Source organism: Centruroides vittatus, unplaced genomic scaffold (genome assembly GCF_030686945.1).
Source record: "Centruroides vittatus isolate TY-2023 unplaced genomic scaffold, ASM3068694v2 contig_1381, whole genome shotgun sequence".
NCBI lineage: Eukaryota > Metazoa > Arthropoda > Arachnida > Scorpiones > Buthidae > Centruroides > Centruroides vittatus.
In genome coordinates, this window is record NW_027120867.1 from 133711 (window position 1) to 185606 (window position 51896).

Sequence of the window (51896 nt, forward strand, 5' to 3'; positions counted from 1 at the left end):
TGTTCCCACGGATATTAAACTTCTACGGCGACGTAGCGAACGTAACTGGCGCCCGGGGCGTAACTGGCACCCGACACTTTATTGACACCCCTCTTCCCCCTTCAGAAACACGCATAGTTTGTCTTGGAGACCATTTGGGCACCCCTCTGAGAGTGGCGCCCGGTGCATGATACACCCCCCTCGCTACTCTACTGTCTTAAATAACAAATTATTTAGAAATCAATACATTTTCGCCACATATTTAATTGGAAAATTTTATATATAGGAAAACTCTCTTTGATGCTATATAATAACAAATAACAATATTCAATTATAAAAAGTAATACATTAACAGTTACTATTTAAATACATTCATACAAATTTTAACTGCTCCTTCAAAGTAACATTGTATTAAGAAGGATATAGCAATATATATGAATAAGAAATATCTCCTATTCAGCAATGATAATACAGCATTATGAAATTTTAAATTATAATGAGTATAATAAGCGTTTCATAAATTAAAATATTTTGTATTGTATTTGTGAAATTTATACAAAATATATATATATATATATATATATATATATTACAAAATATAGGCTGTCTTCGATGTCAATTAAATGAGATACGTTTAAAGATTACTTTAAAGAATAGACAAAACCGATTAGGAACAACTATATTATAATTTCGGCATCTAGATTTTGAGTTTAGCCACGATTTATGAATCCTAAACAAACTCCAAATTCAATTAACGAATATATGATTAACTGCCTTTTCATTATCATGTTTATGACATAAAATTTAAGGCCATTAAGGCCTCAACTGTGGGATCCCAGGATATGAATCAGAATAGTTGAAAAACCCTGGAATTTCCTTAAATACGTTGAACCCCCTCCACGGCAGTGCCGTCTTTAGGGGAGGGCCTATGGGCCAGGGCCCCTTATGTTCTAAAGACGGCACTGCTCCGCGGCTGCCCCATTTTGAGCCTGGCTAAACCCATGACGGATGTGATTAAAAAGATTTTCTTAGTGCCCACAGGACGGAAAAGTAAGCCAATATATATACATAAAACTTAATTTTAGGATGTATATACTCTATATGTTTAAAATACTTAGCTTTTTCTGTCATGAAAGAAAAACAGGACAGCAGCATTGAGAAATGATAAATCACCACAGAATTTTTGTTAAAAATAAATTAAACATCAGTTAAAATTTCATATATTTAACCTTGCCGAATAAAAGATATTTTATATATTTCTTGTATTTTATACAGCATAAATTCTAAATAACATTCTAAAAGAATTGTGACTTTTGAAATGTCTCATTCAGAGTAATATGTTATGAATTTTCCCAAATATTTTTGGATTTTAATCAATTCTTTGTAACATTTCTTGTTTTATTTTTGAACTTGGATTTATTCAAATCCAAAAATGTTCGGTATGACTTATATACCCCGAATAAAATATTCTAGAAGACTTTTGTAAAATATAGTTCAATATATTCTATAATAAGTAGTTATTTTAAAATACATTTTTAAATTTGAATCGTTAAGCATTCAAATTCAGCATGTGAAATAAATATTTTTTCATTTTATATTATTTTACTAGCCAAGTTCATTGAACACAAATAAGACATACGAGCGTAATTATGAGAATTATTACGGGAATGACGTATATTGCGAGTAATTTTTCTTTGAACGTAAAATCCTGTAAAGAAATTATTGCATTTAAAATTTTAATTAAATATTAAGTAATTGTTAATTATATTTATAGGCATTTATAATAATTTTACCAATAACTTCTTGGATTTCTCTACTTTTTCAGCACTTAGTTCTATCATGTTAATCTCAGTTTTCTCTGTTTAAATATCAAAATTAAAGTAAAATTATTACATAGAATGCATTAAAGATTAAATGTATTAATTTTATTATAACAACAAATAATTAATTTTTATTTAATAAATTTTATTATTTAAAATTACATTATCTAATTCAGACAATTAGGGTATATTGCGATACTCGGAGTACGTAGAATCTCGACATAAATTAACGAGCCAGGTAATTTTTTAATAACCGAAATATAATTGTTTTTAGAGTTTTCACACTTCCGTCTTCGGATCCGACGTAATAACGTAGTCTTTCGTTAGGTTAGATCCGAAGACCAGTTCGGCGGAATTACCGACAAACCGCCGGCGGTTTTTTTATCCGCTTGGTCACCGATAGTCCTTAAAAGGAGGAAAGAATACCACACCATTCACAGTAAACTAAATATTTAATTGGTCAATAGATAAAATGAAAATATTTACCATATTTTCAAGCATATACAGGGCAGCTATACCAGAAAACTACCAGAACAAAAAATGAAATCTTTGTATAATCCTTCCTACCATATACTAGAGTACCTACGGAAGCAGCAATTACTGTATAGATACAAGTCTGTGATTGCAATTTAAAATTGGCATATAATTTGCATTCTTTCAAAATAACTTTTAAACATAGATAATCCAAGAGTTATACACACAAAAATACAGTAGTTCAGTAAACTATGCTCTTTCCTCTTAAGTTAAATTGAGTTTTAACTGAAATCTCTTTAATAACAGTGTTTTGATATACATGGATTAGAGAATTATAAAATGTTTAATAAGATAAATAAATAAGCAATTTTTAAAAACAGTCTGACTCTCAGTCTCGTCCGTAATGCAATATAATATTAAAATTTTATAATTTAGATGATTTTTCAAATAAATCATTATATAAAATTACTTACTTCTTTTCTCTAATTGGAAAACATATATTTGAATTAAGATTTGGAACAGAACATGATATATCACAAAAATTGCAAAAACCCATGTAAATGTATTTTGAACTTTTTCAGGCAGTAAGTCAGTTGAAAAAAATATGGTTATAACTGAAACATAAAAATTGTATACTTTAATTATAACTGTTAATATAATTTTATAGCATTCTAAACCGTTAAATAATAAAATACGGTCGAGTCCGCGTAAGTCGTCGCCCGGATAACTCGACGCTCATCGGTTACGTAGTCGATTTTTTGTGGTCCCGGCCGACTTACGTAGGCATTAATGTTATTAATGTTAAAAAACTCGGTTTACTTGACATGATTTATCCGGTGGTGACGAGTTAAACGATGTCGAGTAAACCAAGATTTTTAACATTAATAACATTAATGCCTACGTAAGTCGGCCGGGATCACAGAAAACTGACTAATTAACCTACGGTGTCGAGTTATCCGAGTGACGACTTATGCAGACTCGACTGTATTTATGAATGATTTAACTTTTATATAAATTAATATTTTAATTGGTATTTATAAAGTTTGATTAACTGCGTTCTTTATATATTCTGATTTTAATATACCGTACTTTCTGGCGTATAAGACGACCCCCGACTTTTGCGAAGATTTTCCTGGGTTAAAAAGTCATCTTATAGGCCAGAAAATACAGTACTTGCATATAATGCTAAAACCATTTAATACAAACTAGTTTTAACTAGATTAATTTTCTGAAATATTGTAAAAATATTTCACAATTATGATAATAATGCACAAACATATTTAATATAAAATAATAATACACCAAGTTATTCAAATAATGTATTGAAATGAATAAATTAATGTGGTTAAAATTTTGATTTTTTTTAATGCAAATATAAATAATGCTCCTTAGATACATCACACAAATGTTTTGAAATTCAATTGTAGAATCAATTTTTTTAAAATGGTTAATGAATGCAGTACCAATAAATGTTACATGCAACATAGTATGTATAGGCTATATATACAGGGTATATATTCTGTTTGAAAGTACCTGATTTTAATTTGACATAAAAAATGAATGATTTAAGATATATAAAAGCAATTGGCATATATTAGGAAACTGTGAGGAAGTACTCGATCTTGAGAGTATTTCCCGTGCAGGAACAAAACAAAAAGAAACAGAAATAAAATCACACACTTTATGACTCCAATGCAAGGAACTTAAGGTTTATTTTAGTTCTTCCAATCACTACTCTGTCCCTCCGCTTAAACAGACACAAAAACGAAGGAAACAACACGCAAAAAAAAAATAATCTCGCGACTCTATCGTCTACACGTCCTCACTCCCTTTCTTTCTTTTGAAAAAATCCCTCTTCTTCCTTTGAGCATGTGCGATCTCCCTCTCTTCCTCCTTGACCTGGGTTTTTCGGTTGTCATCAAGAATGCATAACCCTTCTTTACCCTGTAACCCACCCAAGGAGTTGGTTACACAATAGAACACATGATCTTCAGACCACATATCTCTCCTTCTCCCATTAACTTTTACAACAACAAACGGGAAACTTTTACACTATGAGGGCCCATCCCTCCTTTACTACGTGAACCACCTAAGGGGCTGGTTATGAGCCGGTTATGCAACAGAACACGTGGTCTTCAGACCACAAAACTCATCAAGTTTTATAGAGATTTTATGTGCTGCAAGATGGTGCAGAAGTCAAATCCTAAGCATTATTGTCCATGGTTTTGCTACAGGAGAAAGTGCAAGTCATGCTTGATAGTGTGACCTCCCTTAATTTTCTTTTTGTGGGGTTATATGAAAATTATGGTTTATGTAACTTCAGTCAGAGACCTTCAGGAGTGCATCATCACAGCATCCTCAAATGCTGCAGCATACATAGCAGGAAGTTGCCTACCATCTCAACATTATCACTGTAACTGCTAGAGCACACAGAGATGTGATTTTTTTGATGAAATTTGATGAGTTTTTCTCTCATATAAAACCTTTGATGAACTTATATCTTTAACAGTTAATTTTCTATAGTCAAATCAAATTGGGTACCTTTGAGCAGACACCATGCATTATTAAAATTAATGCTATACTTACTTGCTGATATAAATCCAGCATTTCCACCCATCCAATGCAACCAATTAAAAATTGGACGTTTGGAATCTGTTGGTCCTGGACGGAAAAGTGCTCCAATAGGCTAAGTATATATTATTATTTTTAATATCATTTAAATAAATCCAATAAATACATAAACATTAATAATCATTTATGTAATATATATAAAATAATTTATTTGTATTATAATTTTTTGTTCAAATACAGGTTGTTCTGTTTAAACCTCCCTAGTTTTGTGGATTAATTTTGGATAAACACGAATACAGAAGATGTACAGTACAGATCATAGGAGGTTGCCGAAATGAAGAAAGAATGGCATTTCAATTTACAGTAAATGTTGGTGGTGATGTGTCCTTCTTTCTATACCGTCAAGCTCTTGGTCTTCTAATCACTCGTCAAAATAGCCATCACCCACTGCTCTAACGTCCTGAACACAGTAAAGGAATTTAATTGCATCAAATGTATAGTGATATAACATGGATACTCATGGAAGCTCTTGCAACTCACCAGTTACATCTGCAATGTCCACACTCAATAGCCAAAGTTACCAAGAGATAAACATACATACACTCAAATAGTTAGCTATAGCAGAAACTTCACTGGTATCTACAGAGAAATAGAATTTACCCTAACCTGACAATATGCTTTTGCAGAAACCTGACTGTACACAAACTTCAACAGATAACAGTAGGATGTCAAGAATAAAAATCTTGGGTTATATAGAATCCCATTAAACACCACAGATATGATAAGGCTTTGGAATATATAGGGGCCAGTAACTGTTTGATACTGGACGTGCTAAAAAAATGAGTATGAGTGTACTGTCAAAAAATGAAAACCAACCACAGCACTAGCTATCTATGCCTCTGGCCTGGATGTAGCAGTTAAATTTTATTAGATACACCCTATACATTCCACCAACTGTACAGTAGATTTGAAGGGACTTGAGTTACTAAAGATTTTCAAAGGCACGAAAAAAAACAATCAATATTATATATGATTATCACTAAGTAATAATATGTTTAAAAGTAAGATATATATATTTTGCTGTCATCTCTGTTTAGTTATTTTATTTTACTTTCTAACTTTATTTTTAGTTTTTATTTTACATCCACATATGTATCGCATTCCAGATCCGCTCTCTTTCATTTATGTTTAGAATTGAATTCAAATTTTAAATCCAGTATTCCAAATGTATAATGTTTGATTTTAGAAAGGTCTCATTGAATGTAGCCTGAAGAAGGCCACTTGAATAAGGCTGAAAACATTTGTCTTCATTAAAACTTAACACCTTTGAAATTCCAGAAAAAACTAAGTGGATTTAGACAAAATATTGTCAATAAATCTTTAAATATTAAATTTTTAAGCATTAAAAAAATGCTTTGTATTGTGTCCGTAAAATAAACAATTACGGTTAACGTATATAAATAACTTTATTATAATAGGAATGTAACCGTGTGATAATACAACGTAACGTTTGTGCCTCCAGGTCTAAGTGTTACTACAGCTAACACACGACTGTGTGAAGACAAAGGAACACGACAAAGACAAAGGTCAGAGGTGCGGAGTCGCCTAACTAGATCAAGGAGCAATTCTGGTGTGGGTTATCCCCTGGAGGTTTACATACATAACAAATACATAACACTTTGTTTATGAAATATGGTGTAATTCCAATAATATAGTGTATCACAATCTGAAAATTAATAGTTACTTAATGTAATTTTTTTTTATTAATCTATTGAGAATACAAAAATTTCAGAAAGAGAGCTGAATTTTTTACATTTTATTACAGGATTTACAATAATTATAAAAAAATGCAAATTTTATTACCTGTAAAATAGCAAATCCTGTAGCTACACAACCAAGAATTGCATGTGTTGTTGCCTTATTCTAAAAAAACAGTTTTAATATATAAATTTATTTAATAGAATACTTAATATTACAATAATAATAATAACAATTTTGATCTATTAATAATGATGATTATAAATACTTACAGTCCATTGTTTAAGATACACAAATACCAATATAAAAGCAGTTACAATCATCAGAACAGCAGTAACCATAAAAGCTCTATGAAACTAAAAAGAAACAAAACAGTAATATTAGCATGCCATAAAAATAAAACAGTATTTACAATTTTTAATGAATATATTGTATTTAATAAAACTCAGTTTAGAAATGAAAAACATTGAGAACATTTAAATGATTTGGATAAATGATGAAACTATTGTAAATTTTTTCTAAAAAAGTAAGTAGACTTGTAAAATACAGGTACCCCTCACTTTACGACCTATCTGCTTAACGACCACTCGCACTTACGACCAATCGAGTTTCGACCTGCAATTCGGGGAATCCCCTTTCTCGGCTCGAGTGTCAATCAGTGGCGAATGGTGACATGCGCACTAAGCATACTATAATAGTCTTATAGTACGATAATAGGCTAATAGCGTACTATAATAGTCTTTTGATGAATAAATTTGAAGTTTGTTGCATAATTTGTATAATTTTATAACGCAAGCTCCTCGCTTATCGACCAATTCGCTTAACGACGTAGTCGTCGGAACGGAACTCGGTCGTAAAGTGAGGAGTACCTGTACAGAAGAAAAATTAAATTAAAAATGTAAGAAAATAATACAAGCTAAGTAAAAACTTCTAATCATTTTTGTATTTAAAAATACGTAAATCGACATATTTTGCTTAATTTTTATCGCTATTTTATAATATTTCAGTCTTGTTAATTCATAATAGAGTCATTTAATTATGAAAATAAAACTAAAGAGATTTTTAACATTATATCATTACTTTGTTCCAATAAGCTGGCACATGCTTCTTTTTTCATTAAGAAGAAGCATAAACAATATATAAATTTTTTGAATAGATCAACAAGCTAACTTGATAACTCGTACTGTAAACCAGACATAATTATAGGTCATTATTGTGCTGCAAAATTTGAAAAAATTGTAAAATTGTAAATTCCCACCGTCGTCCGTCCATCTGTCTTTCCTTATCTCGAGAATGGAGTTAGACAGACGAAAGACGAGACCGGAAACCTTTCGGGTAAGAGGCCCCGATTAACTAAACACAAACTTCTAACGTAAACCAAAAGTTGCGTTATTTCAATTCAAAAATTTTCTCCCAAAAAGTGTTAAATAGATGACCGGCATCACTCCATTGTTAAAGGAAAAGTATTATGTACAGGGGCAAGCCACTACTAATTTGATGTGAAAAGCATATATTTGAAATTAAATAAATTGCAAATAAATAAATTAAAAATTTCAGCCCGGCATTGTGACAACATCACAATAAATAATTGCTCGTAACGAAATGTCTGCTATAGATCAATCAGATCAAATACTTTCTTATTTTTTCAGCAGTATGAAAAATCATTAAATGGTCAAAAAATTACATTACAAAAACATTCAATTATTCAGAGAAAAGTCAATTCTTATGACTTTTTATAATACTTGTGTCAAATTAACCCGGTTTTGAATCGAATATGCCCAATTAACCTGCATTGAATTGGTCTGAGACCACAAAAAAACAACTAATAAATGTAAAATTATTTGTTTGGTAATTTTTAAATGTTTTTATAGTTAAATTTTATTAGACTTCACTTGCATAATTATTATATAAATTTATATTTTGATCTACATAAATAAAATATATCAATGTAATTTTCTAATAAAAATATAAAAATGTTCTGCTTACTGCAAACCAAATCTTCACGTTACACAGTGTTTTTTCATCCCAGGCATCTTTATAATGTCTTGCCAAAAGAATACCAATACTGACTAATCCAGCCCAGGCTATTATCATTAGACTTCCTACAATATTATTTTGATAAATATGAAATTTTAAAATTTATTAAAATTTTATTACATATACATATACATGTTCACATTTAAAAAATCAATTCAATATCTAATTTTAAATTACAATACAACATTATAATTATACAATATTCTAAACTATGTTTTTATTATTGATCTTGATGCAATGTGAATCTATGATGATTGCAAATTAACTGATTCTGTTTAAAAAGCTGTTTGTTTATCATTTTATTTAACTAAGCGTTTATTAACTTTTAATATATTTCACAATTGCTACATCATGCTCTTTACCCAAAGTTTCAATTATCTCCTTGATCTCATAAATTGCATTACAGTGAAAACTGTATTCACTGTATGGTGATTAAATATTTAGATGAAAAATATTTAATCACCATACTTCAATGAAACAGTGCACCTTTATGAGAAACAGGTTTTGTCGATTCGTATATATTTTCCGTGTAATCTTCCTCTACTCTTTTTTTAACCGTACCACAATTTCAACAAATCTCAACACTATCGTAGTGAGGAAAGCCTTTCGCCATATACAATGGGCAGTGATGTGCCGTAAGATTAAAGATATACACTTCTAAATCTTCTTTAGAACTGCAGACTTCTGCTGTAAAAGTGCCACCTGCATGACACTCATTTAAATGGACTGCTCGCTTCCTACTATATATAAAACATAGGAAATAAAATCGTGAACATAGAAGAGTAACTTATCTGATGCTCTCTGTTAAGTGTCCTCAAATATTTCAAATTTTCAGATGGTTTATAAAAAAATTAAATAAGATATCTTGATGTTTACTTTACTTTTTCAAAGATATAATGTAATTTATATTTATTTACGTTATGCCACCAAATCTGGGAATGTTGCTAATTTCGTGAAATAGGCAGAAATTTTTTTTTTGTATTTCACAAAATGAGCAACATTTCCAGATTTGGTGTAACGTACACATTATTTTCTGTGGAACTGTCTTGCATTCTAAGTAATTTCTTAAGAACACAAACAAATTTCCGATTGCATTATTAATAAATTGTACAGTTAAAGTCTGAAAATTTTTAAACATTTAAAATCACGACGTAAACGATATTAATAAAACAATTGTTTTAATAAAGAAATCAAACTATTTTGTCGGAAAGTTTACAATTCTTGTATCGGATCACCTTCATCTTACAATTTCATAATCTGAAAATGATCTAGATTATCTGTTCTTGAAGATGTCGAAGATGAAATCATTGAAAATATTTGATTTTTTAAAACTATTGTTACTAATACAAGACATTAATAAAACAATAATAGCAAAGTCGAGGTTTTAAACACGATAACCTGTATGTTGGACGTTCGGCGCCGCTTTCCCGTAAGCCTACAAGTTTGACAGTGGCGTTTGGAAAATCGGCGGAATCGTGCTCGACATTCCAAACACCGGTGTCAAAGACCAACAACTGCCGAATAATTCGGCAGTTGTTGGTCTTTATATATAACGGGTTAGTTGTTGTTTATTTACCGGTGTCAAACTTCTAGGCTTACGGGAAAGCGGCGCCAAACATCCAACGTACACGTTTTCGCGTTTAAAACTTCGGCCTCAACCTCGCTAATGTATATAATTTGACATATAACAGTAAAATAAAATAAAAATTATTTATTCTGAAATTAATTCTGATAATTTCTGAACAAAAACATTTTCCTGAAATTTGATTTTTTACTGTTGTTGTTGTTGTTGTTATGTAATTAAGAGATATTGGATTACATCAGGAATCATTTGGCTTAGATTTAAAAACCAAGTTTATAGGCCTACATGTTTACATTCATAGCTTAATAACTCTTCATTTGATGTAATACTAGAATATTTCTAACAGAAAAATCCTTTATTGTTTTTGTACCAAGTTAAAGATATAATTTTGTAAAAATAATAGATGAAATAGTAGCGACTTTGATGTTTCCTTTCAAGACGTCTTTGATATCTGTACATGTATAAATTTGATTTTGTTATTTAATTTTCCTTCGTGATGTTTATAATTTTCTAAATTTACAAATATCTTAAACAATAATGTGTGCAGAATCAAATTTAAATATATTGTGTATGGTCCAATACAGCCTCTTCAACCTGAAAATTCCCGGTACACAAGACGACAGTTAACACATAAAAATTGTGTATGACTGAAAACATCTAAAAGATTAAAATGCTGTTTCATAATTTTTAGTGACTATTGGCAATAATTGTTTTATGTCATGTAAAAATGACTAATATTTAAAAAAAAAATGGAAAATATTGCTTTAATAGAGTTTAAAATTAAAGGACATTAAAACAGAAGTTACAGAGCATTTGGGCTTAGATCCATCATCAGGAATACCTAAAAGATCAGAACATTGTTACTATAGAAATGTGGGTTAATGTTACCTTAGGTGCCAAGATGGTGGCTCGTCTCAGATTCCAGCAAGGAAACAGTGGGACGCACGTTCTAACCTAACCTAACCTATTCTAATAATTTGATTGCTAATAATTTTGGTAATTTATTAGAATAGGTTAGGTTAGGTTAGAACGTGCGTCCCACTGTTTCCTTGCTGGAATCTGAGACGACCCACCATCTTGGCACCTAAGGTAACATTAACCATTCTAAGTTATTTATCTCCAACTATATTACTGTACTACCTAGAATCTTTATTTGCATAGCATCTCTGCTTTTTTTGGAGATCAAAATGAAAAATTCTACCAAATTTCTAGTATGTTTTATCTTGAATTTTCAGAAAAACAAAAAAACTGTAAATGCCGAAGGGCTAAGTATTAAAATATGTAAAACAGAATTTATTTAATTTTCATTCCTGTTAGAACATAGTTATTTTTTATAACCCATTTCGGTTAATGTTACCTTAGGTGCCAAGATGGCGGCTCATCTCTAATTCCAGCAAGGAAACAGTGGGACGCACGTTCTAACCTAACCTAATCTATTCTAATAACTTACCATAATTATTAGCAATCAAATTATTAGAATAGGTTAGGTTAGGTTAGAACGTGCGTCCCACTGTTTCCTTGCTGGAATCTGAGACAACCCACCATCTTGGCACCTAAGGTAACATTACCATAAATTATCTATTTAATTAAAACTAAATATCGTAAAAATTAATATTTTGTGTTAAATAAAAAAATTTTAGCTTCGAAGAAAATATCAATATAAATATAGACAAACATACAAACGAAAATCATAACATATATTTATTAACATTACTAAACAAAATTACATACAGTACATACATTTTTGAGTCTAGAGATACAAACTTTAAATATAAAAATGATGAATATATTAATTACTATGTTTAAAAGGTTAAATGCAACAGATCTGATCTAAATGATTATATATTTAATAAAGCTGAGAGATTATTTTCAGAGACCAAACTGTCCGTAATTTATTGTGAGTTGTATAATGATAATTCACTATAAACATGTCACAAATAGAAGACCAACAACACATAACCACATCATTCCTTAAAAAATAAACAAAATTTTATTAAGATTTATATTTAAAAAGAAAATCTAAAATTATGTATTTGAATATTTTAAATTAATTGTAAAAAATTAAAATTTTATAGATTAACACTCAAAAACAGTTTACCGACATCATTAAATAAAATTGTAGAGCACGGTACTTACATTTTAAAAATATAATTTACGTATTCGATGATATATTTTTATACTTACAAGTTCTGTACGGGAATTTCGTCATTAAATTGTATTTAAGATTAAACAAGATAATATTCCATAAATAAAAAACAAAGTTCCAAATCTTCCTTTTGATTCTAATTTGCCAAAATATATTTCAAATAGAGTTATTTTCCCCATGTTCTTCAATGCTATTCATTATACAGATGTTGCAATTTCCATGTACCCTCTAAATGCAGCATCTGTATAATTAGTAATGATAAGGAATGAAGGGGCAAAGCATTCATTTGAAATGAATATGTCAAATCAAGTTTCAGACTTTTTTGGTTGTATTGTTTATGACAGGCCCACCGTAAGCGGGTGTAAAAGGCGTGCACCGCACGCGGCACATCCAGGGGGCGGCAAATTGGTATTGCTGGCAAGCTCGGCGTAGGTAGTCATAGTTAAATGGGGGCGGCATAATCGGTATTGCACACGGGTGCTCAAACAGCTAGCGGCGCTGCTGGTTTATGGAATATTACCTTTCCTCGTCTTAATACTAATTAACTAACCCTTTTATCTATACATTTTACTTATTGAAATGCTTTCAAAATTAAGTTACAAAAATCATCGGAAAAAGAATAGTTTGGAATGAGTTAAAATCTGCAAATCCTGAATGCTGTGTACATCATTACCATTCAAATCATGCCACATTAGATTTTTTCCATATGGATTTAAAATTTGCATATAACCTTAGTAATCTCCATATATACTGCATACAATCCTCATACTAAATGAGAACATCTCATTTTGTTTACAGGCACGTAAAGCAATTCTTAAGATTATACACGTGTCCAAAATTAAGGATAACAAAATTGCTAGCAGTGATAGCTAGAAAAAAAAAAAATTACTGAGTTACTCAGTGACAAGCTTACCATGACACTATGAGTGCTGCATCAGAGTTTGACATAGATATATTCCATACAGACAGGTCTCTCTGTCTGGGTATTGGTAAGCACTTTCTATCCATTCTCTACTTATGTCCAACTGCTGTATGTACTGTACCTTTAAGACTTACTTTTATTGTCTTGATTTGTAGTCCTAGGTTGCTGTATATTACTCAACATTACATGTCAAGTAATACAGTTCTTGCCATACCTGTCTGCATTCATCTACAACTCTCTATTCATATACAAATGTCGTCCATTCTTAAGTTTTGCATACATGTGTATGTAAATTCAATCTAATTTAGCATGATTCAATTGGTGCATTCATATTCTAAGTTAGCTTATCTGTCTTAAATGTTTAGTAGTTATACATGTAGTAATATAATGCAAACACCTTTAAAATCAACATCCAATTTGTTCACAAACATTTTCAGCTATGTTAAACAGCCTTCTTCAGGCTTTCAAAGAATAACATATTCTTTGAAAGAATGACAAAGGCTGTTTAACATAGCCTGAGAAAGGCTGTTAAATTGCTTCTACGTTCTAAGTTAAATTAACATTAAAGAGTCATCACAAATGGGTATATTCAAACCAGACAGAATGTTCTCTACATTGGCTGAATTTAAACTACATGAAACATCTTAATAACTTTAAAAACACAAAACTGGAAAACTTGTAAACACAAATAGCATTCCATTTCATGTTCCATTCCCAAACATTCTATGTAACCTGGATAGTTGCTCAAAACAACTGAAAACATTTGTTTATCATTAAATTCTTAAGTTTTCCTTGCTGGATTTTTGGTTTTGTGAGCGACTTATCTTAATGACTGGCAATATTTAAGACTATTTACTATAAATTGTACAGAGCATTAGTGAACATAGATTATATAGCTGGCTCAATTTCCTTCTGTAATGATAAGCTTAATCAGCAGATCAGTATAGATAATAAAGGGAGAACCATGCCCTTCTATCTTCTTTAGGTGTCTTCTCCTGTCAGGAGGTTGTCAACCTCCTGACAGGGGAAGACACCATGCCACCATGATCTATCTTGTGCTTCTCTTGAGCACTCTTCATATGTTAACCCTTTCCCGGCCAGGGTACCGATCTATCGTTACCCTATTCGTTTAGCAAAACGGCCAGGGTACCGATTGATCGTTACCCTGTTAACAATCGATTTTTATAAAATTTATCGACAACAGATGTCAGCACTTGACGGCATCGTCTTGTTTATCGTTCATTCTACATATTTTTGTCCAGGTGGTGTTTTGTCGACTTAAAAAATTTTAATTATCGGTTATTTTTTCTTAATTTTTCATTTTCTGATAATTTTTTATTTTATTTTTAGCATATTCATGCAATAATATTACTATAATAAGTTGATTTATGCTATAATAAGTTTATTCAGCTATAATATGTTAATATATCGTAAATATTTAAGTTATGACCTTCAGTTCTGATATTTTATATATTTTTTTTAATTTTTAATTTTTAATTTTTTTTAAATCTAAAATATTAGCAAATGTTACATCTATTGCTATTGGTAATCATATGTTTATTACAAAAATATATAGTCTTGTTTGATATGAAATGAATAAAGTATATTAGTTAATTATGTTAGATGAAAGCAGAATAAAGTTCAGATTTCAAACAAATGTTTGATATAATGTGCGATAATTTCACAACGAATAAACGTACGTGCATAAATGTAATATCAAATTGTACAGAACAATATTCTACGTCATTCTGGCTCAGTGACAATAAGAATAAAGTAACCAGACAATGTTAATTTTGACAAAAAGTAACAAATTTTCAAGTTTGAATGTCAATTATCATATATTATTTTTTTTTTCTCATAAATTTTTCAAACAAACTTTATTGAAAAATGTCGTATTTAAAACTAACTATATTGATAAATATATGTGATTTTTTTCATATGAATCAAATAATAATTTAATTTTTGGTGAATTTTTAAAATAATATTGCCTGATTTACCTATTTTGACCTTGGCCGTTTTACAAAATAAGGGGGCGTGGCAAACGGCAGGGAAAGGGTTAAGTATGTCCAATTCCTGATGATGTTAAACCAGTTCATTCTTGGCCTACCCCTACCTATTTGCCCTACAATCATTCCCTCTAGTAATAGTTTTTGTAGGCTTTGGTGTCACAGTACATGCCCCAGATAATTCACTTTTCTTTTCCTTACTACTTCTAGTAAGGTTCTTTTCTGATTTGCAATTGCCAGGATATCTTCATTTGTTCTTCTTGCCTTCCAAGAAACTTTCGGCATTCTTCAAATCATCCACATTTCAAATGCCTTTAATTTTTTTTCATTATTTGCATTCATCGTCCAACTCTCTGCTCCATAAAGCAGGATCAACCAAACAAACCAAACATAACATTTTGCCAACCTAACTCTTGTTTGTATACTAATCTCCCTTGAAGTCAACACTTGTTTCATGTTTGTAAACGCAGTCCTTGCAATTCCAATCCTTCTTCCAATTTCCTTAACAAGATTATAGATCTTGTTAAATTCTTATAACCTGATTTATTTTTCAAACTTTTCCTATTCCCCATCATATTTAGAATTTCATCAGTCATCCAAGGTTTCTAATTTTCCTAATTCTTCTGGGAAGTTATTATTAGCAGCTCTACTTATACATTCCTTAAAGGCATTCCATGCTTCATTGATATCCTCTATTGATTGATTATATTCTTTATTTATTTTATTGTTATTGATCTCCCTATTAAACTCTTCATTAAATTTTACTTTTATGTTCTCTTCCTTTAATATTGCTGAATTTAACTTCTTTGATACTGACTTTTGCTTAATTTTTAGTTTAATTTTTGCTTTCACTACAACTGGATTATGGTCAGAATTAATATCTGCTCCAGGATATAACTTGGCTTGTTTTATAATATTTCTGAATTTTTCCTTTATCAAAATGAATTCTATTTGATTCCTGCATATGTCACCTGGACTTTTCCATGTGTCACTCTTCATGCTGGATGTTTAAACAGGGTGTTGGTGATTATCAAGTTATTTTCCTCGCAAAATTGGATGAGTCTATCTTCTCTTTTATTTTTCTTACCAAGTCCATATTGGCCCATGCATTCCGATATCTTCTCATTGCCCACTTTTGCGTTAAAATCACCCATAACTATGATGATATCATTTGATTTTGTCATTTCCATAGATTCCTTCAGATTTTCATAGAATATTTCAACATCACCATAGGCCAGTTGTGGGAGCATAAACCTGGATTAGGAGGATGTCTAAAGGTTGAGCAGCTATCTTTACTGCAATGATTCTCTCGTTGACTGCAGTGAAGCCCTTTATTGATCTTGCTATACTATTCTTCATTATGATAGCTACTCCATTTACATGTGCCACTGTGTTACGTATGTAAACCTCCAGAGGATAACCCACACCGAATTGCCCCTTGACCTAGTTAGGCGACCCCGCACCTCTGACCTTTGTCTTTGTCGTGCTTCTTTGTCTTCGGGCAGTCGTGCGTTAGCTGTTGTAACACTTAGACCTGGAGGCACAAACGTTACGTTGTATAACAAGAAAAGAAGCCCAGGCAGAAGACCACGATGATACTTATCACGACACCGTTGTTAAACATATCTCAACTGCAACTATCACCGCCAAGGACATTCGAAGAGAATCATCAATTGATAAGGAACTATCACAGATCAAAAATGACATTGTCAATGGCCATATGTACGACCCAGAAATATCCACACACAACGGAATTCTGTTTAGAGGACACCGTGTAATTGTCCCAAGAAGTTTACAGCCAGCAGTCCTGCAAGAGCTACACTCTACACACGTAGGAATCGTTCGAATGAAGGCTCTAGCCCGAAATTACTGTTACTGGCGTAATATTGACTCTGATATCGAGAATATGGTTAAAAGTTGCAAAGAATGCTGTGACATTAAGAAAAACCCAACAAAGGCCCCAATACACAAATGGGAAACGCCTACAAAAAACTGGCAACGTATACACATCGATTATGCAGGACCATTTATGAATCACTATTTCTTTATTGTTGTTGATGCCAAATCAAAGTGGCCAGAAATATTCTATACAAAGAAAGCACCAGACACATCCATCACAATTCATTTTCTACGTGAAGTCTTTGGTCGATTTGGTCTACCTGAGATTTTAGTAAGTGATAATGCAAGTATTTTTAAGTCACAAGAATTTCAAGAGTTTTGTTCGAGAAACGGAATCCGTCAAAACTTAATTGCACCAGGACACCCAGCCACAAATGGCCAGGCTGAAAGATACTGTCACACCTTAAAAACACACCTCAAATGTATGAAGTATGAAAGTGGTACTCTACATCAGAAGCTCCACGAACTACTATTCCGGTATAGAGTGACTCCCTTATCTAACGGGAAAAGTCCAGCAGAAAACTTGTTAGGACACAAAATAAGAACAAAATTAGATCTGCTCAAACCTCAGGCACAAGCTTCCCAAAGGAACGTAACCGAACAACCGAAATTCTACAAATTTTATCGTGTGGGAAATCGTGTACAATCCCGAAATTACACAACGTCCGGCCCTTGGAAATATGGTATTGTTGTTGAACGACTAGGTCGTGTATATTACTTAATTGAACTCGACGATGGATATGTAATTAAAAGGCATTACGATCAACTACGCCCATGTGAAATCAACAAACAGACAAATCCTATTCAAATAAGATTCAACGTCAACAAAAAGGAAATTGACAAGTGTAACGACATAGCTAACAGTAGAGACTCATCCCCAGCTAGTGCTAGTCCACACCCAAGCACAATTAGCTACGACGAAGGAACTGTAACGACTTTACCCAACAAAAAGGAGACAATGACGAAAACAACTTCCGAACAGCCCCTAGAGAAGGAGGAGGGAGAGTCTAGCCGAACGATGACAAACTCAAATGAATCGGAGCCTCGACGATCAACGCGAATACGAAGGCCAGTACAACGCCTAAATCTGTAAACGAACAAATTTTAAACACTTTATTAAGCGTGGGAGAATTGTTATGTATGTAAACCTCCAGAGGATAACCCACACCGAATTGCCCCTTGACCTAGTTAGGCGACCCCGCACCTCTGACCTTTGTCTTTGTCGTGCTTCTTTGTCTTCGGGCAGTCGTGCGTTAGCTGTTGTAACACTTAGACCTGGAGGCACAAACGTTACGCTGTATTACCCGCCATTACGTTCTATTTTAATAAAGTTGTTTATATACGTTAACAGTAATCGTTTATTTTACGGACACAACACACTGCTCCTGAGTACATCATTGTATATTCATTCTTGTTAAGTTTTCCTGAATCTGTCCATCTTGTTTTGCAAATACCTACAACATCAAGCCACATTGACTTTATTTCTTGAATAAGATTATCAAGTTTTCCCAGTTCATACAGTGTTCTAACATTCCAAGTTCCTATGTTAAGTAGTACATTCCTGGTCTTCAGTTTGGGTATTTCCGATGTCATCTTCCCAAGTGGAGTTAAGATGACCTCTTCATATTCTCTAATATTAGAGTCAAACTTACTATTCTCGGGACACGACTCCTCTTCCCTGTAGCATTCATTAGAGATACAGTTTGCAAAGGGCTCGACCTTGTCCCTATAACTAATTCTTTTAGTGGTAGCAGTTCTCATGGCTTACTATGGTGGAGGATACGTGGTGAGGCTCCAATCTCTTCAACAGTGACTGGCCACATCTCACTTTGGATGCCAAGAATGTGCCCTAGTATGTCACCTACTTTGCTGTCATTCCCATTATGCCATTGATCTTTGATGGTAGATTCTTCTGCCGCACTGACCATTCCAGACTTTGTGCACTATAGAGTGGCACACCCTAACTACCAGTAGCAGATATGCCCTTATACAAATAACCTATAAAATATCTACAAAAACAAAAATGGCTTGAATCCTCTATGACAGTAAGAAAATATCTTTTTGTACTCAAGAAATGCAGATATCCCATTAAGCTAGCATAATATGCTATATAAAGCTATAAAAAATATATAAGTAGGCATTTATTTCTACCATAGTTATTAGGTAAATGATAGAAAAATGATATTAACTAATATACAAATACAATTATAATTAGTACAGAATGTTTCCAATTGTTTGTTTATAAATCTAAAATAAAAATTAACTTATACTCGTATTGTTAAAACCAAAAATAGATACTTGCTAATATAAAACTGTTAATGTTTTAATTGTTTAGTTATGTAATTATGTCAATATAATTTATTTATATATAGATTTATTTGAAAATTAAAGATTTATTTATTACTATTGATAAAAAGACATTATAAATATGTATATGTATTTAATAAATATTTAACTCACCATGTGCTTTGAATAATGGTGCAAAACTGCTACTTCCAGTAATATTACTAATACTTGTCAAATTTACATTGCTACTTGAATATAAAGTAGAATCATGTTGTCTTTTTACTATTTAAAATAAAATATATAATGATATTATATTATTATTATTATTATTATTACTACTTTAACTACTTTAACAATAAATACATTTTAATAGAAATTACTTTTACAATAGCATATACAAGCATAACACAATCTACTTTCATTCTTTGAAAATTCATAAATCTAAGGGTCTATTTACACACAACAGTGATGTGCCGGCACAGTGACCGTTTGGTGCAGTAAGCAGCAATAAATATCACACATAGCCAATCAGAGTTTCATCTACGACACTTGTATGACTGACAGAATACGGATCAGATGTCGTAGATGAAACTCTGATTGGCTACGTGTGATATTTATCGATGCTTACTGCACCAAACGGTCACTGTGCCGGCACATCACTGTCGTGTGTAAATCGACCCTAATGGAACAATTTTATCTAAAACTTTTGATATTTTAAAAACAGCTAAAACATTTTAAAAATGTATTAGCTAAGTAAGAATATATATACAATAGAATCCACTTTTTGTATTCAAGATATTGTTATCAGGCATTAATTTTATCATAATTAGCATGTCCTAATAGATGCATGTTAGCAATAATTATAACATTAATAATATAAAACAATTAGAAATTTATAACTTTCAGAAAGAGTTAAAAAAAACTATTAATATTTAACTAGGAATCTACATGAGTCAACATACTCTAGTTTATTCAGGATAAAAACCCAATACCAAAAGGTCTGAGTTTTAATTATTTATTCAAACTAATAGATAATTTAAAATAAATTATTTTAACTAACTAATTGGTGACAATGAGTCCAAAGGTCCATTAGCCAGAAGAAGGTAATATTTATTATTCATCAGATCAAAAGAAATTCCATTTTCAACCAAGCTTATTTCTCTTGTCCATTTACAGCTCAGAATACCATCTTTAAGTGTGGCACTAACAACTTCAATTCCAGAAATCTATTGGAAAAAAAAAGATTAAAAATAACATTAAAATATAAATAATTACCAAAAAGCTCTAGTTACCATTGATAAAAATACAGTATTTTACAGCATATTATACAAACCTCTATTCAGCATAGAATACAAATATGCAAAACAAAAGATTATACAAATTGTACAATATTTTGTTCTTTATTCAAATAACCATTTCTGTGAGTTTAAACAGTTATATCACAAGTTATATATAAGCTTAACAAATCTTACAACTGATGCCAAGGAGGCAAATTTTTATGTCAGTGAATTTATGGACAAACAAAATTTTTGTTGGTCCAATAAAAAATCAAAGTCTTCACAAATAACTATTGCATTTGAAAAATGTTTTATTGTTCAGTGAACTATCAGTTGTAGTGTTATGACACTAGTAAATTTTTTGTTCGGAAATTCCGTATCGGAATTTACCTCAATTATCGCGTACCTGGTTTATGGTATTTAATTCCATTTGTCGCGTATCAGGTTTACTGTTAATTGTGTTCATCGCTGTGTGTGTCACGTGGGGCTACTCTGTCGGATCGTGATTGGACTATTGAACTACGTCTAGCTCGCGTGATTTGGATGGCGCGAGGTATAAATGGTAGGAGCACTATGCGCCAGAACCTTTTTTTTCTTTCGTCTTCGGTCGTCGGTTGTTCACCCGGAGGGACTACGAGATCTACCACGGAGAGAAATGAGATAAGGACTGACAAAGTTTCAAAGAAGTGAAAAGGCTTTCATTATGAGAACAAAGCTGGAACTCACAACCGAACTGTTAAAAGGAAATCTCTACATTCGTAGGAGAATCGTTCACCGAATTATCAGCATATGCCTCCGTCAATGTAATTTTCTGTAATTATACACCAATTGATGCCATACACCAATATAAAGATAATCAGTTCTGAAACTAAGTTTGATGATGTTAATTTACTAAGAATAAATACTTAATAAATTGTTTCTTAACTGATTACTTAAGGAAAGTGTATACTCAGTGTATACTCATCACAAACTGAAGAAAAAAGTCAGAAAAGAAATTACAGATGCTACACTAGGAATGCTGTAAAAACTAAAAGAAAGACTTTTGATCAACATACTATGAGAAAAAATTGTTAGCTATCTTAAAGATACTTTTTTAAAATCAAATACTGTAATTATATTTGTATATTATATATTTTACTAGTTATGTTGTCTGTACTCTAAACCAGCAATTCTCAAAGTTATTCTATCTGTAGACCATTTCTTATACTGTAAATACCACCTTCGAAAAAAATATTTTGGCATGCATCTATCTAAAAACTGTATGAAAATATTCTACAGACCACTAAGTTATGTAGACTTAAATTTTTTAAACCTATTCGGGTATTACCAACATTTTGAACATACTATGTCATTTACAATATAAATCTAAAAGCATGTTTTGAATACATATGGAAACTTCATTAATGAACTATTAACGGTGAATCATCATTGAACAAAGTTTTAATCTTTATTAATTTAAGTCTTGTTGTGACCACTCATCCCATCATTGAAGACCACAAGTTGAGAAATGCTGCTCTAGATAATATAGGAAGAGAAGCAAAGAGACTTGAATTTGACTGCTCATTTCATTATCAAACATTGCATTTAATTCTATGCTAAATAGATAACATATTTTTAATATGTCTTAAGAATAAATTTACCATCTATTAAAAATTTTAATGATTATCTAATTTGAACTTTACTAATTATTATATATCATATCATTTGTGCAACTATAAATTAGAGATTTTTAAACAATTTTTGGCAGTTATTTAATCAAAAATATTTTTAAAATCTTATAATATAATCGAGATGGGTTGATAATGATAATAATAATAACAAGCGCAGAGCCCAACGGTTAGGAGTTGAAGGTTGAAATTTGGTACACAGTTAGGGTACGTCACGAGAATGCACACTAAGAAGGGATTTTTCGAAATTCCCCCCGCAGGAAAGAGGGAGAAGATTAAGGCTGATCCTAAAATACTCGGCTTCTACTATACTATTTTAGATGCAATTTTTTATTTTTAACTTCATTTTAGTAGGGTACACCACGAGAATGCACCCTAATAAAAAATTTTTGGAAATCCCCCTGTGGGGAAGAGGTAGAGGGTTAAGGATTACCTTGAAGAACTCAGCTTCTATTGTACTATTTTAGATGCAGTTTTTTGTGTTTTTGACTGTGTTTTTGTAGGGTACGCTAAGAGAATGTATACTAAAAAGGGATTTTTGAAATTTCCTCCCACAAGGAAGAGAGTTAAGGATAACCCTGAAGAACTCAGCTTCTACTATACTATTTTAAATGTGGTTTTTTACAGTTTTGACTGTTTTAGTAGGGTATGCCTCAAAATGCACATTAATAAGAGATTTTTGGAAATTCAACTCTCCCAGGGATAAGGAGGAGAAAGTTCGTTTTAGTCAATATAAAGTGTAAATAATAGAGAAGGAAAGTAAATAGTGGCACATATAGTATATATTTTGGAAATTATTAAATATTTTAATCATTTCCATCCTTCAGGTAACTCAAAAACAATAAATCCAAAATAAACGAATTCGAACAACTATTTGAATTCATTTCAAATTCGAAAAATTCAAGATATAATGTTCCAAAAACGACCTCTAGAGAATTTTGCCTAAAGAATTTATATGTATACTATATCACCATAATTATATGTTTAATTGATTTATCTATTCAAGCAGTTTTATTCTTTTCAACATATTCTTTATTACATGATAATAATATTAGGTTAAATTCTACCTAGGTAGTCCCAATTGCAGCACTTCAGTTAGGTTAGGTTAGATTAGATTATGTGGTGATTTCCTATAACCGCGAACGAATCAAAAACAGGGTGAGGCAAAGGCAACAAGAACATTTATTAACTCACATACATCCGACTTGGATCTTACACGAAAAAGACGCCTCCTATCGTGAACAATTGACAAACGGAAGTGTACATTGACCAGACGATAAACAAACACTTAGCTTGTATATACGTAATTCGATCCTGAATGGTTCTTTGACAATCGGACACACAAAATAAACAGACAGCGACTGACTAAAGCGCGGTTTACAATGACTAATATGATTAACCTTAACAGATTAACTATATTTTTAGTAGACGTTTCCTTTATTCTTTTGTTTGAGAACTACCACGAATCAATAAAAGTGACGTTAAACACTCGGTGGCCTGCCGGGGCTCCCTTCGGGGAGGAGTCCGTCGGGAGACGAACAGTTGGAAGCACAGCCATTGGGACTACTTAGGTAGACTTTAACCTAATATTATGTATTATGTTATTATATAAAATATATTATTGGATGAAGTAAAACTAATTTATTTTCTATATAGACAAAAATAATTTCGTTAATATTTAAATTTCTATTTTAAAAAAGCATTTACCTTATTTCTAATTGCATTTGATTTATCTTCATTCCACGAATAGTGAAAAGATGGTTTGCCGTTAGCAACAACACAATCTCCGACACTGTCCGAACCCTATTAAGGATATATATGTTTTAATCTTAAAAATAATAAATTTTAAATAATAAAAATGAAATGTAAGCGTAAAAAGTTTTATAAATATTTTTAACCCCTTTGGTGGAGTTTTTTCTTCCATTTACATTTCTTTCACTAAATATTTTTGATTTTCTGTCATTAATTTCACACAAGCAATTTCATATTTTAAATATTTTAAATGAAAAATTTGTTTTAGATTATATTTCAAATTAACAAATCTCATGATCAGAATTTGTTACTGTTTAAATTTAGAATACTATTTTAGCATAAAAATTAAATAGCATGATTGGATGCTATTTTATTTCTTTTGCTGTAGTTATTTTTATGTCAGTCTGTGGAATTAAAGTATCCTATTCGAAAGATGGTAGAATATCTACACCGGAGAACAGTAAAGTTTCACGTATCTAAATGCCTTTTACCGGTGCACGTATCATCCACAACAAAGTAGTTACAAACGTTTTCGAACCTAACGGTTCTTCATCGGGTAACCTATTCTTTGTGTTTCTCTATTTTAAAAATTTTGAAGATGACATAAATAAAGTTTACAAAGTAAAGTTTACAAATTTAAATTAGATTTCAATGCACCCGAGGGAAAGATACTAGTTCTGTTTTTCGGAACACACAAAGTTGAATTTAAATCAAATTAATTAATAAAAACTGCATTAATTGACATTCATGTAATATAAATGGCATCCAAGAATTCATGTTTAAAAGGTGCTTAAGTCAAATTAAATAAGAAAAATTTAATTATATAATATTATATTACATATATTATTACATTGCATTTGTATACATTTTTATGCATGAAATACACCTAAAAAGGTAAAAAAAAGACTATTTTGGGGGTCAGGAACATATTAATCCATTTCATATTGTTTCTTATGAGAAAATTTGTTTTGGTTTTAGAACAAATCTAAAGTTTTTGAATAACTTTTAGGAATGAATTAAATTCAAAAACCAAGATGCGACTGTTTATTGAAATATTTTTGTTTAATATTCATAACTTTCCAGACATTATTTAATTTAAATTAAATTAAGATTTTTATTAAAATATCGGATTAAAAAGGAAACATACCATGAATTGATCCTCAGATAGCCCAACAGCTATCCAATGTCCAGAAATTGAATCAACTTTAGTACTGATTTCAAACTCTACCAAATCTTTACCAGATTCATAGGTATAAGAAAACAATATATCACAGTTTTTATTTTCAATACATTTGTCAGGCATTCCAAAACATCCTTTTGTTCCACCACACTCGTCGTACGTTAAAAGTGATTTATCAGCCATCGGTTTCTAGCATAAAATATAAAAAATTTATCGTCATTTATTATTTAAAAATCATTTAATACAATTTACTAGACAAGATTTTAAGCCGTTAATAATAATATGCATATTTTTGCACAATATACTAGAAAAAACGTTAAAATTGAAATTGTTTATTGTTTAATGCTTGATTGCTTCCTGTTCTTTCTGTTCTTTGAGAAAAAGTACAAAATTGCTGTGTAGAACTTATCATACAGGAACACACTTGATGAATAAAATATACAAAATAAAGTCTATTTTATTCATCAAGTGTGTTCCTTTATAAGTTCTACACAGCAATTTTGTGCCATTTATTGCTTACTGTAATGGTGTAAATTAAATGATAAAAATATGACATAGTTTTTTATACGAGGGTAATCCCAAAAGTAAGGTCTCCTATTTTTTGAATATACAAAGAAACATTTATTTTTAATAATGTTCATAGCATTTTAAAGCTACTTTATACAGCTTATTGTATGGTGTGAACTCATTTTTTCAGGGGGGAGTCGACTTATCAGAATTCTAAAAAGTGTGAAACAGAAAAAGTATGTTGATTATCCAGTGGTGACGAGTTAAACAATGTCGAGTAATTCAAGTTTTTTAATATTAATAACATTATTGCCTATGTAAGTCGGCCGGGACCACAGAAAACTGACTAATTAATCTACGGTGTCAAATTATCCGGGTGTTGACTTATGCAGAGTCGACTGTATATATTTATATTAAAAAAAAACAAAATCTTCCTTTTGCAATTAGTGCAAGAAGTGTGCAAGAACTTTTATAAAAAAATTCTTACTCTATTCATAAAAACCTACTGATAAAATGTATTATAATGAAAATATATACTGTATTTTCATAAAATTATAGTCTTTATAATCAGACAAATCTGGCATGCAACATTTGATAGCACTCCAATTTTTCAAGTTATTCTACTTCATCTGGAAATTAAAAAAATCACCTATAATATGTTTTGTGTTTCCTTCCTGTCAGTTCATCTACCCAAATTTTTTTTATATCCATTTCTTTTCTGTGCTTTTTATGTTCCCTTGTTCCATCATCAGTTTTCTCATCTAAATCACATTTGTTTTGAAATTTTCCAGCTTTCATTTTCGCTTCAAGTTATTTTTGCTTAATTTGCATCACTTCATATAATACTCTCCTTTTTTGATCTTCTAACTGTTTCCACTTCAAAGAAAAAGTCAGTATTTCCAAATACTTCCGTTGCTTAAGATACAAGTTCTGGATCTTGTTGAACAAAATATTTTTTTTTATTGTAATTTGATTATCTGCTTCATCTTTGTGACTCAAAAAATTTGCTTTTTGAGAAACACTCTTTTCTCTTTATTTGATAATATTGATAGATTGATCCTTTTTGGTCATATACAAACTAATACATTGGGTCTAACTCTATATGTATTCATCATTCTTTTCCTACATACTTCATAAAATTATGATTTTCTTAAAACGTTTTGATAGTACATAACTACATTTCAAACAAAATAAGAGTAAAATAGCCCACAGAGCTACTCAAATGATTTAATCCTAATTACAAGATAACTTATCTTTGCTTTCTCCTAGAAAAGGTTTTACATCCCATTAAAGACAAATCCCACAGTTTGAGAATCATTGTTCTAAAGAGGCTTACTAGAGGAGAGGAATAGCATTGTCGCTTCTTAAATTATTATAAGATTTGCAGCAGTTAGCAAGGGGTGCTCGACCACCGTCCTCAAGCTAAATGACGTCACGAATGAGGCTAACTCACTTTTCTGGGTTGACGTGTTTCTGTTTGTACTTTCACCTTACCGTGTGCTCCGAACATTCCACAGACAAGGTAATTGTAACCCTTGTATATACTTATGTAAAAGGAACTCGTGACAACGACCGTCGGACTGGTATCACTCCTCCAGCACGACGACGACACTACTCGTGGACGTAATCGGTGACCGATTTCCTTCTCGAGAGGTACGGCTCAGTGGCCTCTTCAGATTGTTCTAAGTGAAATTGCTAATATTCCATGAGTCAATACTCAAAATTTCAGTTTTGTCCAAAAAGCATTGGCTACACAAGAGAAAAATAGAAAATGATATCAAGATACAAATTATCCATGAAAAATTTGGAGGGCTTGGATAAGATGTACTAAGGACATCAGTAGTAAGATGGTACTGACTACTTTGCAATATGCAACTTATAAGTGTTTGTTATTTAAAGATAAAAACACATTTATATGCATTTCAAAAAATAACTGTGTAAATGCAACTTAAATGCATTCAAATTTTCAAAACTGACTATATTCATATGGGGAAAAAAATATCAAACAGTTTATGAGAATTAAATTAATTCACAACATTAAATTTTAATATTGAGTTTTATAACAAAGGGAACCATTATAGAAAAATAAATGAAATTCATATATAATCTACTTTTATAAATTACTCTATTATACAAATATTATATACAATGACTAAAAGATAATTAAAATTTTACCTTTGTGGTAACAGTAGAAGGAATATGAGAGTCAGTAATTTGTTTCTGTGAAACTTCAACAGGATCTGAATCAACCATTGTCCAAAATTCTTTGGCAGTTTTAACAACTGTTGCCCTGTAAAAAATGTTATTAATGTTTAAAAAAATAGAAATGATATATAAATTACAGTCTTGTTTTAAGATGTTCATAGCTTAATATCTTGTTTATTGTTTATCGAAAATAACGTATGGCCAAAGAATTGCATTGAACGTTGCAACTATTGCATAGAAATCTACATTGATTCAAAATAAAGTAACCAAGTTTAGTTTTAATTAAATATTGATATAAATAATATTTATAACAAATTTTGCAGATGCTTTTTTCAAGTGTTTTGACACATTCAAGTAATGATAATTTTTTTTAACATACTACTGAATTAATCAATATATGTTTAACAGAAGATGAAGTTTAATGAATGCTAACATTTTCAACCTAGTTAATAGGTCTTCCCTAGATGTAGACAGTCAAAAGTGAAATACCAGTGTCAATGAGGAATTGGTATTCTATTTTCAACTCTCTACACTTCAGGACAGCCAGTTAACCAGTTTGAAAAGAACAAGGGGTGAAGTATAAAGAATGCATCTTTAGACTTCACCCCTTGTTAAAGGTGCATTGATTAATTCAGCAGAGTAACTGCAAAGGTTAGTTCATCCTTATTTTTTAATCTAAATCAAAAGCAATCTAAACTCTTTATTCAGAAAAAAGTTTTAAATAAGGATTTTGAATATCTGTTAATTAAAACTCAGTTATTTTTGATTAAATTTTAATTGTTTGAATGCAAGAGCTTGTGACTTGCTGGTCACTGAACGTGATTAAAAAGGTTCATTTTTCTGTTATACCCTACCTTGATGTATTGCTAGAAGATATAACCTGATTATTCTTATATATTTATAAACTTAAACTATTATTAGTTTTGTTAGCATTAAAAAAAAAAAAGAAAAGAAAATATACCTGAAAATAATATATCCTTTATATCCACCTCTTGGTGTCCATACTGTTGTAATTTCACTTTTATCAATGTTGCTGTCATGAGTGAGAGCATTCTAAAAAACAAGATTACATTTCATAAAACTTAGTTTTTAAAAATGCTTGTAACAGTAATTGTTTATAATTGTTTAATTAATCAATGTATGTTTCAGTGGGTAAAATTGAAAGAATGCTAATGTTTCTGCTCAGTTTAACAGATCATCTTCAGGTATGGAATTAAAATAGAATACTAGTGTCAATTAGGAAAGAAGATGGGATTAAGTAAAAGAGCAAAGGAGGACGAATTAGGACTGTGGGAGTTGATGTCAAAGACTAAGTGAAGCATCAAAAATTCAGACTAATTGGAGCTGGACCCTATACAGATTTTCATATATGTATGTGTAAATTCATATAGTATGTATAAATTAGCTTACACACCGTAAATTCCAAACACACCATAATTCAAGTTTAAGTGTTCCAAGTTCAAGCCAGTATTTCATAAAGAACAGATTTAAAACATAATTTACAAAATCATTATAACTTATTTAAACAAAAAATACAATACAATTCAAGCTGATGAATGAGACAGTTGGGACCTTATCAGAGTTGTAGAGCATATCCATAGGAGCAAAGAAGTCAAGGGAACCATACCCCTACAAGCAACCCTATGCAAGAAATTGCCCCTCAAAATCAGATTGCATGAGACCACGAGGTATGTTGTTCCGCTAAGGCACATTTAACTGTTTAGCCCACGCAACTATGCCAGCTTCGAGTAGCTCACTCGACTGTTTATGGAGTATTGTACTTGATGTTATATAGTTTTAGGGGGATGTGGGACTCACCCACCCAAGTGTGGAGGTACAAGCATTGAAGCATGTGACTACATGCAGAGCATCAGTCAAGGTAAGTGATAACAAGCTTGATGATGTGGAGCATGGAGAATAGGCAGTATATTGATGCATGTTAAAAACTGATCTTTGGAAGAAAATCTCACAAAGAGTAACATGTACAGGTATGGTTCCTTTGCTTGTTTTACTTGTATAGGGGTCTACAATTTGGGGGTGCAAAACCCATTGAAAGGGTTAATTAATATTCATTTTTCAATAGCCAAATCAAGATTTTTGATGTTTGGATTTGCGACACTTCAGTGTATTGCCAAGCAAAAGAAAGGGAGTCCTCGTCCTTGCTATTTAAACACATGTCGGTAACAGTGATGTTACGAAATTCATACTTCTTCTTAATGAATTATATGGAGGTGTTAGCCCGTTGGCTTTGTTCCTCTGACCAAGTGACCTCTGGGGTTAGACAAAGCATCCTGTGGTGAATGTATGCTTCCAAGATCTCAAAATTTTACACTTATATGGCAACCCAACTTTTATACCACCTCCCACAGAATGAAAAGGATATCACAGATGACAAATTTATCTGTAGAGTGTATGTCATAACAACCATAAACAAGATACCCGGCATCAACACAGCACGCGTCGGATACACCTCAAAATCCTTCAATCGGAAGCTCACTAAACATGAACAATATAAGAGGATCTGCTAGTTAAATTATCTTTCTTTGCACAAAAATTCCTGGTAATGAGGGATATTGGCAAGCAGCAAAAAATCATCAGAACCATCTGGTGTCTCTCACTCCAGCATTGTAGAAAAGTGTTAAATTTATAACACCACCAGTACCAACACACGTGTTTTAAAAAAGTTCAAAAAGGTCTCTTTTTAACAGTAATTTTCATTAAAAATATTTTTATTTTTCAACAATTTCGTAAGAGTTTGCGAAGAAAAGTCTGAAAAATACTTGTCTTTTTTGTTATTTTTAAAATAAAATTTCATAAAAGCCTGGAAAGTTATGCAACTCGTTGCTAGAATTTTTTTTTATTTTAGTGATTTGTTGACGAGATGCCGAGACACCAACACAGTACAGTAATAAATATCTCGGTTTTCGTCGACTTCGGTTAACGTCAGTTTTGGTTTATGTCGGCGTGCCCACATGACCCGGTGTTAATTTTACGAAACCACGCGTTTTCCTGCTCAGTGTGGCATTGTTTTTCGTCGTGTGGGCATTATTCCACACATCTAGCCAAACAATGGGCATATTCAAAATATCAGCGTGCAGCCAGCACCTCTGTTCAAAATCTAAGATAACTTCCGGTTGTTGCCAGCATACTTCTAGCAAACGGGACATTCCAATTTTCAACGCTGATCTCAACGTTTGCTAAAATTCGTTCCTTTTTTCAACGTTGAAGTGGTGCTGTTGTCAGCGCTGACTCAACACACTCAGCACTCAACAGATATGTTGGCTGCTACTTTCCAATGGAGTGTGGGTAATTGGTAAGACATTTGAATGGAATCCATCTTGTTGAGAATGGAATTATGGGAACTAAGCACTTCGTACTCGAGTTGGAACGTCGTTGATGACTTAAGCACTCAACACTCGCGTTGAAAATTGGAATGTCCCGAAACTACAAGCGTCTTTTTGGTGCTCGATACACAGACAAACAAGATGGCAGCCACCACCAGGCTGGTAAGAGCTCTGTTTTGCGTTGACAATTTTGAATTTTATTTATTTGTTGATGAATAAACTCTGAATAAATTAATATTCGGTTAGTACATTAATAGAATAGGGGATATTATAGATTACAGTAGAGCGTCGTTAATCGGAACGTCGGTAATTGAAATGGCCGGAAATCGGAACGATTTTCAGTCGGACTGTGTCGTGCCGAATCAAACGTTTTTGATACTAGATTTACTTCTAAAGTATAATTTTTCATGTTTTTTATATTCTTCGATATATTTATTTTGTTTGTACAAAACGCAGAAATAATTTTTAACGATACGATAGCCTCGATTATTATTATAAAAATTTTCGTTAGGCTTAAAATCGACGAAAATTCAACACGAAGCGACACGCAACGGAGAAAAATTTGAACATCGGACAGGTTAATATATTTTTTCGTACAAAGTCGGAAATCGGAACAAATGACTAATTGGAACAACCCCAGTCCCCAATTGACTCCAATTTTCGACGCTCTACTGTACTATCTACGGAATTTCGGGACTTTGAGTATATATCTGAACTGAGGGGACCGAGACGAGTTCAACGATACCTTACTTTTGGACCAGAGACGAAAAATAAAAAAGTTATCATACTTTTTTCCGGCGATCGCGCGATGATAGGGAGTCGCGTCGCTCTCTCCGCTAAGTCGGCCTCGCTATCGCGATCGGGAGTCGCGTCGCTTGCCGTTAAAATTGCCTTTAGTAGACGTTCCCCCCCCTTTTTTTACTTTGTTCAATAACTACCGTGAATCAATAACTAGTGACGTTTAGCACATGGCGGCCTGCCGGCGGCTCCCCTCCGGGAGGTCAGTCGAGAGCACGAACAGTCGGAACGGCCGCCACGTTCGCTGCCATAAGTAACATTAACCGAAATGGCGATCGCGCGATGATCGGAAGTCGCGTCGCTCTCTCCGCTCTCGTATCGCGTGTTTAACCCTACTGGAGATGACCGTAGTCCGACGTCATTGTTTGCAGACTTTACCGCAAGATGGCAGTACTAGCAACTATGGTGCCGTCTTCGTGAGAGCATTAAAAAAGTATGGTAAGTGAAAAAGTATGATAACTTTTTTATTTTTCGTCTCCGGTCCAAAAATAGGGTACCGTTGAACTCGTCTCGGTCCCCTGAGTTCCAATATATAATCTAAGTCCTTAAATTCCATAGGGGGTAATCTATAGTATACCCGTGGAATCAACTCTAACCTGGAGAACGAATTCTAATTTGGACTACTCGTGAGGATTTGAAATCGCATTCAAATTAGGGATTCAATATGATCGTACCTCTTAAGCAAATGTTTATTTTATTTTTGAAGCATCGATCCAAAACTAAATATTTTCGGAATATTTTGTTAAAAACATTTCCTTATTAGATAATGCTCACCATTGACAAAGTGATTTTCAACGGGGTGGCTGATATACACAAGAGTGCTGCAATGACACTTCAGGAGTACCACGAAATACAGTGATGAGCAACGAAATGAAACTTTTTACGTATATATTATTAAAAATTATGGTTAATGTGTACCCAGGTAGTCCAAGATGGCGGCTCGTCTCCGATTCCAGCAATCGGAAGACAGGGAACAGTGGGGACGCACGTTCTAACCTAACCTAACCTAACCTATTCTAATAATTTGGTTGCTAATAATTATGGTAATTTAGTAGAATAGGTTAGGTTAGAACGTGCGTCCCCACTGTTCCCAGTCTTCTGATTGCTGGAATCGGAGACGAGCCGCCATCTTGGACTACCTAGGTATACATTAACCAAAATTATTGTATATGCATATATAATTAAGATTATCAATTAGATTATTTAATACTATATTCAATTTAAACTAATTAATACGTATTATACTGTAGTTAATTAGTAGAGGTGCTGTAAGAAAAAATTACCCAGTTGGGAATACCGCAATTAGAAAAAAGCTAAAAAAAACACTGGGTTAAATGGATAAAACAACCGAACACTGGTAGTTAGTAGTTGGCTAGTGTAGTTTTCCGAAGTTTCTTCACGTATCTAAGATTAGTTTGCTACAGCAAGTCTCTCGGAGGCAGATTTCCCACGTCTTGCTTAACCTTAGGCCATCAATTCAATCCATATTAAATATTATATCTTTTTAAAGCTCTTATTTTATGAGTTAATAAAAATAAGTTAAGAATTCAGACAGTTGCAGAAATTTATCATAACACACAAAGTTATATACAGTAATATAAAAATTTTATCTAAAGCATAATTAATTGCCTAATTGTTATCTGTACTAACCTGACTACTTTCACAATTTACATGTTTAGTATTTGAAGGCAAAGAAAATTCTCCATCGACGATCTCATCTGGATTATCTCTTTCTCTAGCTTGAAGAAAGAAGCCTCTAAACGTATTGAAATTATTTGACTTTATAGATACTGTAAATAAAATAACATCATTTTAAAAAATGCACTATTCTAATTAAATAATATTGTTAAATTTTTCAAACCTTCGAATTGTCCATTTAGAGGTTTTACAGATACTTCATAAGGGGAAGGTGTTGTCCGAGCAGTTGCACCATGATGTGGACTCATTGATTTACAGGTACCTTCGGGTGCTCCTGATTTATATGCATCCACTTCGTACGAAGTTAAGTAAATATAACTAATTAACAACAATAAGAATTTCATTTTGCCTGCAAATATTAAAATTTTATAGCTCAATTAATTTTTAATTCTTGTAATATGTGTGTCATTTAAAGAAAAGTCGAGTGTTTTATTAAATGTTTTATAAATAATAATGCATATAATTATAAATTAATAATATATTTAATATCCTATGACTTTATTAAAGATAGTAAACTTTCGAATATGTTACTGTTTTATATTGATACAATTATACGTGTAATTAAAATGTAACGTTCGTGTATTATTTCTTAGTACAATTAAGGGGGTTGATCGAAAGTACGGATTATGTAATTTTGGTGGTGGTATAGGCCGTAGCGTTACGTAATAAAATTTCAATGAATTACACGTTATAAACATGAATTGTTATCATTTCTTTTAGTAAATAATAAATACTTTTTGTATAATTTTATGTAATTGTCGGGGTAGCCAAGATACTGTTGAGGAAAATAAAATAGAAATCCGAAGCATATTTCAATGTAAACGTATAATTTTCATTGCTATTTTTAAATTTCCTCAGTAGGGATATGATTCCATCCTTTGAAATCAATGACATTCGAGAAAACTTAGATACAATGTCATACAATTTACGGAAATAAAGAATGTAATCCATCATACTTTAACTATCGCGTATAAAAATGTCTTAACTATATCCGAATTTAAGTACTGTATATAGATACTGTAGCGATATGATTTAATTATCGATGTTATAATATTGCCTCTGGAAACATTCTCGGGAGTGGCAGTGGAAGAATTCCGCCGGAACAAGTACGGGGACCGCCATTTTGAGTAGCACTTCTCTGTAACAAGAAGCATTGAAATTAAAGGGATACAATCAAAGGTCCTTGTAAGTAATCATTGGATTGCATCCACAGATTTTCTAATAAGTGTGTAATATATCGGCTTTCCTTTCAATTTCTGGTGGATTCAGACACGTTAGACTTAAGTCCACCGTGCTAGTTGATCTTCCCACACGCAAGTAATCATTGAAAAATTTTATTTTATCTAATAACAAAGAAGAACAATTAATGGCAGGCCTATATATATAACGATTTGGATGATTTGGTAAATATTGTACGTTTGGAAATTAAATTATTACTATCAACGGTAATCTTCAACAACTATAGTAATTGTTATATAACACGTACCCATTATTGCTGAGAATAATTTTACTGTTTCAAACGAACGTTTTCGTCCCGATCAGTTTACAATCGTTATATAATCGAACAAATATGCAATAACAAATTCGAATTTAAAACGGTTCGAATATTTAGTTAAAAAATCAAAATATATAAAAATATCCATAACAATGTCTAAAATGTTATCAATTTAATACACCTAAGTACTCAATAAATACAAAACTTAATGAAGACTAAACATAGTTAAAAACAAAAAATCGCATCTAAAATAGTACAGTTAGAAGCCGTTCTTCAGGTTAAGCTTCAATCCTCTCCCTCTCCCCCGCGGGGGGAATTTTCAAAAATCCCTTCTTAGTGTGCATTTTCATGACGTACCCTACCCTGTGTACCAAATTTCACCTCTTTAGGTTCAGCGGTTTGCTCTGGACGATGATGAATCAATCAGTCAGTCAGTCGGGACATGCAATTTTATATATTTAGATATACAGATTCCTCTATCATTCATTCAGCCTATATCTAGAATAAGGTACAAAATGTAATATCCTGAATAAAATTCAATTCCCTATTAATAATTTGAATTTCAAATTAATCAAAATATAATAGATGGCTGCCGCACGCAATTTTTAATATTGTTACCGGAAAAGTTACGCAACTCGTTGTTAGATTTTTCAGAGTAGGTGAGGAATATATATACATATATATATATATATTTACGCAAATAATTATATAGAGAGTTAGCTAATGTGAATACAAGTCAAAACCTCAGAAATTTGTTTGGATAAGTTGACCCAGATATGTCGGAGTGTCCTTAATTATCCGGTCTTCATATTTTAGGCCTAGTCTAACCCACAATGGGAATGAAAAAATTCCTTTTACCGTCAACAGAGCTGAGGGGTATATAAAAAACGATAATGGATAAAATTAAAACCAGTCTATTTCCCACTGTATGCTGAAACTAAAAAGAAAACATTAATCTAGCAATTGACACTAACAAAATCAAAGACTTATAATTTTTAAAAATTAAATTATACAAATTGAGTCATCAACTCAATACTTGGTCAAACAATGATTCAAATTTAACCTTGAAAACGTCTATTCCTGAATGGAATAAACTGGTTACTCACTAGCAAATAAAAGCCATTTTATTATTTATTACTGTTTTTATTATTAATTAAAGAAGATGTAAAAAAAAAAAATATATATATATATACATTATCAGAACATTTCTACTTAAGTTCTGAGAATAAGTAACCAAATTTATGAGATTTTCAATATACAAAATCTGATTTTGTGTTGCCGATATTGAAACAAGAATGAAGATTGTGAATTACTTGATATGTTACTAATAAGTACAAACACCTTTTTTCCAGGGAAATTTTTTAGAAATGTAGCTACAGGCACGGTCTGAAGGTTACACAATGATAATGACTTCGTCTATTCACGATTCTAGGAACATCATTTGCCATCCCTTTCCACTTAAAATGTTTCAAGGACGATGGTTAAAGATTATAAAACGTAATTACTTTAAATGTATTTTTTTACTTTAAAAAAAAAGTCATTAAAATTGTCTTTAAAAATATAAAAACAATAGAAATAAATATTAAGAGGGGGGAAATATATATATATATTAATGTTTTTATTGTTTAACTGATGCTTAAAATGTATTCTCAAACAGGATAATGAATCAATACATATTTCATTATAGAAATGTCCAAATATAGAAATATCAACTAACTTTTTTCTTGATAACAATGATAAAGATAAAGTAATCATGCTTACAGCATTAACAGTTTATTTAATGATAAGCACTTTACACTTTTTAAAGTTTAAATGTTGTTTAAGTATAGTTATTGTTATATATATTTTGGTGTTTTTGAAGTAGTTTTCTTATTTACAAAGTCAAAAATACTTAATATTGTAGAGAAAAAAATGATAAAATAGGTGATTTTCTTTACTGAAAACAGCATTATGCATTAGCAAATAAAAATACAATGCTATATGCAAATTGTATATATAACATTTTAATTAAAATTAACTATGAATCATTTAAATTTTTGATACAAATATTAAGCATATTTTTTAAGAGTGGTTAGCCTATAATTAAACTGACCTTACTTAGAATACGCTGGAGCCTGTTCTAATCGACATATGAAGATGAAACTTTATATATATGCTATTCACACAATGGAGAATAGCTTTCTGGAAAACAAAAGTTAGTTCAAATTTTCGCCACTAGGCGAAAATATAGCGCTTCTAAGGCAATTACGATGATGTAATGTTATGCAAATTACAGTAGAAATTAGCGTGCCGCGCCTATTATGTTTTCCAATACGTAATGGTCCCAGATGGTTCGCATACTGAACACATTAAGTGTAAAATAAAGTTTTGCTTTACTGTCTTACGATTTCTGTTCTTGAAGTGCCATATTTTCACCTAATGGCGAAAATATGAACTAACTTTCGTTTCTCAAAAATTTATTTTTTATAGTGTGAATAGCATATTTAAGTTTTATCGACACGAGTCCATTAGAACAGGGCTCCAGTAGGATCAGTATAACAATAACCACTCTGTACTTGAAAAAAATATATTTATTTTTATAAGTATTACGTATTATAATTTAGCGATAAAATAAATAAATAAGTAAAAATAAAATAAATTTAATGGAAAAAGTAATGAAATGATAACATATAGGCCTATATACAGTATAACGTATTACTTTAAATGCACAAAGTACTGTACAAGAAATGAAGTAAAAGACCAAACTTGAGACCAGAAGTGATCCGAATTTCTAGATTTTCTGATTTTCCAGACACGGGGTAAATACTTAAAATATAAAATAAAGCTAAAAACGAAATTGTATTTAACAGTACAAATTAATACGAGTCTATTTCATCACTATTAAAATATCCATTACGGTGTGATGTAGTATTGGAGATAAAAATCAAAGCAAGAAAAATAAAAAAACCTAACGAAATTGGTGTAGTGAGAAGAAATACCAAACTAAAGTAAATATATAATTTTCTGCATTAATATTCAGGACTGTATTTCAATAATACAATTTTTAGTTAATGTTACCTATGGTTCCAAAATGGCGGCTCGTCTCTCATTCCAGCAAATAGAAGAAAGGAAACAGTGGGGACGCACGTTCTAACCTAACCCAACCTATTCTAATAATTTGGTTGGTAATAATTATGGTAATTCTTTGACTTTTATCTATTGGTGTCATTTGAATAATGCATTTATCATGCAGCGATAAACATTACAATCAAGTAATTAAATTTTGTTAATCAGATCTCTTTCTTAAACTATTATATAAAACTGATTTTAATCAATTTTATATAATATAAAACGACGATATATTTGTAATTTAGGTTAATATATAAGAATAAATATATTTACTTATTGAAAATATTCCATCATTACTTTTTATTTTACGCATTTAAAAATTACTGAACCTATTCTTTTGTATTGATCCTATTATTAAACCACTTCTTCGCTCCAAAGAATTCTAGAAAAACGTTTTCAACCATCTACAACGATGCTGAAAAAAGTTTTTAAGAAACAAAACTGTGAAGTTCCGGTTTTTTGTGTTTCCTAAACCCCAAAAAAAACCCATTCAAAATTGAACCATCAAATTTACTATATACAAGGTATAATAATAAGCAAAGCAATATTATTTCCTTAGTAAAAAAATAAGAATATTGCTTAAACTTATTTGTCAAATAACATATATTACCCGTATTTACTCGAATGTTAAGTATCTTCTGGTTGTAAGAAACAAAACCCCTTCCACGTATGTTACGTACACTTAAAAAATCCCTCTCATTACAAATTCAGAAGCTAGTAAGGAAAATTAATATGAAAAATATTATAAAGTCCTTATATTCGTATAATTTGAAATATGCTGTATTAACAACGTGATAAAACAAGGTGACCGAAGTATATTATCACAATCGTTAACAAAGGCTGACATTACAATTGATGTCTATTATAAACGATCCAACAAACTACTCTTTCGACATTCGAACAATATCATTGTTGTCTTTGTTTTCTCCTTGCTGGAAAGAATCTCTCTTTCTTTTCCTTCTTAGGGGGCATTCTAAAAATCCCTACGTTTCGATTATTTTCTAAGAAAAATCCCTAAATCCGTTTTGGTGAAAATGCCCTACGCGGAGGGATTAATCCCTCAACCTGACAACACTCACTATCTCTTGAAAATAGGCTGGTGTTAGATTTGATGAGGTCTTAGATTCGATGTAATACATCATAATTAGTGTCCTCTAGTGCCATACGTCTTATTTTTCTGTCACTAATTCCCATTGTATCATTTTGATGATTTTATTAGAGCAATATTAGTAATAGTAAATATTTAAGAAGTAAACTCAGCTCGATCTCGTTAGTCTATTATGGTAATGCTGAAGAATTTGAATGAAAATCCACAGTAAAAGTTGTGCATCATTCTCAAAAATTGCTTCATCTTGATGCTTTTAACGTCACTGAGTATGATCGCGTGTGGACATCGAATCCTGTGTTAATTAGTGTACTATAACTAATACTAGGAAACGTGACTAAAACAATGTAGTGTTGACTCAGAAGAGCATCACACGGCAAGTGTAGAAGTTTCCGATTTCAATACCACGTAACAGTGATGTATAACTTACTTTACTTGAAATAAATACTGAACGCTTCTGTTGACATAGATTTGTCTCGAATTCTCTTATTAAAAAATGTGGCTGAGGATTAAGGTGCTTCTTAGATTCGAGTAAATGCGGATATTTACAAATAAATAAATGATTAGTTTAAAAATATAACTACAGTTTGAAATAAGAGAGATTCCTTTATTTCATTTAAACGATAAATAAAGAATGTTTTATGATTGAATTGCTATTCTGATGAATAATTTAAGAAATTCAATCTTCCATTGAAAGCATTGTAATGAATTAGTAATTTTGCATTTTCTAATTTCATTATATAACTCAACCATAAATTGCAATTAAGAAATATAAAAATAGAATTATAATTTAAGTAAATTAAGTTATAAATTTTAAAGTGTGTATGAAATTATTTTAACATAACGTTGAGTTTTATTCAAATTATATTAAATTTTAAATGTCTATTAAAACAATATAGTTTTTGACAGATCTGAAGCATTTAATTCAAACAATCGTGTTTCGTTACTATGAAAATGGCTTCAATATTACTCGTGATTGCTCTCGTATTTAATCACAATTGTTACTAATATCTGATGAATAATTCGTGTAAATTGATAAATCAAAGCCATTATATTTTGTAATTAAATAGTGTAACTTAATAATTCAATAATTCTTAATAAAGAGAAGAAAAAAGAAAATATCTGTAGGGAGGGCTTTCTATGGGAAATTGCCTCCTATTTAGGGGGTTTATCTTTTTTTCCTGGCTACAGGACTGCAATTTATTAAAATTTTTAATTATTTATTTATTTATTTATAAAAATGAACAATTATATAACTTTTTTAATTGAAATTATTATTATTATTATTATTAGATAATATTATTGTTCTATAAAAGAGTAATTAAGTTATGCTCTATAACGTGCTAATTATGAAAAAAAATTAAATTGAGTTCCTGCTTGGTTATAGAACATTTTAGTAATGGATAATAAACTGATAATATGTATGTTTTATACATAAAAATTTAGATTAAACTTCAATTTTTAAATAAATATTTCCAAAATTATAAAATTCAATTTTTATGTAATAAATTTAAATCAATTCTAATTAATCTCTCAACGAGTTGCATAACTTTCTCGGCAAAAAGTAAAAATTGTGAAATATGCTAATACAGAATAAAATCTTCATTTAAACCCGACCCCTCTCGAGATGTGACAAATGACCTTCCCCCCTCTATTTCTCCACTCCTTCGACTTTTAATCACTAAAATTTAATGGTATCGTACACAAACCTTTATGCAAAATTTTTAAAATTTTCGACAAAAGGTACAAGAATTAAGCTGCAAAGTGGGTAAATAAAATCATCCCCCCACGCCAGAACACACAGAAAAAAAAACCCAATTTTTTTGGCATTTCTCGAGGTTTAAAAAGGTCCCCGAGTCCAAAATTGTAAAACAATACCGCCATACTTTCCCTCCGTTATATATAACAGCCGAAAAAGTAAAAATTATTGTAAATCAATTAGAGTAATAGTAACAAGATACACACGATTAAATTGTACTAGTTAAACCTCTAAAAAAACATAATCTATTTTAAATTATTATACATCTGTATATTAATATTTAATAAAACACATACCTAACTCTAGATGAATTGCAAGTGGCTTATCCAGTTGTAGTCGTACTTTACAATGAAATAATAAATAATAAAAATACAAGAACGGCACAAGTTATGACATCATGAATTCATGAAACATATCCGGGATTTTAGTATTACGAAAACATGTATTTGTTGAGTCACTTTAATTATCAGAATGTACTCGAGTAAACTTATCAGATGGCAAAGTTTGAAACAATACACACAATGTTTAAAAATATTAATTTAACGATAATATGGTTTCCAACGCTTTCCTTGTCTGATATAAAAATCGTTGTCGTTTTTTTTTATAATTCTAATACCTCTAATTTAACGCTTAGCTGCTACAGAATAATATGGAGCACCTAAGCACGACAATTAAAATTTAAAAAATTTTAACTAGAGGAGTTTTATACGAATAATTATAGAAATATATACATATACTGTATATATTAGAGGAAAGAAATTGATCCTGTGAGAATTGGTTCCTCGGAGAATCGAACTATTCAGAATAAGATCAGATACTACAGCATTTCTCTAATTATAATTAAGTATTGATACAACAAATAAATAAAAATATCTAAGCGATGTGTTAAAATTCTACAACAGAGTGTTGATATCGTGAGGTTCGAAGATTTTTAAAGCACACGTTAAGCTTTTATTTTCTAAATTTCCTATAACTGTCAGTTCCTTAGGCAATCGTAAGAGGAAATTGTAAAATTCTAAGAATATTATTTTTTGTAATAACTTCCCGATATTATACAGTACTACACTTATTACCATATTATTATTTACAATTCATTAATTTTAATACCATTTTGATAAATCTCTGGGATTTATACACACTGTTAAATTTATATTATAATCAACCGTTTGCTTGCCTTTTAAACCGCCAGTAAATGAAGTGTGACACTAATCTGAAGTATATTAAACAATTAGAATAAATTCATAGGATCAATTCTGTATCAAATTTATCGCTCTATGTAGTAGGTAAAAATTTTGAATCGAAATCGATGTCCCTACCTGGTCTCGACTTTCAATTAACTTTGAATTAACGAAGGACAGACGAACAGACGAACGACAGTAAGAATGTATAGATCTTCAATTTGAAAATGTCGGCCCAATTATAGCTTTAGAATTGTTTTTTTTTTTTTTTTTTTTTAATTTCCTTGTAAATTACTACGGTTATATCTACCAGTCCTCATTTCTGGTAAACAAATAACAGCTTATTACTACGAGATAACGTTTATCCGTGATTTTCTCCATTATTCTGTTAATTAAATAATTGTTTTCGTGAAAATTACAAAAGATAACCCAGAACAAAGTTTTGAATTTTGTGTCTGTGTGTAGGTAAGAGCAAAAGCTACTTAAAATAATTTGAATTTTAAAATATTAATTTTAAATTATAAAATGATTTCATCTGAAAAGTACTATAAATAGAACGCCTATAAACGTTTTCTATATAAATAATTACAGTATATTTATTCTAATATAATATAAAAATAATTCTAAAATTGTGTCATTTATCTGTTCGATCCTCCTAACAACTTCTCATGGTCATTCGTGATATTTTTTGACCTAATTCACAGGCATTATCCTATTTTCTTTCTAAAACTAGGATTAGATTTTTTAAATTTATATCTAAAATAAACATTATAAATTACTTTTTTTAAAAATGTTTTCCTTTAATATTTAAAATTAAAAAAAATTGTATGATCTTAATAGGTTAATATCGAATGTATAGGAGTAGAATATTTAAATTATATCAAAATTTACTGAAAATTAAATTTTTTCATTCATAAAGTATTGATTCTTAACAGGGCAGGCATTGTTTCTAGTTTTATAAACTAAAAAATCAATGCCTGCCCCGTTAAGAATCGAATCCCGGACCCTCATAGTGGAAGCGCGACACGCTTCTATACAGCTACTCTTGAATATTATCCATTACTTCTTTGATTATATTTGCAAATTATAGATTTATGGATGCAAGTATAATTATATTATACAGAAAATAATTAAATAAAAAATTACTATCTATCCGGATGGATTAAATATAATTAAAATAATTACAAATGATAAGAGTAATTAAGTAAATAATAACGACAAATTAACTTAATGAAATTATACTTAGTTCTATTATATTCAGTTGTAAATTCAGTAATTTTTCTTACAAAATAACACGATATTTTCAGCTCTAATAAATTTTTTCCATTATAATTTTTTTTAAAAGAATAAGTAATAATGGCCATTTAATTACATATTATAATCTCATAAGCTAAATTAGCCTAATTTTTAAACCAAAACTTTTCTTCATTAAAAAAAAAAACTACAGTTTTGTATAGTAATATTGTTATTCCTTTGAATTTATCTCTTGTATTCTGTAATTTTACGAGTATATTTTAATGATCTTTCTATTGCTCCTATGTAATACAGTGTATTATTTTGTATTTTTTTTAATGGTACGCGGGTAAATCCCTAATTCTTTTATTGTTATTCGCGAATCTTTATCATTCGTGTGTAAAATAAGCAACGTAAATGACGAATTTACTAATACTTTAATCGGGAATTTTTTATTCTTATCCATTCTTAATAATCTAAGTTAGTCTCCTATTGTGTATTCGCAGAACTGGAAAATATTTTTATTCTGTTTATCTAGAAATAAAAGAGCCTATTATTTAAATAACTAAACTTTTAATCAGTCAACCATTGCCTAGTAATGCTTGTGTAGCTCTTCCTTTAATGCCTTGGAAGAATATTAACATGTTTTTATGTTAATAAATAAATGGGTATATTAATGGAAGATACAATAGACAATTTATTTATCATTAGTTCTAAATAAAAAGAAAAATTTATGGAATGTTTTATGAAAATTAAGAATTAAGTGTTAGTGCAATAGAAGTTTTATAATAAAACTAATGCAATAACATACTGTACTTCATTAATAATATAATATTCTATAATGAAATAGTGTAACTCCATAATATAATATTAATTTAGCTTATATTATTGTAAATCCACACTTGAATAAATTATGCAAATATGTTTTGCACACCGCTGCTTCGTGATTCCATACGTCGATTACAAAATGTACCATAAAAGCAAAATTTTAAATGATTTCTTTTAAATATATTTGCAAGTTTTTAAAATAAATTCGAAAAAGGACTAGACGAATGTCTTGTATTTTACATACTGTAGCTACGGGGACTGTGAGGTGGTTAAGCGCTCTCAGCAATGCCCATATGCAATATATATATAATATATACTTTCTCTTTCATCAAGTAAATTTAGGCTACTGTTAATTATTTTTACACAAACTGTAGTTAATAGAGCTACTGCTAACTGAAAAAAAAGAAAAATCTAGAAACGAGTTGCTTAACTTTCCCGGCAACATTTGGTGGCGCCATCTGTTATGATATTTTATTTAAAAACTTTGTTTTTAACTGTTATAAAGTGGCAAAAACTTAATTTTGAGGGTAGGGATGGGTTTAATTTTTAAAAAAAGAATTGTAAATGCTAATAACGAGTAAAATCGTCATTAAGTCCGACCCTACCCTTTATCTCCCCATCCCTTCAACCTTTAATCACCAAAATTTAATAGCATCAATTCCTCTAATACACAGACCTCCCAGCAAAATTTCAGAAATTTTCGGCAAGAAGCGCAGAAGTTATTAAGCTTCGAAGAGGGTGAACAAAATCGTGCCTCCACACACAGCATTAATACAGAAAAACCCCGAATTTTTTGGCATTTCTCGACGTTTCAAGGAACCCCGAGTCCAATAACAAAAATCTGGGGAGGGGTCATTCTTTAATCGATCGCCATACTTTCCCTCTGTATAACAGAGAAAGTAAAAATGCTATCGAACATAATGAAAAGTATCAAAAATTATTTTTATTAGCATATAACCACATTTATTAAATAAAAATATTTTTTGAAATTTACATATCTATTTAAGAAAAAGTTGAAAAAAATTATTAGTAGGCTACATATTGTTATTTTAAAAACCTTAAGAAAATGTGTAGTATATTGAATGACGGATGCTGTACAGTACATTCCAGAATTTATATTCTTTAAATGATCATGTACAAAACAGAAGGGCATATTGCTTACAAATAAAATAAATATTCCCGTACATATTAATTAATGTAGTTTACAGTACAGGTATAAATATAAATGTGTATGGTGTAGTCTATTACTCATAGGATATACATCACCACCGTTGTTAAGCGGATCATTCTGTACAATAACTTATAATGAATAATTTATAAATTACAAAATAAAAACAAAAGGAATGAATTAATTTTATATTTTAACTATTTTTGAAGTAAAAATTATATTTATGCAACTAAATTTCTTCTAGTACTTGATTTTTACATTTCTTAATTGTGTGAATGGAAGAATAATTTTGTTGCGAAGTAAAATAAAATTGTGTAATCGCTAAAAAAAAAGAAAACAATTGCGATGGTACTAAATAAAATACTAATTAAATACTTATTTCAGCATTAGCGGATTGTGAAAGTCACCCTATTGCAATTACCGTACTTATCATTAAACAGTAAATGTTAATTAAGATTTAATTTTGTACATTGTTCATTTAGGTTCCTAATGATAAAATTCACCATTATATCCTGTTTAATTATTAAAAGTTGGAAACGCTTTGCTCAATATCTCTTCACAATATCCTCCTCTTATTCTTATTATACTTGAAGAGTAAGGATTAAAAACAATAACTTCAATGTTTTACGTTATTGAAAATATGAAAATATCCTTTCTTGAATTCTTTTTTGAATCTTTCCTCCCCGTGGGTGCTAACAAGAGTGCCTTATCCACTGTGTCCGTCGTCGAGGTAACTGGGTAGCGAGGGATCTAGCACATACTGTCCATGAAAAATACCTGGGTTTTCACCTTCCGGATTCGATACTGGATTCCCCAGAGCGGGGCTTTCATCCTATTGCTTAAAAGTGAATAATTAAAACTATATAAGAAGTCTGTTATTCATTTTACGTCATTATATGCCGATAACAAAGACTCCTTCCCTGTTTTTATTTGTTCTTTTTTTAACGGTCACGCATCGTTAATAACGGAAATGGGAGTGACTTCTAGAAAGATACGAAGAAAACAATCTCGTTGACTAAATAGGACAATTTCGAATGTTTTTAATGGTTTCCTACTCTAAAGAATATACTTATGCATAAAATTCGTTGAGTATTTTAACCTTTTATTTATATTTTCGCGTGCTACCCTCACGAAATTTACATTGGGACATTATATAATCGATAAAAGCTGCTAATAATAATAACAATAATAAAAATCTGACCCATTTATTTAGAAGTTGTAAAATTGTTCGAATGCCTTCTATTCTTATTTTATACACGTTTAATTTCTATTGAAATTTAATTTTAATTGCTGTTTCTTATTACAATTAACCTATTTGATAATGTACTGTTTGCATTTTCTTTTCACGCTCAATTTACAAAAAGGTATTTTAATAACGGTAAAATTACTTTTATTTTAAAATCAATGGGCATATTTAATACGAAAAATCGAGTTACAGTATGTAATATTACAAATAAGTTATCTAATTTTCATGTTTTATAATCATTGTAATGGATGGTAAGCGCTTGAAACAGTTTTGTAATCAACGGATTGCACATGTAAGTAAGCGCATTCGATGGAAATTAATGAATAAAATTATGAAAATCATGTTTTTATTATTTTAAATATTTAAATAAATTGTTAATAAAGTTAGAAAAATATTCAATAAAAGCATTAAAAGCTATAAAAACAATAACACAACTGACTTTAGTAAAGAAATTAACTTAAAATAATTACAAACTTAACATCTTTTAGCTTATATAATATATTTAAAATAAAATTTTATATAATCTTACTAAATTATATCTTCTACATTCTTCATTTTCTTGGCAGATTTATTGGCAATACAAGCATAACAAAATTCATAGACTTATCAGAATTTCGTGTCCTACTAAACAAAATGCCCTACACATGACTACACCCAAAACAACTATTCAATTTTGTAATTAACTGAACTTACTCACTATTCAATACTTTCACTTGACAAAAAAGAATTTTAAAACTAGATTATTTATAAATTTATATATATATATATATATTTAAATAAATCATAAATTGTAAAAGAAAGTGATTATTAATTCACATTCTTTATGAGTGTAAAGCTTTATATATTCAGATAATCTTAAATTTTTGGTATTTTTAGAATAATAGGGGTTAATATAAGAAAATAAAATTGTTTCAAATAAAAAATTTTAATCTAAAAAACCCAAAGTTAAAAAAGAAATAATAGCGCAAGTAAATTACAAAATTTAGTAACTAACCTCTTTATTTGAACTTCCTAAATTACAAAATATTAATCATTTCTTCCTGTTCATAGTTCAACCTTTCCAAAAATATACAAAATCCTTGTTTCTTTATGGCTATTTTGTAATTTTAAAATTGCAAGAGAAAGTATAACAAGTAATACTTTTATAATTAAATTATATATTTATTTCATTCCATTCCATTGTTGTGGAATATAAATGCTCATAATTCTGCTCATATAATGTATTTATAAGCATTATAATTAGAATTCTAAGTTGAAAAATGTTTTTTAATATTGATATTTTATAAATTTAAAAAGTTTTCATTTCATAATAATAATAATAATAATAATAATAATTTAAATTGATTTTTGAAAGAATAAGATAAGAAGAAGGACACAAAAATCTAAATAATAATATTAAGAATTGAATTAATGTTGTCTGTATTTCATCACTTGAATTTAGATAGAAATCTTTAATTTAAAAAGACTATATATATTGTCTTTCTTTGCTATTTGCATCTCTTCTTAGAATACAGCATCAAAAGAATAGCAATTATAGGAAATAAGTCAACCAACTAAGTATAGAGTTAAATGTATTTATATGATAGACCTTGGGCCACTGAGTTGGAAAATGCTTTCTTGTATTATAAGACTGTATAAAGATGTGTTCATGACCCACAAATTTATATCTCTTAAGAACAAATAACCTGATTGGGAAAATATATGATAAGCAAAACTGGTAAAGGTTCTTGAATATTAAACAAGGAAAATTTATGTATAAATTTTAAATAAAACGACTATGCAAATATGATAATATTAATTATTTAATTTCTCATCGTCGTTATTTTCATTTTTAATTATTAACAATCGTGACTGTACAGAATTAAATGCACTTTTCCGACAATAAATCGTCCTTAGTTTAGCGATTAAATTGTGTTTAAAAACGCAATGTTTCGTAAAAAGAGTAGCTTAATAATTAGCATAAATTTATAATAAATTCAAGAGAATTTATTAATTTATTTTGCAAGAGTTTAAATTACAGATACAAGAGTAAGAGTGATGTAGAGAGAAATGAAAGGAGTAAATACATTTATTATTAATTTGTTTATGTGTAAAACGTAAGCAAAATGAAGAAAAAGAAATAATAATTAAAAACAAAAAAAATTAACTTTTTTTCCCTTATTGGAAAAGCCATTTTATAGATATTCCAGGAATTGCCGAGTAATGACAGTAGACTATTCCTAAAAATCAATTGAGATTACAAAGTAACTAAGTAAATATCAGTAAGATGTTTATTTTGTTGTATTTTCAACGATAAATCGATATTAATTAACCTAAACAGTGTTAAAAGTATTTTTTTGACATATCTCACGTGTTGAACACGCTATGATCGATTTGGCGGCAACCGTGTAATCTCCACGAAACTGGCTCACGTTCGATTTTAATTTACAATTTACACGTAAAAAATGTTCGTTAAAACATATCATCAATTCAACCCGACGACGTTAAAATATATCCTCGACTCAATCCATTCACGAGAATTAACGATAATCGCGAATATATTTAATTATTCGTGAAGATTCTAGCGATTAATTACATTATCTATTGTAAGAATACAATAATTGATGTAAATAACTTGTACAATTAGCATAATGTTGTTTTTATAAAGTTTAAAATAGTTTTTAGGTAAGTGCAAGGAGCTTACCTTTATCTGTTATTGCTTCTCTCGTGACAGGTAGAGCAGGTAACACGGTCAGCTGCTTTGTTCTTCAATCGACTCTAGTGTCGCTGACACTACTCAACCCTCACGCTGCTTTGCATGGCGATTCGTAGTAATAACCTACCTGTGCATTGTGATCATGCAGTTTGACCAGTTTCGAATAAACGGATTCAAATAGCTCGAGCAGATATTTTACATACTAAATTCAGCCTCACGTAACTTTAAGTAAGACGTGACGCCATGTTAACGTTTTTAACTGTAACTTTCCGGTAATTTTCCTCGAATGTACGGTATTAAATGCAACGTTACCTGTAACAACCTTGGGAAATCAAATGCTGGAAAAAAGAATTACATTTAAAATTGCTTGTTTAGTAAGTAGACGTGTGTATGTTTTAAGGTTGAATAAACAATTTTGTTTAACTTGTTCGACAATAAATATATTTATATTTAAAGTATAACATTTTAAATATGTAAGTATGCAATTCTGGCGTGAATTATTTTCATCGAAATGCGTTACTGTTAATAATGAGTAATACATTAAGTGCGATGACATTAATAGGTTTATTGTCGGATACAACAAGTAATACGTTACTCTAATGACTTATAACCTTGTACAACCAGTACAAATATTATCATATTACGTAAGGTCGATATTTAAGTATCATTTTGTTGTGTTTCCAGCAACAGAACTTCAGTTTGTGACACAGAACTTATGGGAAATTGAAGTTCGATTTACGACGGCTCGCTTAACGACGATTTCCGTTATACGTTATATTAATCGGTTAAGGTTCATTTATACTATTAATTTCTAATATTAAACTTAATCGATAAATAATAATTTTAATCGTGGGTTTATTATTACAACAATCCTAATGAAGTGTCAAGACCTACTTAAGATTGGACACGCCAAGTACCGCACGTTATTTTAAATTACTTTCTTTCGACGTAAAGTATGCTTAACAGTGTGAAAAAAGTCTATTATATCCACGATCCTGTATAAATTTTTACGTTTCTAATAAGAAATTCTACTTAATTTGAATAATTAAAATGCTTTTAGCAAATAAGAATAGCTATTATAGAACTGGAAGAATTTTTGAAGATCCTTAATTAAGTTTGCAAACGTTTGCTCGTACTTAAAGCCTTAAAGCCTACATACAGAATGCTTCTGTACAGTCTTCTGTATGTAGGCTTTAAAGTACTTCTGCAGCTTATACAATAAAAATGGAAATACATTTTTAACTCATTACAATATTTTTTGTTTCAATTGATTAAAAAAAATACTAAAACGGACATACAGTTCATTTCGTCATTTATACGCGTTTTGTGAGAAACAATTACAAATATTTTATATTTTTCTTGAAAATTCAGCGTGTAAAATCACTTATTTGTTTCTATCTACGTCTAAATTAATTCTAAAATACACTTTAAAGTAAATAAAAGTATTAATCGAATTATAAAGAAATGTTAAATGACAAGGCAAAAGATTTTCAGTTAAACAGTAGCCTTATTAACTAGCGTGCTGCCATCTCTTGAATAATAGTTGAATTAATAGTTAATTCTTTTCGTGTTTTTCTTATATTTTTTGAATGATAGAACCGTCAGGATCGATATATTGTGTTTCGAATATTAAAAATGAATTCCGAATGCTATAAAAGTAGAAAATAAAAATATTTCGTCACTCTTATCTTCCTTTATATTAAACACAGTATTAAAAGAAATGATACTTGGCCTAACGCATTTCTTCACTTCAGAGTAAACTAATTATTTGACTTGCTTGTTTAGATTTTTTTCTTCTTTTAGTAAAATTTATTAAAAAGTCTTTTTTTTATCACTTCCTGTCTTCTGCGTGTTCGTTTGAGATGGCCCATTAGTTTTACGGTCCGACGATCTTGACGTCAACTGTCCTCTTTTATCCGGACTTAAGAACAACTGGAAATAACTAGGCGGGAAAAATTAAATGTTAATTAAAATTATGAAGATTCTTCAATCATTCTGGCAAGGAAAATGTTAAAGTTATCAATGCCAGTAAGAGAGGAAGAAGACTCAAAAGAAGCTGTAGTGAATACAGCAGAATGGAGAAGCTGTATTGGTTGCAACAACTAAACTCCTACAAAGTTCTACACTTTTTATCACTATTGCCTCACACTGAGAGGGAATAATGCTAAGAAGG

At 30.4% G+C, this 51896-nt stretch overlaps 1 protein-coding gene across 2 annotated transcripts; it reads right to left on the reverse strand.

Moving 5' to 3' along the window:
- Window positions 1–614: 614 nt before the first annotated feature.
- LOC136990919 (putative ferric-chelate reductase 1 homolog) lies at window positions 615–49945 on the reverse strand. Of its 2 annotated transcripts, none has more exons than XM_067289390.1 (16): window positions 49712–49945; window positions 34072–34257; window positions 33861–34000; window positions 29030–29121; window positions 28039–28153; window positions 25324–25545; window positions 24132–24227; window positions 20541–20706; window positions 19655–19762; window positions 8589–8704; window positions 6875–6958; window positions 6708–6767; window positions 4860–4959; window positions 2747–2887; window positions 1773–1837; window positions 615–1687 (listed from the first exon to the last, which is right to left on the reverse strand). In XM_067289390.1, exons 2-16 carry the CDS (start codon window positions 34250–34252, stop codon window positions 1595–1597), a joined length of 1779 nt encoding a protein of 592 aa, XP_067145491.1. In that variant the 5' UTR covers window positions 34253–34257; window positions 49712–49945; the 3' UTR covers window positions 615–1594. The 2 variants fall into 2 exon arrangements, with proteins under 2 accessions (XP_067145491.1, XP_067145490.1); XM_067289389.1 differs by lacking the exon at window positions 49712–49945 and adding an exon at window positions 41672–41811.
- Window positions 49946–51896: the final 1951 nt, after the last annotated feature.

What these genes read in the sequence shown, in the direction of transcription:
- LOC136990919 (XM_067289390.1), bottom strand. Translation starts at nt 34,252, where the DNA reads ATGAAATTCTTATTGTTGTTAATTAGTTATATTTACTTAACTTCGTAC. An exon ending in ACCATTATTCAAAGCACATG is followed by an intron (nt 8,705 to 19,654) that starts GTGAGTTAAATA and finishes ATAATATTGTAG; the next exon opens with GAAGTCTAATGATAATAGCC. An exon ending in TGTATCTTAAACAATGGACT is followed by an intron (nt 6,768 to 6,874) that starts GTAAGTATTTAT and finishes CTGTTTTTTTAG; the next exon opens with AATAAGGCAACAACACATGC.